This window comes from Nicotiana tabacum, chromosome 10, assembly GCF_000715075.1.
Source record: "Nicotiana tabacum cultivar K326 chromosome 10, ASM71507v2, whole genome shotgun sequence".
Lineage (NCBI taxonomy): Eukaryota > Viridiplantae > Streptophyta > Magnoliopsida > Solanales > Solanaceae > Nicotiana > Nicotiana tabacum.
Genome location: NC_134089.1, coordinates 3,105,472 through 3,177,560, shown reverse-complemented (window position 1 = coordinate 3,177,560; position 72,089 = coordinate 3,105,472). Strand labels below are relative to the sequence as shown.

General features: G+C 37.3%; 3 protein-coding genes across 4 annotated transcripts; 2 read left to right on the top strand and 1 right to left on the bottom strand.

Annotated features, from left to right (window-relative positions):
- Window positions 1-41,548: 41,548 nt before the first annotated feature.
- Window positions 41,549-57,990, top strand: LOC107773984 (uncharacterized). 2 transcript variants are annotated; one of them, XM_075222487.1, is made up of 17 exons: window positions 41,549-41,982; window positions 42,950-43,346; window positions 43,432-43,503; window positions 43,618-43,680; window positions 45,728-45,940; window positions 46,384-46,986; window positions 47,080-47,826; window positions 48,770-49,054; window positions 50,018-50,173; window positions 50,959-51,377; window positions 51,627-52,068; window positions 52,308-52,634; window positions 53,180-53,966; window positions 54,044-54,102; window positions 55,304-55,786; window positions 56,447-56,485; window positions 57,472-57,990. In XM_075222487.1, exons 1-17 carry the CDS (start codon window positions 41,606-41,608, stop codon window positions 57,655-57,657), a joined length of 5,655 nt encoding a protein of 1,884 aa, XP_075078588.1. In that variant the 5' UTR covers window positions 41,549-41,605; the 3' UTR covers window positions 57,658-57,990. The 2 variants fall into 2 exon arrangements, with proteins under 2 accessions (XP_075078588.1, XP_075078589.1); XM_075222488.1 differs by lacking the exons at window positions 41,549-41,982; window positions 42,950-43,346; window positions 43,432-43,503; window positions 43,618-43,680 and adding exons at window positions 44,839-44,987; window positions 45,116-45,366.
- A 1,429-nt stretch (window positions 57,991-59,419) lies between these two features.
- On the top strand, window positions 59,420-64,447 carry LOC107773618 (putative pentatricopeptide repeat-containing protein At3g08820). The gene has a single exon (XM_016593018.2). The coding sequence runs from the start codon at window positions 59,499-59,501 to the stop codon at window positions 61,557-61,559; it is 2,061 nt and encodes a 686-aa protein (XP_016448504.1). The 5' UTR covers window positions 59,420-59,498; the 3' UTR covers window positions 61,560-64,447.
- Window positions 63,779-64,249, bottom strand: LOC107772640 (glucosamine 6-phosphate N-acetyltransferase). Its single transcript, XM_016592129.2, has one exon. The coding sequence runs from the start codon at window positions 64,247-64,249 to the stop codon at window positions 63,779-63,781; it is 471 nt and encodes a 156-aa protein (XP_016447615.1).
- Window positions 64,448-72,089: the final 7,642 nt, after the last annotated feature.

Sequence of the window (72,089 nt, the reverse complement as noted above, 5' to 3'; positions counted from 1 at the left end):
CCTCTCAGGATATTTCGAACTTGATCACCACTTGAGTAAGGTTTACCAAAGAGCTTTCAGATCACCAATAATTTTACTAAATCTTGCAAACATCTCCTCAATGGATTCTCCTACTTTCATCTCGAAAAGTTCATAATCGAGAACCAACAGGTTTATCCGAGTTTCTTTCACTTTGTTGGTTCCTTCATAGGTAACTTTCAGTTTGTCCCATATTTTTTTGGCGGTATCACACCTTGAAATTTTCTCATACTATTCTCCATTTATAGCATTATAAAGCAAGTTTTGTGCCTTGGCATTAACTTGAATGACAACCATTTTCTCGTTTATGTATTCATCTATATCTTCAGGATCAGCGGATGATTGAGTTGTTGCTGGCAGTGCATATTTTTTCTTTTTGATAACACGCCATACTTTGACATCATAGGACTTTGCATGAATTTTCATGCGCACTTTCATGTGGGTGAAGTGTTGTCCATTGAAGTATGGTGGCCTTACTTGCGATGTCCCTTCTTGAAAGAGTGCTCCAATAATTACTTAGTTTGACATGATCTTTTCTTACTAGCTGTTAAGCAAAAGATAAAAGTGTGAGGCCTACTCTTTTACCAATTGAAAGTACAAGAGGTGGTGAATTATCGATTTTTTTTGTACCCTAAGTAGTTGACTAGTTTACTAATTAGTCGACTGAAGGTAAGAACAGAATATAAATAAAGCAAAAATAAAATACAGAAATTAAAGACACCTGGATTTTTATATTGATTTGGATTCAATGTGAATCCTACGTCCAGTCCCTTGAGTTGCAAGGGTGTTCTCTTCTAGTATTTGAAGTTTCTCGATACAAGAGAGTTGATATAGTTTTACACCAACAACTTAGTTACTATGTCACTTCTCGCTTGTTGATACAATACCTCACCAGTATTTTTCTCTTTTTCTTCTCTCACTAATTACACAACAGACCTAAAGTGAACTACAATGCTTGTTTGGAGTAGAACAAAAGTGATAGTGGTTCGTTCAAAGTATATTTCTTCAAAGTTGGTGCAGTGGGTATTTATACTTTGTGAGGCCTTCATGTTTTGTGACTCTTGAGAGATTGCAAACCCAAGGGAGTGATCTCAGAAGGAATCGTAGATTCATTCTTTCCAAGTACAGAATATTTCTTCTGTTGATTTTCCTTGACTTGCGGTCTTGATTCATTACTTCCTTTATTGAGCGGATATTTCCATTATTAGAAATAGCAAATCAAATCCCTTGATTTCTACTTTGATTGATGTCCTTATATGGAGGAATCTTCGGTGCATAATTTCGTGCTCTTGATCTCCTTTGATTGAGGTCCTTCCTATAATATCCTCCTTGATCTCATACCAAATCCTTGATTGATTTTGCCTTTGATTTTTCGCAATTCCTTCCTTTTTCATCTTGATTCTTCTATGTCTTTTTTCCATTGCTTAAGGGTTGTTTCTGCACATAAAGAATAATTCGTTATTTTGCATCATTAAAATCTACTTAGATCTAACACATCTCATGAGCTAACTTTTGGGGTTGAGTTAAGTCCAATATCTATTTTCTTATCATGTTATCAAAATTCATACGAGATAAATTTAATCCCAAATATTATTTAGTACTTAATCTCTTTGGAACTAAGTACGGAAGAGCGGTTCATCTGAATCTCTTTTGTCGGAAAATAATATTGTGTATATAACATCAACTTTTTTTTTATGTACATACATCATATGTTAAATTTCTCTAACTTCTTCAGCTGTTTACTTTTTTATATTTTGAATTTTCTTGGTATAAGTTTTGTCTCAGTCACTTAAGTATGTAACGGGAGGGTGTTGGGATATTTGCGTGTTGTTAATTTCTAGCTAAAATCCTATATGATGAATCCCATTTTGTTGTCTCCCATCTCTTTAATGTTCAAGTGGGCCTCAATCATATTCAAGCATGAAAAGCATTTTACAAGCAATCAATTGCTAAGTTCAAATTGGCACACTTTATTTACTTGCCCACTAATCTTCTCCTTCTAACAAACACCTTTTTAGGTTGGTTTTACGGATTAAACCTAGCAAAAATAGGAAGAAAGAAGTGTCAAACTCTCTCTATATATATAGTAAATAACTAATCGCACGACTTGAGACCTGGTCAACTTGATCTCTTCAAGTCCATGATCATGATTCATGACTTGCTGCACTAACGTACGAGCTAGATCATATCTGATTGCTAAGGTATTGTTTTGGTTCGACCTTTCCGAGAACTTAATGCTTTTAAGCCTCGCGGTTTTATCCCTTGAGTTTTAGCTCAAAAAACGTCTCAATTATTAAGTTCTGAACTCATCCTTAATTATATGACTCATAACTTTCTTCTTTTATTCCGACGCAGAACTTGCTTAAGTCAAGTTTTATTTTAAACCCCTTTCACGTTCAACCACCAACAATCTGTGGGTTGTTATATGGATACAACCTGCACTAATTTTATCTAATTTCCAATTAGAGATATTACTAATTTTGAGTAAGAAATTGGTATGTATGTACTCTCTCAATAATTTGAAGCATGTTATTGAAGAGCTGAAAAGGTTCCGAACCATCCAAAAAGATCTCAACCATTTCAACCAAATCAGACCACTTGTTCACGTTAAAAACCCATTAATGGGAGGGGCATATTTGAGAAGAAAGAAAATGGTGTGGGCTCCTACGAGCGAAAAGGTCAACCAAAAACATATATAAGACAAATAGCAAATGTTAGGAGTATATTTTAACCTTTTTCCTATATAGTATTACTATAGCAAATAATTTTTTCATTATCATTATAGTTTAGCGTATTATTTTCTTCATTTTTCAAAGCTTGCTATAAGAGGTTACTCATAACGTGATAGTGTTAAAATTTTAGAAACCTTCCACGCACAAAATTTAGACTCTTATGCGACTTAGGTTACTTAAGATTTTTTTTACTTTATCATGATATTGTACACATAGACTAATTTCACGAAATAGTTTTGAATGATGCCACAAATTAAACCGACCTCGTGCAGAGAATAACAAAGAATGTAAGCTTATTATGGTGCATATAGTAGTCAACCACTTGTATTACCATTGACTTTAGTGCTCCTACTTGCTCTTAACTCATCTCGTGGGGGTAAAAATGGTGTCCGGTGAGAATCCACTCTCCACCAGAACCCCAATAAATTAAAGGTGGAATTTGCTACTGTAACAACAGCCATCATCTCTTAATATTGTGTAATAATGTATGCTATGAGCCAAGCTTGTAATATATTTTTTTCTGGAAAGGATTTCACACTATTAAAAGTATCTTTACACGTTATACTCACTTTTAATATGGGGCTTTGCAAAGCTAGTCCAGATAAAAAAGGGAGGCTTTTAGGTCACAGGTCTGAACCATGAAAACAACTACTAATACTTATATTAGGATAGACTGTCTATATTACACCCCTAAAAATACGGTCTTTCTCAAGACGTTACCTAAATATGAAATACTTTGTGCAGTGAATTGTCCTTTGGTCCAAGATAAATCATGATTATCTCAATGAAGAAGTCGGCAGTGGCACAATCAATAAAAAGCAACAAGTAATTGGGGTCCATACTCCAAAGTGCTAGGTTCTTCCTGCTCTATTTCATAATCCAAGGGGCATTATTATATTTCATTCACTATAAGGCCATCTCTAACTCTCTTCATTTTTTTTATAATGGGGCCAAAATGGAAGATGAATAGTATTCCTCCAAATATGGGGTACACTATTTATCTCCTATATTACTATTCATACATATTTTATTATTATTTTATTATTTAACTCTTTTAATTTATCTCTTTATATATATCTAATTATGTTTATATAATATCTTTATAATATTAATTTTACATCTTAACTTTGGCGTATAATTTTGATAAATTAATTTTCGTGCATTTATTATTTTTATATAAAATTGTAAGTTAATTTTATTATAAGTTATAATTGTACAAAAAATATATAATCATCTCAAAAAATGAATGGTGCAAATATAAAATATTAGATGTTGCTAAAATTGAAAGGTGCGAATATAAAATATTAGATGTTGCTAAAATTAAAAAGTAAAAATTGAAAATACATTAAAATTAAAAATACATGAAAATTAAAAATACATTAAATTAGAATACATAAAAATTGAAACTACGGTAAATAACATAATAACTTAGTAGGAAGGTATGTCGTTTCCAGATACACCAAAATCATTATAGTATTGAGTGAATGGGACCGAGGATTGTTGTGGTTGTGAGTGTGGATATTGTTGACTTCTTTTATACATTATTCGTTGTTGTTCTTGTCGCATAAATTCACGACGAGTCAGATCGACAATAGAATCCACATCCATCATTAAAACTTTATTTTCTTCTTTCATTTCTTTTACTCTTAGTTTTTCTTTTTGAACAGCCAAAACTTCTTTTTTTGCCTCGGTTGCATTATTCATTGCCTCAACCATCCGATTATTTTCTGATTGGATTGTCTTCATATAATATGTATTTAATTAATCTTGTATCATAATGATTTCACTTTTATTTGAATTATTAGTTAATCTATAATAATTGCTTATAAATTATATTGTTTAAAATTTTATAGAATTGTTTTAATGGAAATTACAAATTAATGAAAATAAAAGATGGAATTTGTTTAATGAAATTTAAAAAATAAAAATTGAAATAAAAGATAATAATATAATATAGAAGAGAGAGAAGAATATAAAAAGAATATTCTCTTTTGGGGGGGGGGGGGGATTGGGAATGGTTAGAGTAAGTTGTCCCCAAAATGGAAACCAAAATAGGGGTAAAGATCGGAGATGCCCTAAAAGAAACACAACTATGCTCCAAATAACAAACTTACTCAATAGGCCAAAACTTGTACCTACACTCCTCAAGTTCTTAATTCATTATTAACAACACTCCATATACCACAACAAAAATGGGGAATTGTATAGTTTTGCAAGAAAAAGTTGTGAAAGTAATGAAAACAGATGGGAAGATTCTTGAATACAAAGCTTCAATAAAAGTATATCAAGTGTTATCACAATTTTCTAGCCATGCAATATCTGAATCCTTTTCAGTAATTCAACATCTACTACCAAATTCTAACATGTTAGCTGGACAACTTTATTATCTTTTTTTTTTTTTTTTATCTTTTGCCTATATTGCCAGTGTCCTCCAAAACCAGCCCAAAAAAAGGTGGTCAAATTTGCAAAAGAAGTAATTCAAGAATAAGAAGCTAGGCAAAGGATAGAGGTAGTAAGGATTAAGCTTGTTATTACTAAGAAAGAACGCAAGCTTTGCTCAAGGAAGAAGGATTAATCACAGTTGATGAAATCTCTCATCTTATTAAGAAAGAAAAACAAACATATGATAATACAACTAATGGTAAAGGATGGAAGCCTGTTCTTGATTGTATACCTGAATTTCACTAACATATATATAGCTTTCTGGCTTTTTAAGTTTTTGTAAACTTATACTAATATAACTAGTTTTCTCTTTATATTTGAAAGGCATGCCCATGGTTTTTTCAGAGCTTCACAAACTTATATGCGCAAATAGTGCAACTCTTCTGTTTAGAGTGACGACGAAAATTATTTTTCACGAAAATGTTTTACGTAAGGAAGTTCTGGTGTTTCGCTGACAACCAGAAAATGATTCCAAGAAAAAAGATTTATACCAAAAAGGGAAAACTAACTTCACTAACATATGGACGACAGTCTTTTTTTTTTTTACAACTATGTATAACTTTTAAGAAGGAAAGCTTGGCGTAACTATTAAAGTTGTTGCCATTTAACCAGGAGGTAACGGGTTCGAGCCATGGAAATAGCCTCTTGCAGAAATGCAGGGTAAAACTGTTGTTTACCCGAAAAACAGAAAGAGTTAAATTTGTACGTAGTTCTAAGGATATGTGGTATAACTTGACACAAATCGCAAGAATGAATAGAAATATCAAGTGTTGACTGTAGAGAATGAAAAATAAACAAAGTTGGGAAGAAGATGATTTATAGATTAAGCAAGATGAATCAATTTATGAAACCAAAAAATGATAACTCTTGAATATGGGAGTGTATGATATCTCACTAACAATGTATGCCAAAAACTTGGTATTCACAGAAATAATAACCATCTCATTTATAGTGGAGGGATCCTACTTTAGATATAATTAAATATACATAGTGGGAGACCTATGATACATCAGTTTTTCCATAATTCCTATCAGGATTCTCTCCTCTAGTGGGATTGCAACGACTCTTGTCTATGAGCTCGATATTGACTCGAGCTTGGTATCGACTCGAGCTCTCGATCTTGACTCGAGCCCTCGATCTTGACTCGAGCTCGATTCTGACTCGAATCCTTGTATTGATTCGGGGTCAGTATAGGTCGGTCTCTACCTCATAAGCTCGATAACTTCACTTTGCATCACAGTTCGATTTGGATTCGAGCTCGACATTGATTGGTCCCTAGGGCTCGAGGCTTGGTCCAGTGACTCTTGATATTATGAAGACGCTTCTCCGATCCAATGTATTACCATTTAGACCAGTTCGTACGAAGGTCTAACCGGTTTTTACCGTATACAGATAGTCTCTTCGTTTCTCGAAAAGGATGTAGCGAGAAACGACATGATTTTCCAACGGCTCGATCAGATATAAGCTGACGTTTACATTGGGCTCGATCATGACGCACATGATAGTTGTCCCGTCGGTTAAGTTTTTCAAGGCATTTAATGCGTGTCAGATGGTGGTCGGCCATTATCGAAATTGAACCGCCATTGCTATACCTATAAATAACCCCCTTTTCATTTCTAATCACTTTTACATCTTCAAACTCTAAATTTTCTAACTTTTTCCTCACACTTTCTGAATTCGCTCGCAAATCTGTGATTCTTCTCTGCAAAATCTTTCTTCAAGAACACCACGTCTCTGTTACCTTCTTCTATTTTTGATCTTTAAATCCAGAAATGGCAAAAACATCAAAAATCATTCCTGAGAAAGAAAAAACTTCTTCTTCACAACCTGCCGCCGACAAAACACCAGTGGAGGCATGGCCTGAGGAGTGCATTCCTGGGGCGTGTGTTCTTACCTCTGATTTTAAGATCGATAAAGGCTCGTCGGTTCTCGACCGATGTGAGCCAGTATCGAGGTATATGTGTTCGATAACCGAGAGGCACCTCGAACAGCTAAAGAAAGATTGCAATTGGGAGAATAAAGAAATAGTAATCTCGTCTTCTGAAGAAGATATCACCACTTATGTGAAAGGGGTTTAAATGTGTATACTTACCTTTTCACGTTAGGTCCCCTCGATCCTGTTATTATTAATTTATGCCGTCAATACCAAATAACCCTAGGACAGATCTATCCTTCTTTTTGGTGGATCGTTATTTTGATCCGTTACTTCATAAACAAAATCGAGGAGATGCCTTTCACCCTCGACCATCTCATCTGATTGTACTTCCCTCGCCTCTTTCGAGGCGGGTTAATAAAACTTTAGCATCGGGCTACCAAGGTTATGTTTTTGAGTATAGACGAGGACAGGGATAGAGGCTGGATGGGCAGGTTCGTTCGAGTAAAGACTTCGGACCTGATTCCGACTGAAAAGATGCCTTTCCCGAGGAGTGGAACATGAAGCGTAAGTGTAATTCTGCTGTTATCTCCTACTATTTTGCCTCTTCATTCCTTTCCTCACCGATATCCCCCTTTTTGTGATGCGGTTCCTTGGATGCCCGGTGCAGTCCCCGATCTCAAGGACTGGGTACGGGATCTAGCTTCGACCTCCACATATGCCGAGCGCTTGTGGCGTGATTTGTCCAAGGGCCGATAGGAGGCTAAAAATCATGGTGAGCCTCTTTCTTGTATCTTTGGTAGTTTGAACAAGATGCTTTACATATACTTAAATCAATTTTCCTGTATGTAGGTGTGGGAAAAGATGCGGTTTTGAGGCCCCCATCCGTTGAGGAAGAGGCTTCGGTCTCTGATCCAAAGCCGGTGAAAGATAATAAGAGAAAAAGGGCCTCCGCCTCCGAAAATCCAAAACCAAAGATGAGGATGGCTCATAAGCCGAGGAAGAATACCATTCCTTTTACCGTAGAATCAGTTCTGCGTCTAAGGTATGGAGATGAAGAAGAAAATGACGGGTCCCTGCTAGTGGCTCGAATGAAGAAAACCATCGATGCCCCAAAGACACCCGCATTGATGGTGCTTTATAAAGCTCCGCCTCGGATTGAGGAGATAATCGAGGAAGGTTTGGGCTGAGTACCTGAACCGCTAGAGATCGAGGATGCTTCCTACCGAAGTCGACAATCGGTGGGTATATCAGAAGAGACCGATCCTGAAGCTCTCCGAACTGAGGAGAACGCCTCAAGCGAGTCGCTTGGGGAAACAGTAATCGGGGACTCTCTCAATCTCCCTGTCTTTTCCGAAGGGGCAATTCGGGATACCCAAGCTTTGGGGGCCCTCGAGATAAACCGATCACATGAAGGGGAGGACCCCTTCTGTGATTTATTTACTGGTGTCGAGGATGTTGCTGGCCCTAGTGATGTGCCAGGCCTTTTCTGTGAAGTGCAACAAGCTCTAAATTGGGTAAGCTCTATCTCCTTTCGTTGATACCATTTTTATGTTTGCTATTCTATTCTAACTTCTTTTCTTCTTTCTTTGTAGGCTGCAACAGCTCATCGAGAAGCATGTTCTCAGTCTCGAACTGAGCTGCGTCGATACGAGGCCGACCTTCAATGGGTCATGGAGGAGAGGAATTCCCTTAAACGCCTCTTAAGGCAAAGGGGAAAGGAAATCAAAAACCTCTGAGCTGAGTTGGCCAAGGCTCATCAGGATCAGACCGGTCTGTCTGAGCAGGTAATGATACTATTAAAAGCCTATGGGCCCGATATCGGAACGATGGCTAATATTTTGGTCTCACAGCTGCAGCAGAAACTTGAGATGATCGGAAAACTCTATGATGAGGTCCATGTGATAAAGGCAGAGTCCTTGAAGTTGAAAGAAAGTATGGACCGTTTTGCTGCAGAGAAAGAGGCTACTCGAGCCCAATTATCATCAGCCGAAAACCAACTTCAGAGCATGAAGGGGGAAAGCTCGGTTCAAGCAAGAAGAATAGAGGAGCTCGAGGCTCGGTTGGCCTCCAAACTCGCCAAGTCAAAATCTAAGGCTGAAAAGGCAAAGGCCGATGCAGATACATTTGTGGCCGTCTATCGGGACGATGCTGAAACTGCTCAGGTACAAGCAAGAGAGGCAGCCGAGACCGCCAACACTCGATCACATTGGATTACTGAACTTGCCAAGTGCAGATCTCGGAGGGAGACCCTCGAGGAGATCCATGCTCGAGGTTTCGATCTCGCCGAAGAGATAAAAAAGGCTAAAGAGCTCGAAGCCGATGCTGAAGCCTTGGCTTCCGGTGATGACGATGGTGATGCTGATGATGATGCTGATGATGGGAGCAAAAGTGGGTCCGAAAGCGGGGAGGAGCTCGATGGAGAAGAGACTGTCCCCGTATATAACCAAGAAACTTAGCCCTTAGTTTTCATTTTGGTTTTCTGTGTAGGGTCTTGTTCGGACATTGTAAACATTCTTTTATATATATATATATAAAGATCTTTTCTTTTCCCTACTTTCCTCTATTTTTTTCTCTGCCTCATGAAGATTTTGTTTCATTCATGCCTTATGAAGATTTTTATAAGGTTTTAGGCAATTCGATCGTATTTGGACCTTGTAGCCTTTATAACTGAGTGAGTGCTTGCTCGAACTCGAAATAAGGTAGCCCGTAGGCTTAATAGTCGAGTGAGTGATTGCTCGAACTCGAAGTGATATAGCATGTAGGCTTAATGGTCTAGTGAGTATTTGCTCAAACTCGAAATAAGAGTAGCCCCTAGGTTTAGTAGTCGAGTGAGTGCTTGCTCGAACTCGAAGTGATGTATCCCGTAGGCTTTATTTATCGAGTGAGTGATTTGAACTCGAAGTAACATAGTCCGTAGGCTTAATAAGTGAGTGATTCGAACTCGAAGTAATGTATCCCGTAGGCTTTATGGTCGAGTGAGTATTTGCTCGAACTTGAAATGATGTAGCTTGTAGGCTTATTAGTCGAGTGAGTGATTTAAACTCGAAGTAATGTAGCTCGTAGGCTATATGGTCGAGTGAGTAATTGCTCGAATTCGAAGTAAGATAGCCCTTAGGATTAATAGTTGAGTGAGTGATTACTCGAACTCGTGCTATAAGTATTGTAGCCCGTAGGCTTTATGATCGAGTGAGTATTTGCTTGAACTCAAAATGATGGAGCCCGTAGGCTTATTAGTCAAGTGAGTGATTCGAACTTGAAGTAATGTAGCCCGTAGGCTATATGGTCGAGTGAGTGATTACTCGAACTCGAAGTAAGATAGCCCTTAGGCTTAATAGTCGAGTGAGTGATTGCTCGAACTCGAGCTCGGAGTATTGTAGCCTGTAGGCTTATTAGTCGAGTGAGTGATTCGAACTCGAATTAATGTAGCCCGTAGGATATATGGTCGAGTGAGTGATTGCTCGAACTCGAGCTCAAAGTATTGTAGCTCATAGGTTTTATGGTCGAGTGAGAGATTGCTCGAACTCGAAGTAAGATAGCCCTTAGGCTTAATAGTCGAGTGAGTGATTCGAACTCGAAGTAATGTAGCTCGTAGGCTTAATGATCGAGTGAGTGATTCGAACTCGAAATGATGTAGCCCGTAGGATTTATGGTCGAGTGAGTGATTGCTCGAGTTCGAAGTAAGATAGCCCTTAGGCTTAATAGTCGAGTGAGTGATTGCTCGAACTCGAAGCATTGCAGCCCGTAGGCTTTATGGTGTAAGTTTTTTCAAAACTCCTTCGGTAGTGGTCGACCCTTAAGCCTATTTGAATCATGAAGCAGAACGAAATTTTCAAAATATTAGTTATCGGTAAAGAGGTCATTATACATGTGTTCGTATTTTGTGTCAGGGCTCGAGAAAAATTATGCGGGCATGGTTCGTTTTGACCATTTGGCCCTTACACTTTTCCCTATCGAGACCCTGTTTGACATGACTTTGGTACGAAATAACTTTCTTGTATCGAACTCGATTTATTTGATGGTAAAGCTCTCCCAATATTCGAGGTTAATTGTAAAGAAGCCTTGGATACTATTGAATTGTCCTCATGTAGCACATAGTTGTTGTCTCGTTAAAAACCTTGTCGGAAAAACCCGGTTGGGATAAAAACCGATCTAAGGGAAAAAGAGTACAACGCGTACTTTAAAACCTGAGGTATCGATATTTTTGGTTAAACTCCTGCAATGAGTTAGCATCAAATATATATAGACAAAAGGAGGGATAAAATCATACCTTAACAATAATATCGTTTGAGAAGTGATATATTCCAGTTGTTTGGTAATGGTTCGCCATTCATTGTTCCGAGTTTATAAGATTCTTTTCCGACTATATCGAGGACTTGATAGGGTCCTTCCTAATTCAGGCCGAGATTCCCTTCATTAGGATCTCGAGTGTTGGCGGTGACCTTCCTTAGGACTAAGTTACCGATCTTGAAGTGGCGGAGGTTGGTTCTTCTATTGTAGTACCTTTCGATTCGTTACTTTTGCACAGTCATTCGAACAAGTGCCGCTTCTCGTTTTTCATCTAATAATTCGAGGCTAGTACTCATAGCCTCGTGGTTTAATTCCTCCGATGTATGTCGAAACCTTGTGTTGGTTTCTTCGACTTCGACTGAAATTAATGCTTCGGAACCATACACTAAAGAAAACGGAGTTTCCCCCGTATTGGACTTCGATGTTGTTCTATATGCCCAAAGGACTTCGGGCAGAATTTCTCTCAATTTCCCTTTAGCTTCTTTCAACCTTTTCTTCAGGTTTTGGATGATAGTCTTGTTTGTAGATTCGGCATGTCCGTTCCCACTGGGGTGATACGGTATTGACAATATCCAGGCTTAGCTGATGCGTAGTTATATCCGGCGGGATCCCTGTTATGTCTAAATGGGACCGAGCAAAACAATCTATATTATCAATAAGAAATTGAATAAGCCTTTTCCTGAGTTCGGGGGTTAATCTCGTTCCCAGGTATACCTTTCGTTCGGGGCATATATTCGATTAGTACGACTTGCTCCAGTTCTTCGATCGTTGATTGGGTCACGTCGGAGTCATCGGGGACCAAGAAGGATCTTGGGATCCCTTGCTCATCATCTTCATCGATCTTCTGATCTTCTGGTTGGTTCGAAGCTGACGTCTGCGATTGCTATTTGGCATCACGTTCCCCCTTTGAGCCTGACCCCTTTGTCGAAGAAGGCGAGGATATCAGAATTGCTTCTTCGACGACAAACATTTCCCTTTCTGTCGGTTGTTCCCCGTACACTGTTTTGATTCTCTCCGATATTGAGAATTTAAGAACCTGGTGGAAGGTCGAAGGTACAGCTCTCATATTGTGGATCCACGGCCTTCCAAAAAGGGCGTTGTATCTCATATCGCCTTTTATTACATGGAACTTCATTTCCTGGATAGTCCCGGCAAAGTTTATCGGCAGAATTATCTCGCCTTTGGTAGTTTCACATGCCATATTGAATCCGTTTAGAACCAGGGTTATGGGTACGATCTAGTCCTGTAGACCGAGCTGTTCTACAACCTTCGATCTAATAATATTGGTCGAGCTACCTGGATCAATTAACGCACGCTTAACTTTAGTTTTATTCATAAGTACGGATATTACCAGTGCATCGTTGTGAGGTTTCATGACTCCTTCTACATCTTCATCATTAAAGGACAAGGTTCCTATGGGTGCGTAATCCCAAGTTCGAGATCGCTTTTCTCTCATAACCGATGTCTTAGTGTGTTTAAGTACCGGCCCCTGAGGGGCATCGACGCCACTGATGATCATGTGGATGACGTGCTGGTTCTTTATTACACCCCATATTTTCGTACGTGAAAGTACGCCATAAATAAATTGATGGAAGCTCGGAAATAAAACATTACATCCCGCATTTTTCGTAAATTAAAGTTTCATCGTAAGTTAATCGACGTAAGTTTGGAAATGGAATTATTTTAAGATTATAAGCATTATGCTATTTCAAACAAGTAATGAGTAAATTCGTGAAGGTGAGAGGGTAAGCAAATCGAAGAAAATGAATTTTCGTCAAAGTTTGACATTTTGGGATAAAATATAGTCCGAGCTAAAATATCCGGTATTTATGGACTAGTGCCATACAAGGTACTACATGACCATGATAGTAATGTGTATTAAAAGTGAGTAGTATTTTAAAAAATTTGAGATAATTTTTAATTATTGGATAATGGGGGAATTAACAAGTTAATTAATAATTAGTGGTTGATTAATTAAAGTCTTTTGCATAAAGACTAAGGCAAAACGGGGCAGCCACATGGAAATATATTAGGTGACTCTTGAATCATCTTGCAAGGTGGAAACACTTCAAGAGATGGGCACTTTATCTCTTTGGATCAAAGAATGTCATCAAATCACTTCTTTAATTGACAAAAAATAAAGATACTTCATCTTCAAGTTACGGATAAACTTCAGCAAGAAAACTTATGCAATGTTATGATCAAAATTACAAAAATGGATATGTTTTACATCTACCAAGCAATGGATTTTCAGCAAAAGAAGTTATACTACGTAATATTATAGCAACGGAATTTTGCGATTCTAAAGGAGTACGGTGCAATCTTTCTCAAGAATATTATACGGATTTTTTCCTAATTTGATCTTGCCATCACGTGTTTTGTCAAAATTGCCGTATGTTAGAAGGATTGTTAAGAGAATCGACTCGGGTATGTTAAGGCTATCCCTTCTTTCTTTTTGGCATGATCTATACGACACGAACGAAACGAGCAAATGCTCGACTTCCATAAATGACTCTATTATAGAAGTATTAGGGGTGTCTATGTTATTGATTCCCCATATGAATTATTATTATATCATCTGTTCATGGGTCTCAGAAAAATACGTAAGTTGAAAAAGTTTACATCATGATATAACTCAAAGGCATAATGGTCTTATGACACCCTGAAATATTTTATTGACGTAATTCTTATGCATTGCATTCATGTACATTGACCCATGACCAGATGGCATTATATACATATATATATATGTATATTATATGTATATGGGATATGTAAAAAGGTTACGGCAGTTATATACGCACCACCACCTGATCAACTGGTATACGTTGATGATTTTCCCACAATGGCCGAGATAATATGATGGGATGCCCTCAGAGCCTTGATGATGTTATGAACACATATACCTATGCATGGTATGATATTTATACGCATATTCATGACATTATAAAAATGAAATGATTCACAGAGCTATGCACACGTACATGTCAGGTCTTTTACTCCATGTTTCTCTCATGTCTATTATTTACTGATTTTTGTTCCTTACATACTCGGTACATTATTTGTATTGATGTCCCTTTTGCTTGGGGATGCTACGTTTCATGCCCGCAGGTGTCGATAGACATGTCGAGAGTCCTTCAAGTAGGCAATCAGCTCAGTAGAAGATGTTGGTGCACTCCAATTGCTCCGGAATTGCTTGTTTGGTCAGTATGATTTAGTTGTGTATTGTTTGATATGGCAGGGCTCTGTCCCGACCTTTATGACAATTATGTATTCTTAGAGGCTTGTAGACATATGTCATGTATATGAAAGATTGTACGGCTTTGTCGGCCTATATTCAGTGTACGAGTGATCGTTTTGGTCTTATAGGCCAGTATGTCATATGTATAATTTTATTCCCTCATGATTTACTACGGTTCATTTACCTATGATGGAATGATATGAAAGATATGTTATGTTGGTACTCGGTTGAGTAAGGTACCAGGTGCCCATCGCGGCCCATCGGTTTGGATCGTGACAAAAGTGGTATCAGAGCAGTTATGTCCTAGGGAGTCTACAAGTCGTGTCTAGTAGAGTCTTGTTTATGGGTGTGTTGTGCACCACACTTATAAGCAGGAGGCTACATGGGTTTTTGGACTGTCACTTTTTATTCTTACTCTAGATCGTGTGGTAGAGCTCAATTGTAAGAACTCAATTTTCTAAACTCTATCTTATTTATAATATGATGATGCCTCCATCAAGAAGGACGATTGGTAAGAGATATAGTTGTGGAAGAGTTTAGTCAGAGGAACTCAATTTTTGCATCATGCTTATGATGGATAAATATGAGGTATTCAAAAGATCATGTATGTACTAAGATGTGTAAGCCTTTTGATAAGGATCCCTAAGGCAAGAATGTCTATCCACTCTTACGGTAAAAAGGAATAAGAGAATCAATCAGAAGATAGATACAAGCTTCAACAAGTAAAAGGAGCAAGGTGAGAAGGGTATGAGGTACCCAGTTAATGAAGATTATCGGTATTTTCAACTCCGGCAGAAAAATATAAGCATTGTGACTTACCTTCAACAGTAACAGATGTATGTAGAATTGGCCACACCCATCTCATTTATGCCCTATGGAAGCCAACAAAAGTAGTATAATAGAAGGACGGATATCAGGATCCGGATGGGGTTAGAGTGACCCAAAGTGGTGGATGGATTATCAGTGTTAGTTGACATTTTTGAAGGATAGTGCAAACGTGGTAGTGGATCTCCTTGTGAGACACCCAAATGGTGCACTCTAAAATAGTACAGCCAGATATAAGTACTACAAGTATAGGTACTGGAATCCTTGAAGGGATAAATATTACCTTAGTGTGGCTCCCGTCCCTATTAGGGAAAGAATGTTAGGCAACCCGAAGAGCCAGTAGATGGAGTAAAGGGGAGCTAAAAGCAAAAGAATGTCTTGTTCGAATTTTTAGAAAAAAGTGATAGACATAAATGTTAGCGGTAAATAAGAAAAGATTTAATGAAGCATTACGAGTAAGATATGATACATGGATAACAACTGTAGATAAAAAAGATGACAGTATTACAGAGTCTATAGTCAATTGAATGAAAAGACGAGAGGTGATAGGCCTTGAGACAACAAAAGAGTATAGTCCATAAAGTCATATCCTCATTTCAAGAAATAAGTTCTTGACTCCAACGCGACTACCGGAAGGAAAAGTTAGACCCCAGAACAATAAAAATCAGTATGGGCTGGTGAACAAGATAAACTAAACATGAATTAGGGATTGAGTGATTGGATAATAGTAAGCATCATGAGAATTTCATATTTCGTTCCGGCGATAATAGAGTGGACAACAGAAGAAGATTCATGAGAAATTCAGAGAATGGTCATTCAGGAAGACGCTTCCCTAAAGCAAGCAATGTGAGAAAAGTTAAGCTTAAGAGATTATATGTGCCAGTTACACTAAGTGTCACCCTCGCGAGTAAGGAAATTTCGTTATCAAGGCGAGTAAGGATCATCGATGATGTGAAAAGACAAAAAAGATAAAGAGATAAAATATCTATAGGTAGATCGTCGTAGCTCTAAATATTAGTACTCCCCTAAAGTGGGGAATATGGAGTGATGTGGCATTAAGTCAGAATTAAGTGGTTCTAGTAGCTATGGAATAGTAAAGGAAGAATGCAATGAAAATAAGAAAGGGATGAGATTGCACTTATTCAAAGCCTACAGATAGGCTACAATCCCAGAACATTATGCAACATACGACATCAAGGAGAGGAAGTGAGGGGTTCCTGCCCAGGATGTTATGGATAAATAAGGAGCCAGTACGAGAGGTAAGTTAAGATAAAGAAAATGACCCAAGAAAGATTACGCGGAATATTGATTTGAGAATGGGCCAACGAGTAGTTAGTAGTTAATTTAGGAAGAGCCTAGTCATGGCTAGATAAGAGGTTATAGACAAATCAACAGATCGTGCAAGATAAACGTAGTTAACCCCAACATGGGAAATTCAGTCTCGCAGATATGACATCGTGATCCTTGGGAAATATTCAGACAAGAGTTGGGGTAGTTAAAGGTACCGTATGAATATTATGGAAATAAAAGATAGTCTCACTGGGAAGACAGTCAAAAACTTCAGTTCAGGAGCAACCCTACAAGCACAAATGCGCGGAAATAAGTAATTACGGATAATTATAGGCGAGGAAGAACATCAAAAACTCCGTCAAGTATACAATGTAATAAGCTCGCAGCTTTACAAGAGTCAGAGGGTCCTCCCTAAGTACGAAAATGAAAGACTAGCTGAGGAAATAAGAAAGAAGGCTTCAACCTAAGCACGATGACCAAAAAGAGGAAATGGTCTTGTAACAACAGTCTCACAACAACATTGGATGCACCCCATAAGGAAATGGCACCTAGCATGGCTAATGAGTTGGAAATGAAACCAAAAGTAATATTCAAAACCATATGAATTGCACAAAATTCTGACATGCACGGGAACTAAGATATGCTAAGTATGCACGCAATAAGGGGGTAGAAAGACCAGGAAAAGTAATTGCTTACGTTTAAAGAAAGCTGAGATGGAACGAAAGGAATTATTCGATCAATAATCCAGGGTTAGTAACGTTATGAATGCACTCAAAATTTTGAAGTATTATCCATGCAGCATGTATGTTGACAATCATACAGCTGTATAAGACTCTGGTATAAGTTAAAAGAAAGACTTTAGTCCAGGTCATAGACAAGGGATTGAATTGTCAGAAGATTGTATCATGGATATTCCATAACGCCCATGAAAGCCTAAAGTAATAACTAATACCAGGAGCCATAAATCGGAAGATAGCTTAAACCTACATAAGGCTGATCAGAAGGAAGAGAAAACTAAAGAGTTGCAACAACGAAGTAAATCAGGAGTCTGATTATTGGACCCAGAAAATTATAGAAATCGTGATTGAGAACATTGCAGGATCTCTCTTAATATCAGAGGTACAAGAGAGATAGTACAGTAGCCATATTCTATAATGGTCTATGATAAAGTCAGTTAGAAAAGTACCAGCCTCATAAGAAGTCAATATGAAGCTCCCACCGGAGTGTGTATGCACCAGAGGTGCAAGTATTATAATAGAGCTTCAAGTCGCAGATGTGAATTATACCTATGTAGAAGGGAGGTCATGAAAGAGATAGAAGATTTGATGCGAGATATTAAGGTAAGTAAGGTAAAGGTGAACAACGCACAAGATACTCAAATGCAGAAGATCGTGAATAGTCCATACTTCGGATAAAAGGCTAGAAGCACTGGGATTCAGTATCCAGGAATGATAGCAGCGTCGTCAGTGGCATATATCTTCCAGCCTATGGTTTCTACGTACCGAGAGGCCTAGTTAAGAGAGTAAAGAAGAGTTTGAGATGATGTGATGTCTCGCTTGATGTTCCAAAATAACACAAGGAAATCTATGGTGCAAGCAAGTTGGAAGAAGGTTGTGAGTAGTATAACTAGATATGTGTAGGTCGCAAGCTAAAGTATGGTAAAGTGATAAGGTTTTAGGAAGACATGAGTAAGGATAAGAAAGGGTGGGTGAGAAGGTGATGAGAATGGATAAGTCCTTAGGATTAAGCCCATAAAAACAAAAGAGTTGATGGTTTCTCTAAGTTATAGAAAGCTCAGTATAGCCTGAATGAACTCAAAGGAGTCTAAGACTAAAAGCATTTAAAAGAGATGGAATGTTGCCCTGGTAGTAAAATGAGGGTATACTTGTGATAAATGAAGGATGCCATTTGGACCTTCGATTGAGTGATGATTTGGAGGGATTTCATGAATTGTACAGGATTAAAATAGACACGTAAGTGAGTCACATTGGGATGCTATAAAGTGCGGTTATTGAAGTACAGTATCGCCGCTAAGTGGATCAGGAAAATCACTTCAAATGTTCCGCGATGCAACGTGAGCCCTAGTGATTATGTAAGAGGTTTCAAGTTATCAGTGGTAGATTGTAGATCAATATTGAGGTGAATCAACAATGGATGGATAAAAGTCACGAAGTATGAGATGAGATTAGGCCGTCATTCTTAAGATGAACAGTATTGAGGAAGTATTAAAGGATTTAGATTTATACATATGGGATAAGCAACGAAAGTAACCTGGAGTTTAGTAGAAAACCTCAGTAACAATAAATCGAAGTAAGAGTTATGGTATAGTATGACCTACCTAGAGCAGTAAAGTCATACAAATGGATAAACCGGGTCTATGAAATAAGATATAGCAATATTCGTAAGTTCAACGAAGTATCGAGCAAAGAATTTCAGTATACCTATAAATGCCCAAAGAGGCATCTTTTCAAGCTCTGTATATGCTTAGAAAGTGACGCCTAGAGATTGGCTAAAAACTGGAGGAAAAAGGAGAGAAGAGTCGCAAAGGCGCACATACAAGGAAAAAGTAGTACAAGCTGCATGACAGAAGATAGCAAGAGTTACGAGATTAGAAAAATTCCAACCACAGACCGTAGTATGAGAAATAGGCCTAAATTGGGGGGGGGGGGGATGCCCTGGCTTTTGGATTTATTCAAAGAACAGTTGCCTAAATGGCAAGAAGAGTATTAAAGTATTCGCAAGCGAGAATGATAAGTGCATCAGTCAATATTCGAGGACAGATGTTCCAAAGGGGGGAATGATATTACACCCCATGTTTTCGTACGTGAAAGTACGCCATAAATAAATTGATGGAAGCTCGGAAATAAGACATTACATCCCGCATTTTTCGTAAATTAAAGTTTCGTCGTAAGTTAATCGACGTAAGTTCGGAAATGGAATTATTTTGAGATTATAAGCATTATGCTATTTCAAACAAGTAATGAGTAAATTCGTGAATGTGAGAGGGTAAGCAAATCGAAGAAAATAAATTTTCGTCGAAGTTTGACATTTTGGGATAAAATACGGTCCGAGCTAAAATACCAGATATTTATGGACTAGTGCCATACAAGGTACCACATGACCATGATAGCAAGGTGTATTAAAAGTGAGTAGTATTTTAAGTAATTAGAGATAATTCTTGATTATTGGATAATGGAGGAATTAACAAGTTAATTAATAATTAGTGGTTGATTAATTAAAGTCTTTTGGATAAAGACTAAGGCAAAATGGGGCAGCCGCATGGAAATATATTAGGTGACTCTTGAATCACCTTGCAAGGTGGCAACACTTCAAGAGATGGGAACTTTATCTCTTTGGATTAAAGAATGTCATCAAATCACTTCTTTAATTGACAAAAAATAAAGATACTTTATCTTCAAGTTACGGATGAACTTCAGCAAGAAAACTTATGCAATGTTATGATCAAAGTTACAAAAATGGAGATGTTTTACATCTACCAAACAATGGATTTTCAGCAAAAGAAGTTATACTACGTAATATTATAGCAACAGAATTTTGCGATTCTAAGGGAGTACAGTGCAATCTTTCGTAGGAATATCATGCGGATTTTTCCCTAATTGATCTTGTCCTCACGTGTTTGGTCGCGATTGCCGTATGTTAGAAGTATTGTGAAGAGAATCGACTCAGGTATTGATGTTTGGCATATTTCGATATGTGTTGATGTTACTTTACCCATGTTTTAACTGCTTTTTGATGCTATTTGATCTTTAAAATGCCCAACATGGTTTAATTATTGGTTGTATGACTAATTGAGTTGTGTGTGATGATTTAGGGTGGTTGGAATGCAAAATTATGAAGAAAAGGTGCTCTAGCTAGAGGAAGAGGGGTTGGATGCGTCGCATCCAATCTAGAAAAAAAATTAGATTTCATGCACCCTTAGTAGTGAAGTCGGCCCATAGCATCCGCACCTGGGAAAAGCTGAGATGGAGGAACAAAGGGTGGATGCGAACATCCACCCTAGCATGCGAAGCTGAGAAGTGGAGGACAAGGTGGATGCGATAGCATCAATCCCTGAAGCTGATTTGGACTAGAAATAGGAGAACTTTGGCCCAAGACTTTGTACGCAATATATAAGCCAAAAACGCCTCTTTTAGGTCAACTAACATATGGGGAAGGAGGAAAACACAAGCACAGATCCGTCGTGGAGGCCGGAATTCATCAAGTTCCATCTTTCTCCCACCAAACTTTGTAATTTTTATCTTTCTTTGTATGATTTGTTGTTTGGCTACCATGTCTATATGGAGCTAAACTTCACGTTCTAGGGTTGTGGTTCTTTCATGGCTATTATTATTCGGATATTGATTTTGCCTTCTTGATTTATCATATTGGTTTATTTATTCAATCTTGCGCTTAATTATTTAATTGCTTGATCACCAATTGAATACTATCTACGAATCTAGAATTGAACTCGAAAGTGAGAATTCTAGATTGCATATAGGATTGAGTAGAGTAAGTTCTTGAACTCGGGCATCGGGGAACGGATTCGTGGTTAGGATAGACATATACCTAATTGCCTTGCTTGGTTGATTTACAGGAATTATAAATACGTTCTTATTGATTCTAACTCCATAGACATATAGGCGTTAGGTTAGCTTGAATAGGCAAGTAAGAACTCGACAGATTCTTATGAGCAATATTAACCTTGTCAACCAATAAGCTAGATAAATTAGTCGGTCAATTCAATTGAAGAATACAATAGGATTGTTAGATAGCCCATAACCCTAGATCGTTTTCATTACATTGATATCATAAAAATTCGCTCTTTCTCTGTTCAAAATTCATTATTTATAAAAAAATTTATTTTATTTTATTAGTTTAGAATCAAATATTTTTAGGTTTAATTCTTGTTTAGATAATTAGGATAGTCTAATTTAGTTAATAGTTAATCATAAGTCCTCGTGGGTTCGACATCCGACTTTTAGTCACTTTATTACTTGACGACCGTGTATACTTGCATGTGCGTTTGGCCGCAACAAGTCTTTGGCGCCGTTTTCGGGGACCTAGAAATTAGCTACTTGACTAAGTTAAGCTTTTATTACTTATTTGTTCAAGTTTTAATTTTCAGTTTGCCTTGTTTGTGTTAACGCAGGCTCTTCTCTTGAATGCGGAGGAGTAGAAGTGGAAACAACCTACTTCCTTTTGACCCAGAAATTGAACAAACACTTCATAGAGTGAGAAAGGAAGTCGAAGCTAGAGCGAGAATAGAAAGGGAGTTGGACATCGCAGTTCAACCACAGCCAATAGAGATGGCAGGTAATGAAGAGCGTCCGGTGATAGAAGCCGCAAGGCCCAATCTTGCTAATATGACTCAGGCTATCATGAAGCCTGACATCACGGGGCATTTTGAACTCAAACAGTACATGGTACAGCTGATTCAATCCACAGGACAATATGTGGGTCTATCTCATGAAGACCCGCAGAGGCACATTCAGAACTTCTTGGATATTACGGACACTTACAATTATCCGAACGTTTCCAAGGACTATGTTAGGCTGACATTATTTCCCTTTCCACTATTGGGGGAAGCTAAGGAATGGTTGCAAAAGGAGCCCGCAAACTCAATCCACACTTGGGATGATTTAGCAAGGAAATTTCTAATTAAGTTTTTCCCTACTAAGAAGACAAAATCGCTGAGGAGCCAAATTCTTGGGTTCCAACAACGGGATGGCGAGACACTTCGTCAAGCTTAGGAAAGATACAAGAAGCTACTCAGAGACTGCCCGCATCATTGTCAGACTGATGAGGCATTGGGTCACACTTTTGTTGATGGGCTAGACGAGGCATCAAAGATGAATCTCGATTCAGCTTGTGGGGGTAGTTGCATGGCGAGGCCGTACAGTGAAATTCAACTCTTGCTAAACAACTTCACAGCTAATGATCATAATTGGCAAAGAGATAGGGATGCAAGAAGAGCAATTAAACAGAAGTCAGCCGGGTTGATTGAGCTTGATGACTTCTCAGCCATGAGAGCAGATATTGCAAAGCTGGCAAATCAGATGAACCGAATGACAACACAACAAACGCAACATGTACAGCAGATGTCTATTTGTTGCAAAATATGTGGTGACAGTCATATGAGTAACATGTGCCCCATGAATCCTAAATCTATATACTATGTGGGGCAACAAAACAGAGGTCCTATGAATCAACACGCACAATATGGGAACACTTACAATCCAAATTGGAGAAATTATCCTAACTTCTCATGGGGTGGAAATCAACAGAATCAGAATCAGTATAGGCCTCAAGGAAATTTTAATCAGCCTCAGAAGCCACCCCAACAAATAGAAGAGAGTACGCATGACTTGCTAAAAAAGTTGTTGCTAGACAATCAACAGCTCAGGACCGATTTCAGAAATCTTGAGAGGCAAATGGGGCAGTTAGCAGCAAATCAAAATACCAGACCTACAGGCTCTCTTCCCAGTGATATAGAGAAGAACCCTCAAGTAAATGCAGTTACACTTAGAAACGGAAGGGAACTAGAGGAAGTGTCAAAGAAGAGAAAGGACAAATCTATACCTGAGGGGGAGCTGACCCCTAAGGCAATACACGAGTCAAAGAAAAATGATGCAAGTTCAGAGCCAGTGGAGGCTGTAAGGCCACCACCACCTTTCCCCCAGAGATTGCAGAAAAAGAATGACGACCAAAGGTTCAACAAATTTCTCTCTATGCTGAGTCAGGTTCAATTAAATATTCCATTGGTGGATGTACTTCGTGAAATTCCAAAGTATGCTAAGTACATAAAAGATATAGTGGCTCACAAGAGGAAATTGACTGAGTTCGAGACAGTTGCACTTATTGAGGAGTGCACTTCAAGGGTCCAAAACAAGCTTCCCCAAAAGCTTAAGGATCCTGGCAGCTTCACTATCCCAGTCCGAATCGGTAATAGTGATGTGGGTCGTGCTCTTTGTGATTTGGGGGAAAGCATAAATCTAATGCCCTTGTCCTTGTTTAAGCAATTGGGTTTGGGAGCTCCAAGACCAACCACTGTGATGTTGCAATTAGTTGATAGGTCCAAAGCCTACCCGGAAGGAGTGATTGAAGATGTGCTGCTGCAAATTGGGAAATTTATCTTCCCAGCTGACATCATTATTCTAGATTTTGAGGCTGATGAACAAGTTCCAATCATATTGGGACGACCTCTCTTGGATACTGGTGATGCAATAATTAAAGTGAGAGAAGGGAAAATGATTATGAGGGTGGACAATGAGGAAGTAGTCTTCAATGTCTACAAAGCAATCTAACTTCCCCGCCACTATGAGGAGCTCTCGATGATATCTGTTGTAAAGGTGGATGAGCAACTTCTCGACGCGAATGTATATCTAGACGACCCTCTAGAAAAAGCAATTATGTTGTTTGATAGCTTGATGATTGATGCTGAGGTGGAGGAGATGATGCATATCCTAGATACATCATGTGCTTACATACAAAGAATACACCCGTTTGAGCCCCTGAATAAGCCAAGCGGGCATCCTCCAAAGCCGTCAATTGAAGAAGCTCCAAAACTGGAGCTTAAACCCCTACCCCCTCACCTTCAATATGCTTATTTGGGTAGTTCTGACACTTTACTTGTTATTGTTTCTTCTCACTTGTCTAAATTGCAGGAAGAAAAGCTATTGAGAGTGCTACGTGAGCACAAGCGAGCAATTGGGTGGACAATGTCTGACATTAAAGGCATTAGTCCAGCTTTCTGCATGCACAAAATCCTCATGGAGGACGGACACAAGCCAAGTGTAGAGCATCAATGCCGACTAAATCCAATCATGAAAGAAGTGGTAAGAAAAGAAGTGATTAAGTGGCTTGATGCAGGTATTGTATTTCCAATATCTGATAGCAAATGGGTAAACCCCGTTCAATGTGTGCCAAAGAAAGGGGGATGACTGTAGTAGTTAATGAAAATAATGACTTAATTCCTACAAGAACTGTCACTGGATGGAGAATTTGCATAGATTATAGAAAATTGAACAATGCCACCCGGAAAGACCACTTTCCCCTTCCCTTTATTCACCAAATGCTTGATAGGTTAGCTGGCCAGGAATACTACTATTTTCTGGACGGTTATTCGGGGTATAATCAGATTGCTATAGCCCCAGAGGACCAAGAGAAAACTACATTTACGTGTACTTATGGCACGTATGCGTTCAAGAGAATGCTCTTTGGTCTTTGTAATGCACCTACGACTTTTCAAAGGTGTATGATGGCTATTTTTACTGACATGGTTGAAAGATTTGTAGAAGTGTTCATGGATGATTTTTCTGTGTGTGGATGTTCTTTTGATAGTTGTTTGATGAACCTTGATAAAGTGCTTGCTAGGTGTGAAGAGACGAACTTGGTGCTAAACTGGGAAAAGTGCCATTTCATGGTACGTGAAGGTATAGTTTTGGGGCACAAGGTGTCAAAAGATGGTCTACAGGTGGATAAAGCAAAGGTGGAGACGATTGAAAAATTGCCCCCAACGACATCCGTCAAAGGCATTCGCAGTTTCTTGGGCCATGCAGGTTTTTATCGTCGATTCATTAAAGATTTCTCGAAAATTTCTTCTCCGATATGCAGTCTTCTAGAGAAAGATGTCACCTTCAAGTTTGATAATGCATGTGTGAAAGCATTTGAGGAGCTGAAGGGAAGATTGGTGACTGCACCAATTATCATTGGCCCAGATTGGGCACAACCATTTGAGTTGATGTGCGATACAAGTGACATAGCAATCGGAGCGGTTTTGGGGCAAAGGAGGGATAAAATCTTTCACTCCATTTATTATGCGAGCAAAACTATGAATCCAGCTCAGATGAATTATACAGTTACTGAAAAGGAGTTGCTTGCAGTGGTGTGGGCATTTGACAAGTTCAGATCCTATCTAGTGGGAACCAAAGTCATCGTCTACACAGATCATTCAGCTATCAGATACTTGTTTGAAAATAAAGACGCCAAGCCGAGGTTGATTCGTTGGATCCTCGTTGGGTCCTCCTCTTGCAAGAATTTGACTTAGAGATCCGAGATCGAAAAGGGACAGAAAATCAAGTGGCTGATCACTTATCCAGATTAGAAAGTCGGAACCATGTAGCTGAAGGAGGGTCAATTAAAGAAACATTTCCTGATGAGCAATTATTAGCAGTCACCTCAGGTGAAGCCCCATGGTATGCAGATTATGTGAATTTTATTGCAAGTGGGGTGACGCCACTAGAATTGACACCTGACAATAGAAGAAGATTCTTACATGATGTGAGGCTCTACATGTGGGATAAGCCATTCTTATATAGGCAGTGCGCATATCAGTTGGTGCGAAGGTGTGTTCCTAAGGAAGAGATGAATGCTATATTGTATGACTGCCATGCTTCACCATATGGAGGTCATCACGGCGGGGATAGAACCGCCCAAAAAGTGCTACAATCAGGTTTCTATTGGCCAAAATTATTTAAGGATGCACATGCCTTTGTTAAAAATTGTGATAGATGCCAAAGAACCAGAACTATCATGAGGAAGCACGAGATGCCCTTGCAAAATATTCTGGCAGTAGAGCTTTTTGATGTTTGGGGGATTGATTTCATGGGACTGTTCCCATATTCAAATGCGCACAGGTACATCTTGGTGGCGGTCGACTATGTTTCTAAGTGGGTGGAGGCCATTGCTCTTCCTACTAATGACGCAAAGGTAGTGGTAAGCTTTGTAAAGAAGCACATTTTCACACGTTTTGGGACTCCAAGGGTGTTGATAAGCGACGGGGGAACTCACTTTTGTAACAAATTGTTGAATAATATTCTTGCAAAATATGGAGTTAAGCACAAGGTTTCCACTGCCTATCATCCCCAAATGAGTGGTCAAGTAGAAGTTTCCAACAGAGAGGTAAAGCAGATTTTGGAAAAAACAGTAAGTGGGAATAGAAAGGACTGGGCCGGGAAGCTGGATGACGCATTATGGGCGTATCACACTGCATACAAGACCCCCATAGGTACTTCTTCGTACATGTTGGTTTATGGGAAGGCGTGCCATTTGCCCGTCGAGCTTGAACACAAAGCATATTGGGCGATTAAAAAGCTAAATATGGAGATGGACTTGGACGGTGAGAAGAGATTGCTACAACTCAATGAGCTTGATGAGTTTCGATTGCATGCGTATGAAAATGCCAAATTGTATAAAGAAAAGACCAAAAGGTGGCATGATAAGCACATCTAACATTGTGAGTTTGAGCCAGGTCAAGAAGTTCTTATTTAATTCAAGGCTAAAGCTTTTTCCAGAAAAGCTTAAATCTCGATGGTCGGGTCCGTTTGAAGTGGTTAGTGTGAAACCTCATGGTGCGGTGGAATTGCGTGATACGGGTTCCAATGCGACATTCTTGGTAAATGGCCAGAGAGTAAAACACTATTGGGGTGGTGACATTGCACGTCACAAGACCTCGATGGATTTAGTGGAGGCATGAAGAACGTGTTGCGTCGTGCCGCGACGTTAAATCAGGCGCTTCTTGGGAGGCCACCCAAGTTAGTTAGTTCATTGTTTTGTAGGAATTAGATCTTGTATGTAAAAAAAATAGTGAAAAAAAATATATATATAAAAAAAGTAATCAGGCTTCACACACCAGGCCTACTGAGGTCGATGTATATATCGGGTTATGGGAGAACGAGGCGGATGCGTCGCATTCCCCTCAGCATGAAAAAATTGATGGACTAATTGCACAAGGCAGTGAAGTCTGCCCATCGCGTCCACAACAGCGTCCAAAAATAATTCAGAGAAGTCACTTAGGATGCGTCGCGTCCAAATATGCATCCCAGGTAAGTATTACTTAAAACACTTAAACCATCTAAATCCCCTCCCTCACAATTTTCCCTTCAACCCGTCTTCCTCGTTCTTTCTTTTAATTTAATTGGCCCAAAAAAAAAAACCAAAGTCACCGCCTCACCCCAATTGCGACGCATCCAAACGCGACAGGTACGTATCGTCTTCCTCGTTCTTTCTTTTTCTTCTCTCCTAATTCTCCTCTCTTCCCTCTCTCAATGGTAGCAACAAGTTAGGTTTTGCCAATTTCAAATATTACACATGTGTTTAAGAGAGGAACCGAAAAAGTTTGAGGTTTAGGGTTGTCGTTCTTGTTAGTTGTAATGGTTACGAGATGATAAACTATAATTCCCTTCATCTCGTTAATTTTGGGAGGGTAGTCGAATTACCCAACTGATAGAATGAACTAGGCACAACTGTTGCATATCACATGTTCGACGAATTGCCCGTGAGGTAAATTTAGGCGCCGGTGAAGTCTGAGTAACCGAGCAACACTAGTATATGCTAGTGAATAAGTGTGAGGTCGTTTGTGTTGATTGTGTACAGTAATGTTTTGAGCCTATGATATATTGTCTAAACAAATTGAACATCCGGCACATGCTAGACATCTTGAATTATAAAGTGTTACTCGATTTAAATTGTGTGAGCGCTATGCGTAATGATATGTCGTGAGAATAAGTGTGGGGTCGAGTGAGGTGCTATGTGCAATTGAACATGGTTAGTGAGCGTCGCTCGGATAAACCTCATGTTGGGCATAATGATATCTATATAGCGCAATGCTTATTTGTAAAATTTGAAGAAAGTATCACATCCCTGCTGAAAGTCATGAGCTATAGTTTCATGAAGTATTGAATGGCATGAATCTGCGAATAATTGGAAGTGCAAGCTGTTGTAACTGCTTTATAGCTGAACTTCACTGTTTTATACGCTAATTGTTGATTTCTTTGCATTGCAGGTACTTAGGTTCATAAATGGCAGCAACGAGTAAACTGTCCAAGCAACAAGACAAAGATAATAACAAGCAACCGCCCAAAAAGCCTACTGGAAAGGCAGCAGGTGCCCCAAATCCACAGAAAAAAAATGAAGCGAACTGAGAAGGAGAAGGAACTGCAGACTAGGCAGTTGATTGATGAATCAGAGCAAGAAGAGGAAGAACCATTAGTAAGGAGGACATTGAAAAAGGGTATTACAACAACATCATTAACTCCGCCAAGCAAAGGGATAGAGATAAAAGAACCTGTGACATACCAGAGAAAAGCCTCCAAGCAGAGTGACCCGAATGATAAAGGAAAGCAGAAGATTACTGCAGAATCTGAGTCCGAGTCAGATTCGGATAATGAGCTTCTACATGGCGACATGAGTGACGAAGATGAGGGTGAACCAATAGACCGAGCTGCTTGGGAGAAGAGCTTTGTTAATGAAAAGGCATTTCGAGCTTATAATAAGATACTGGGTTCAAAGAAGTACATTCGATAAAAGCCTATCAACATCGGAGCACTTAAGAAAAAGTACCCAGAGTTTCTAAAATCAATTTGAGAGTTGCAACAATGGGGACCTATTTTGAAGGGCCACGGCAAGGCCAACCTCACTATCGTTAGAGAGCTTTATGCCAATTGGCGTCACTCCAGGGGCAGCATTGTGAGAGTACGAGGGGTAGATATTAATGTGTCAGCTGAAGCTCTGAATAATTTCTTAGGGGTGCCACACACACTAACAGATAGGTTTGACTCCATATGCAAAACACCAGATTATGCACACATTAAGTCTGTCATATGCCCTACCAGGAAGGATGCAAATTGGAAGCATGGGAGTATGGAGTACCATTCTATAGCCAAGGAATTCATGAGTGCGTTAGCACGTGTGGCTCTAAATTTCATATGCAACCGCCTGATGCCATGTCAACACAAAACTGATGTCCCTCGACACCGAGCACTAGTATTGTATGCTTTATTGGAGGGGATACCGCTCAACTTAGGAGCCATCATGCATGACCAAATGCAACGTACCAGGATGAACTACAAGTGGAGGTTGTTCTTTGCAAATACCCTATCAGCTTTCTTGACAGAGATGGGAGTACCATAGGACAAGGAGAATGACGACGTTGAGCCTAAAGCTCCAGGACCATATGATGTTACTCAGGTACTAGAGCCGAACAAGGGAAGGTCTTCTAAGCTCACCATTCAACAGTTGTTTGAGAAAATGCAAGCGAATATGCAAGAGAACAAGGCTGAGTTGATAGTGACTCGTGTAGAGTTGAGTGCCACCAGAGACGAGTTGAGTCAGACTCGTGCAGATCTAAGCCGAGTCCAGACTGAGCAGGCCACGATGATGAGGGACATATCATTACTCCTCAGAGCTCTGGTTCAACGTGCAGATATAGACATCTCACAGCTGATTGCATCGTCCACTGCCGGACCATCCAATCCTGTTCCTCCTATAGTCCCTGAGGCTCCACACACCAGGCCTACTGAGGTCGTTGTACCACCTGCTACAGAATCAGCTCCAGTTGGTGATGATAGGACAATGACAGCTCTCCCTATGCGTGAGGATTATATTGCAAGGCTGGAGGGGGTCTTGATGAATGCCATGGATGCAGATGCTCTTCCACAGACTGCGGATGAGCCTTCCACCTTGACTTGAGGGAGTTTCTTCTCACCCTACTTTACCTTATTTGTGTGCATTGAGGACAACACACAGTTCTAAGTGTGGGGTGGGGGTTATTCATATTTTTTTGTATGGATGAATGTACTTAACTGTTACAATTTGACTGTTGGGGGCTGTAATATTCACTGGATTAATGGCATGTAATAGTAGTAAATTCATCGATATGGAGTAACTCTTAGTTGATTCTTGAAATTAGTGTTAGTATTAGGAGATTGACAGAAAACTAAAGAACAGCACAAAAATAGAGTAGTAGCCTTGAGTAATTAGTAAAAATTTTGTGTAGGTAGTAATAATCCCCTGTAGTTTTTCTTTGTGCATCGGTTCTTTTCCATGGGATGTATTTTGAACCGGGTAGTAAATTTTTTCTTTTAGAATAGATTAGAGTTAGAAAATAAATGGAGGAAGAAATATGAGATTTCTAGGGGGCTCTTGACTTGTTTGATAGTAGCATATTCAGGTTTTGGCATGTGTAGTGCCTTTCCTATGTTTTAAAATTGATCATGAAGCCTTTATAAATTGGATAGCATGTTTTGTGATACCTATGTCTCGTTTACATGACTTATGTTCACTTTGTACTTAATGCTTAATATCTCGTTGCTCCGTGAATACTTACATTGTTTGAGAGTCGGAATGTGATCGTCCTTAGTGAGTCATGTGCCATGTGGGGTGAGGTTTTTGTGTTGTTCATGTATTGTACTTGTGTCTAGAACTTGCCCGGTATGTGAGTTGAAGCGAAATTTGAGGTGATGCTCGGTTTGAAAAATGATTTTAGGCTTTCTTTGATCTTTTTGAGCTTATTGCTTATCATAAATAAAATTTATCCCTAGTTAACCAATTTGAGCCTATTGACTTTTATTTGTTACCCACATTACAAGCCTATACCCTTTTTATTCTTAATTGACATTGTTTTGATCCTTTTACCTCTTGAAGCACTTTAGTTGTTAGATGAGCACTAAAAGAAGTAAGAAGGAACTAAGTGTGGGGTGGCTTTTGAGTGGAACCAATGAAAGGAAGAAAGGTGCACTTGTTTTGTAAAATAATACACCACTAGCGGAAATTGAAAAAATAGTTGAAAAAAAAGGAAAAATATAGATGAATAAATTATTGTCTTGTTCTTGCTAGTGGGTATGAATTAAAGTAGTGCTTAAAGAAAGAGAAAATATTGTTGGGGATGATATTATTTTTGAAATTGAAATGGCGTTGAAGAATTTGCGCTTAAGTTATTTGGTGATGTGTTAAAGTGCTTAGGAGGTTGAGTCACTATTCCTAAAATATATCCTACCCGTCCCTTAGCCCACATTACAACCATGAAAAAGTCCTAATTGATTCTAGATCGAGCGAGCTTAAATTAGTAGAGATTTACATTAAGGGCAAGCCTATGGTATCAATTGCATGCATGTGACTTCTTTGTGAGAGTGAGCGATTTTCTTTGATATATGTGAGTCATTAAAATATATTTGATCATGAGATTCGAATGTGTGGATTGAACTCGCTCTCTTGTTCTTGTTGTGAGGGCACATGGTTTCACGAGGGATAGGTAACGTTATTAGACTTCTCTATGATGTTGAGTGTTCAAGCCATGAGTGCATTGTGACATTGAGTCAGTTTTTGAGGTTAGGATTGTTGTGAGCATGTTGTGTTTGTTTGAATAATTTTAAAGAATGACATAAGAAAAGGAAAGTGTATGTGATGCATATTCTAGAGCCTAATTGTTGCAAATAACCATGGTCATAGGTGTGGTGTGCTTTGAATGATAAAATCTTAATTTTGTTTTGTCTACTATAGTGATGGTTTGTTCAAGGACGAACAAAGGTTTAAGTGTGGGGTAGTGATGTTTGGCATATTTCGATATGTGTTGATGTTACTTTACCCATGTTTTAACCGCTTTTTGATGCTATTTGATATTTAAAATGCCCAACATGGTTTAATTATTGGTTGTATGACTAATTGAGTTGTGTGTGATGATTTAGGGTGGTTGGAATGCAAAATTATGAAGAAAAGGTGCTCTAGCTAGAGGAAGAGGGGTTGGATGCGTCGCATCCAATCTAGAAAAAAAATTAGATTTCATGCACCCTTAGTAGTGATGTCGTCCCATAGCATCCGCCTTAGCATCCGCACCTGGGAAAAGCTGAGATGGAGGAACAAAGGGTGGATGCAAACATACACCCTAGCATGCGAAGCTGAGAAGTGGAGGACGAGGTGGATGCGACGCATCCACCCTAGCATCGATCCCTGAAGCTGATTTGGACTAGAAATAGGAGAACTTTGGCCCACGACTTTGTACGCAATATATAAGCCAAAAATGCCTCTTTTAGGTCATCTAACATATGGGGAAGGAGGAAAACACAAGCACAGAGCCGCCGTGGAGGCCGGAATTCATCAAGTTCCATCTTTCTCCCACCAAACTTTGTAATTTTTATGTTTCTTTGTATGATTTGTTGTTTGGCTACCATGTCTATGTGGAGCTAAACTTCACGTTCTAGGGTTGTGGTTCTTTCATGACTATTATTATTCGGATATTGATTTTGCCTTTTTGATTTATCATATTGGTTTATTTATTCAATCTTGCGCTTAATTATTTAATTGCTTGATCACCAATTGAATACTATCTACGAATCTAGAATTGAACTCGAAAGTGGGAATTCTAGATTGCATATAGGATTGAGTAGAGCAAGTTCTTGAACTCGGGCATCGGGGAACGGATTCGTGGTTAGGATAGACATATACCTAATTGCCTTGCTTGGTTGATTTACAGGAATTATAAATGCGTTCTTATTGATTCTAACTCCATAGACATATAGGCGTTAGGTTAGCTTGAATAGGCGAGTAAGAACTCGACAGATTCTTATAAGCAATATTAACCTTGTCAACCAATAATCTAGATAAATTAGTCGATCAATTCAATAGAAGAATACAATAGGATTGTTAGATAGCCCATAACCCTAGATCGTTTTCATTACATTGATATCATAAAAATTCGCTCTTTCTCTGTTCAAAATTCATTATTTATAATTTTTTATTTTATTTTATTAGTTTAGAATCAAATATTTTTAGGTTTAATTCTTGTTTAGACAATTAGGATAGTCTAATTTAGTTAATAGTTAATCATAAGTCCTCGTGGGTTTGACATCCGACTTTTAGTCACTTTATTACTTGACGACCGCGTATACTTGCATGTGCGTTTGGCCGCAACAGGTATGCTAAGGTTATCCCTTATTTCTTTTTGGCATGATCTATACGACACGAACGACACGAGCAAATGCACAACTTTCATAAATGACTCTATTCATAGAAGTATTAGGGGTGTCTATGTTATTGATTCTCCATGTGAATTATTATTATATCATCTGTTCATGGGTCTCAGAAAAATACGTAAGTTGAAAAAGTTTACTTAATGATATTACTCAAAGGCATAATGGTCTTATGACACCCTGAAAGATTTTATTGACGTATTTCTTATGCATTGCATTCATGTACACTGACCCATAACCAGTTGGCGTATATATATATATATTTATACATGTACATTGACACATGACCAAATGGCGTTATATACGCGTATATATGTATATTATATGTATATGGGATATGGAAAAAGGTTACGGCGTTATATACGCACCACCACCTGATCAGCTGGTATACGTTGATGATTTGCCCACATTAGCCGAGAAGATATGATGGGATGCCCTCAGAGGCTTGATGATGTTATGAACACATATACATATGCATGGTATGATATTTATACGCATATGCATGACATTATAAAAATGAAATGATTCACAGAGCTATGCAGACGTACATGTCTAGTCCTTTACTCTATGTTTCTCTCATGTCTATTATTTACTGATTTTTGTTCCTTACATACTCGGTATATTATTTGTACTGACGTCCCTTTTTCCTAGGGACGCTACGTTTCATGCCCATAGGTCTCGATAGACAGGTTGAGAGTCCTCCAAGTAGGCGATCAGCTCAGCGGAAGATGTTGGTGCACTCCAATTGCTTCGGAATTGCTTGTTTGGTCAGTATGATTTTGATTTGTATTGTTTGGTATGGCAAGGATCTGTCCCGACCTTTATGACAATTATGTATTCTTAGAGGTTTGTAGACAGATGCCATGTATATGAAAGATTGTACGGCCTTGTCGGCCTATGTCAGTGTACGAGTGATCGTTTTGGTCTTATAGGCCAGTATGTCATATGTATAATTTTATTCCCTCATGCTTTACTCTGGTTCATTTACCTATGATGGAATGATACAAAAAATACGTTATGTTGGTACTCGGTTAAGTAAGGTACCGGGTGCCCGTCGCGGCCCATCGGTTTGGGTCGTGACATTCTTCCTGTTCGTTTTCGTTTACCGAAATCCTTATTTTTGAAATGGTTTTTGGCTCTATCGCTTACAAATTCTTAAAGATGCCCTTTATTGAATAACTGGGCTACCTCCTCTCTTAGTTTCCTGCAATCTTCCGTTTTGTGACCATGGGTGCCATGATATTCACACATTTGATTGGGGTTCCTCTGGGCAGGATCGGTCTACATAGGTCGAGGCCATTTAGTGTCCTTGATACGTCTGATAGCCGACACGATGGCGGATGCATCGATGCTTAAGTTATACTCTGATAGCCGTGGTGCTTCCTTAGGTCTGGTATGCCTATCGAACCCATTTATGTTCATCAGTCCCCGAGATCCTTGGCTTCGATCATTTCTCTTTTCGCCTCGTACGAGGTTACGTGAAAGTTTGCTACCCCGACGATCTCCATTGTATGGCCGGTATCGATCCTTGCTTAACCTTGGTTCTCGATCGGTATCCCTTTTAAAATCGGACCCGGAACCCAACTTGTCGTCTTCGACCCTTATTTTAGATTGATACCGATTGTGCACATCAGCCCAAGTAATAGCTGGTTATTCGATCAGGTTATGTTTCAGCCGTCGTGAAGCCATCGAGCTCCGTTCGTTTATACCTTGAGTGAAAGCTTGAATGGCCCAATCGTCTGTGACTGGTGGTAGATCCATTCGTTCCATTTGGAAACGAGATACAAATTATCTTAGCATCTCGTTATCCTTTTGTCTTACCTTGAATAGGTTCGACTTCCGGGTCTCGACTTTTATGGCCTCGATATGTGCTTTTACGAAACAATTTGCAAGCATAGCAAAAGAATCAATAGAGTTTGATGGTAAATTATGATACCATATCATCGCCCCCTTCGACAGGGTTTCACCGAACCTTTTCAATAATACAGATTCGATCTCATCATCTTCTAGATCGTTTCCTTTAATGGCACATGTGTAAGAGGTGACATGTTCGTTGGGGTCGGTCGTCCCATTATACTTAGGAATTTCGGGCATGCGAAACTTTTTTGGGATTGGTTTAGGGGCCGCGCTGGGGGGAAAAGGATTCTGTACGAATTTTTTGGAATCTAAGCCTTTCAGTATCGGGGGTTCCCCAGGATCTGATCAACCCTTGAGTTGTACGTTTCCACCTTTTTGTTGTTTTATTCGATCCTCTTTTCTCCTGATTTTATTCGTTTTGTCTGTTCTTCGAACATCTTATCTATTTCAGGATTAGTCCCTGATTCTTGCTCATTTGACCTTACTACAACTGGCTCCGTTATGTGGGTGATTTCTCGGGGTGGACTGGGATCCGATCTGCTCGGTACCTATATTTGACTCTGCAACTGAGCTATCGCTACCTGTTGAGCTTGCAATATTTCGAAAATCATACGCAAGCTGATTCTGTTTTCCTTAACATTATGGGTGTCTCGAGGTGCAGATCGAGTACCACCATGAATGCTATTTTTAGGCTCAGAACGTTGGTTTTCCTCAATAGCCACATGCAAATTAACGTCTAATGGTACTTCGACTCGGGCCCCAACGACATCGACAAGCGGACTTTCGGCCCTGGTTGTCAAGTTGTTGTTTTCTTCTTGAAGGCCAGTTGTCGATAGGTAAGGCCATTAATTGAGAGTTCGTTGTTGCTAATTCGAAATCAAAGATACTTTCAAAAACAAGTGTAAGAGGGTGCGTTTAGCAGATTCGTACCAAATAATCACTGTTATCCTTAGCCCCACGGTGGGCGCCAAACTGTTTACCCGAAAAATAGATAGAGTTAAATTTGTACGTAGTTCTAAGGGTATGCGGTATAACTTGACACAAATTGTAAGGATGAATAGAAATATCAAGTGTTGACTATAGAGAATAAAAAATAAGCAAAGTTGGGAAGAAGATGATTTATAGATTAAGCAAGATGAATCAATTTATGAAACTAAAAAAGGATAACTCTTGAATATGAGAGTGTATGATATCTCAGTTACAATGTATGCCAAAAACTTGGTCTTCTCAGAAATAATAACCATCCCTTTTATAGTAGAGGGATCCTACTTTAGATATAATTAAATATACATAGTAGGAGACCCATGATACATCAGCTTTTCTATCATTCCTACCAGGATTCTTTCCTCTACTGGGATTGCAATGGCTCTTGTCTATGAGATCGATATTGACTCGAGCTTAGTATCGACTCGAGCTCTCGATCTTGACTCGAGCCCTCGATCTTGACTCGAGCTCGATTCTGACTTGGATCCTTGTATTGATTCGGGGTCAGTGTAGGTCGGTCGGTCTCTGCTTCATAAGCTTGATAAACTTTATTTTGCATCACAGTTCGATTTGGATTCGAGCTCGACATTGATCGGTCCCTAGGGCTCGAGGCTTGGTCTAGTGACTCTTGATATTATGAAGACGCTTCTCCGATTCAGTGTATTACCATTTCGACCAGTTCGTACGAAGGTCTAACTGGTTTTTACCGTATACAACTGTGTACAATAGACCCTTATGGTCCGACTCTTCTCCGGATTATGCGAGAGCTTAGTGCACAGAAATACCCGTTCATATAACTTTTAACGTCATATTACTCGCTCGGAGTTGCGATATGTAATAGGCCAAGGGTGAATAGGTTGAGCACTTGAGACCCGGAAGTCAAAGATTAATGCTACGCCACTAGGTGTTAGAAAAAATATAAGAAAAAATTATAGTGGTTTTATACATAAAGGCCCTTTCCAAAAACTTAGCAGGAAGAATAACGAAAGAAACTAATTGTGTTCGCCAATAATGAAATTAATGAATGTCAGCATTATCTAAAAACACATAGATTAATTAGCTTAATCAGGCTGCTTCCTGCGACAAGTCAAACTCATGCGCTACTTCACCAAATTTGATAGCAATGATTTTGAAATAACTAGTAAAATTATGTTTCTTTTGTTAATAAAAAAACCCACTTAATTATGTCTATAGCATTCAAAAGGTTACTCACCTAGATTTTTCAAATTTTCGGTAGCTAAATACTTATTTTACCTTCTAAAGTATCAACATTTATCTTTTTTAATACCTTTTTAATATTATAATTTTTTTCTCTTTTACTTTGTATGATGGACTTAATAGAACAAATAAATATTTATAAAGTAAAAATGAAAAAGAATAATTTTAGGATATATTTAATGTTAGGACAAAATAATTGAGCAAAGTTTTCATGTATATATAATGTATATTATAGATATATATACCTCTATTTTAAATAATTATTTTTTTGGTATTAATGCATATGATATATCCTTTAAAAGCTTTTATTTTCTTTTATTCTCAATTGTGTAAATATGTTTTTGAGTTGTTATTGTTACTATTAAAATTATCGATACGAATAAATTATTCCAACTAAATTTTTTATTATGCACAATTATTTTATTCATTAATTTCATGTACTTAAACTCTTATTTTATAACTCAAACATAATCTTTAATATAATATTTATGTAATTTTAAAAAATTATACATCGAAACAAGGTACAAAACGCAACACCCGTGCTTAAGACTAGTTAGATAATAGTTTACGAAAGAATTGGGTTAGTGTCAGCAGCATTTGACAGATTGGGCCAAAATCGCCATAAAAATAACTCGTAAAATAGCATGAGTTAGCCAGTTTTCGGACTGATAATTTAAAAATAGCTACCATTTGTAAAGTCATTGAAAAATAGCCACTATTTTACTACATTACGGACCGGTCCAGCATAATATACCGGAGATTGGTGCACCTGTGTATGAACTTCCAACATATTATGCAGGAACTCCAACACGCGGAAAGTTCCAGTATAATATACTGGAGATTGGAGCACCTGTGTATGAACTTCCAGCATACTATGCTGGACCGGTATATTATACTGGAACTCCAATATAAGGGTGGCATGTGGGCCGGTTAGGACCGGGACCGGCCCATGACCGCAAGCCCACATGGGCGGTGGGCCTAAACGCTCCTAACCGGATAGGACCGGGACCGTGGGGTGGTGGGCCGGGTAGTGGGCCGGTCTCATAGGGGAGGCCCGCGAGACCGGAACCGTTTAGGACCGGGACCGGCTGAGAAGTGGGCCGGTTCAAGCGGTCCTAAACGAGCCTAAACGGGCCCAACGGATAATTTTTATAAAAAAAAAAAAAAATTGACCGTTTGGCCATTTAAAAACTAACTGTTTGGTCTGCCAAAATAGCCGTTGGCTATTTGCAAAATAGCCATTTAACCCTCCAAATTTTGTTTTAACCCCAAACTTTTTATAATTACACTTTTTCCCTATTTTCAACTATAAATACCCCCTCATTCTTTTATTTTTCTCACAAAATCATCAATCTCTCTCTAATATTCTTCTATAATTGCTTACTTAATTGTTACAATTTGTGCAAAAATTGTGAAGTTGGTGAATTGAAGTTTTAAGTCTTCAACGATAATTATTTTTCAACAAGTTATTCGTCAATTCGGTAAACTCGTTCCAACTCTTAAGTTTTAATATTATAGTTTTGTTTGTTTTATTTATTTTGCTTGATTAATTAAGATGGCTTATTCCCTAAAAAAAATATTTAGTAAAAATAAGGAAAAATTCAAGAGTAGTGAATCTAATGGCCAATCTGTTCCTCCTCCACTTCCCCCGGCTCCCCGACCGAAACCTGTTACCCGTCCTACACCTCTTATTCTTGATAGCGATAATAGTTTATTATAATTTATCGAGAGTCAATTTTGCCATAATATTGCACCCGGTGAACAATTACACCATGAATATATGAATGCTCTTTATGGTAATCCAACTATTGATGAAAATGATGATGAGGAAATAGATTTTGATGAAGTTAACCCAACTAATAATAATCCAAATGATCCCCCGTCTGACCCTCCTGTTACTGCCCCTATTTTTTCTAGACAACCTTCTAAACGGGCAGAAACATCTCTTGTTTGGCCTTTTTTATTCAACTAAGAGAAAAAAATAGGGCTAAGTGTAAAACTTGTGGCAAAGAGTTAGTTTTTAAATATGTTGGAAGTCGGGGAGGACGGGAAGTTTGACTAGATACATATTGCTACACCCTCAAGATAAAGCTAGATATTTTTGTATGAAAGCTTTGGCCGAGGGGACAAGTGCACCTAGTCAGGCTGACCTTAGTACCGGGTCAAATCAATTTCAACCGGGAATTAACACTATTACCGGTGGTATTTTATATTATGATCCAAAAAAAGATCGGGAAGAATTGACAAAAATGATTACTGTTATGTGCTTACCATATAGTTTTTCTTCTAACCCTCACTTTGTGCATTATATTAGAAAAGTTTATAATCCTACTTATAAAGGTTTTCCTCGCACAACCGTAAATAGTGATATTTATAAATATAAACATGAATATGAACAATATTTGCGCTATTTATTTACTCATATAAATTGTCGTGTTGCTATTACAAATGATATTGGTAGAAGTGGTAATGACTGTGATTACCTTACTGTTATCAGTCATTGGATTGATAAGGATTGGATAATGCAAAAGCGCATTATTGCTTATAGAATAATTAATTCACGTCACACATGGGCAGTTTATTTCTAGCACGATTACAGATATTTGTAGATATTTTTGCATTAGTGATAAAATAATGTCAGTTTCAATGGATAATACTACTAGTAACACAAATGTTGTAGCCTTGCTTACCACTACACTAAGTCCTGCATTTAGTAACATTTTTCATGTTAGATGTATTTGTCATATTTACCATTTAATTGTGGGTGATGGTATGCGAATTTTAAATGTTGAAATTGAAAAGGTTAAAATGGCTCTTAATTGGTTTTTTTATTCAAACCGTAGAAGTAGACTTAGATGTATATATACATCTTACTATATACATAGTATATAAGCCATATTCGATAGTATACATCTTACGATATACTATATATACATCTTAATATAGTAAGATGTATATATAGTATATATATATATATATATATATATATATATATATATATATATATATATATATATGAGAGAGAGAGAGAGAGAGAGAGAGAGAGAGAGAGAGAGAGAAGCCATATTCGAATATATATATATATATATATATATATATATATATATATATATATATATATCTTAAGATGTATATAATAGTATATAAATCGAATATTAATGTATAAATCTTAAGATGTATATATAGTAAATCGAATATAGCTTGTATATCTTAAGATGTATAGTATAGTATATATATTATAACGCATTGCTTTGAATATCTCTTTACAATATTTTTGTCTTTAAATTTGATTTAAAAAATTTAGGTGACAATTCTATAATATAATTTACTAGAAATTGCCTTAGATATTTCTATTACCATTTTTTTCTCTAACTTGTATAAAAATAATTTAAAAAATAGAAAGTATCCGTTGGGCCCGCTTAGGACCGTTTGGGCCCGCTTAGGCCCGGGACCGGTCCACTTAACACGTGCCCGTTAGTTCGTGGTCCCGGTCCCGGACCGGTTCCAACAAGAAGCCTGCGAAGCCTGGGACCGCTTAGGACCGGCCCGCCTATGACCGACCCACTTAGGACCGGGCCCGCAAAGCCCACTTAGGACCGGATCCGTGAAACCCACTTAGGACCGGGCCCGACCCACATGCCACCCCTACTCCAATATATTATGCTGGAATATTTTTCGGATTTTGAACAGTATTTTCGTTCAGATTTATCTTTACATAAAAAGTGGCTATATTTCAATTACTTTTAAAACTGTGACTATTTTTCAATTACCACTTGTAAATTTGGCTATTTTTGAATTTCTCCCAAATAACTCAACTATAATTTATGGTCGAAAGTTCAAATGATGCTACATTAATCCGAAAAAATATTCTCTTGTAGTTAGCGGTACTGCAAATTATATTTATGTTTATGGAATAAGTTACTGGAGTAAACTAGAAATTGGAAGTAATTATTATTTGAATATTTCCTTTTTAATTAGAAAAATAGTGACTCGTAAATCGTGATCTTATAAAGAATAACAAAATACCATTGGCTCTCTTTCTCAACTCAGTTTTCAGTTTAAGTTCCCACAGTAATGAATTTTGCTCCTTCCAATGGACACCATCGTTAACTCGGCGCTCGAAGAAATCTGCGCGCATGGCGAATCCGGTCTCCCTCTCTCTAAACTCTGGCAAAAGCTACGGCCTTCAATTTCAAATCAAGGCATTAAACTTTGCCCAAACGTCAAAAAGGTCATTTGGTCTAACCTTATTGACATTCCAGGCCTTAAATTCGAATCCCATGGCGTTGTTTATAATTCTCAGGAGGATAATTGTATTCGTTCAGTGGAGCAAAGTGAGCGATTGAATTTGAAAATCGTGGCGCCGGATTATATGTGTGATAATTTCGTTGGAATTTATGATATTGAAGCCTCTGATGCTAAGCTTTCTAAGCCTGAACGTCGTGCTCTTGGTTGCCTCGCGACTCTTAGGTTTTCATTCAATTCTTTCTCTGTTTCTTTTCTGAGCATATTTCAATTGCTTACCGTTACTTACATAGTTTGAGTGAGCACGGAATTTTAAGAAAAAAATTACTTTCAAAACGTTGTAGCTACAGTATTAATCATTTAATTAAGGGTAAAATAAGAAGTTTATAATGCACATTCCTTTTGTAATAGGAAAGGGTGCCATATAAATTGGAACAGAGGGAGTATTATTTTTCGAGGAGTAAGGCAGCTTGTGTTCACCTTGACTAATGTAAACTACTATAGACTAAAATTATAGATGTTGGGTAAACTTGAAGAAAATGGGCTCACATTGAGGGTTGTAATTGGGATTTGAACCTGGAATCTCCAGGTTGTTAATCTTAAGCATCACTCATCCCTTTGGGACGAGCATATAGCAATTATATAAGCTGTCGTAAATCAGCAGTCTTTTTTTGTAGCGAAATTTGGTGAAATCATGCTTATGCTGTGCTTAGTTAGAGGTTGTAGTTTTACTCTGTGATTTGAAAGGTGGAAATTTAAGTGAAACCTTGAGAAAATTTGGAGAAGGTAAAGGAAGTTATTCATTGGGTTGGGGCTTATAGATGATATTTGAAATTCTTTTGTCAAATAAGTGTTTGTTTTACAATCTGGTCCATTCTTTCAATTTCAACTTTTTATTTTTGAAATGGTAAGGTATTATAGATATAAAAAAATCAGCACTAAGAGAACTTCAACTTGAAATAGAGAATTTGAAATTTGAAATTTGAAAAAGTTGTTTGAGAAGTGTTTCAATTTTCAAATGAAACAATAGTTTCGACACACAAAATTTAACTTTTTTTTCCAAGTGAAAGTCATGTCCAAACACAACTCAACTTCCAAATACCCTTTTTCAACTTCAAATACTCTTTTTTTTCATAGTAATGGAAGTAGCTTTATTGCTGATCAAAGTCTCTTAACTATGACCGAGTTTCAGAGGAAATGGAATCGCCCAAAATGAGCTTGGTAAAGACTTTGACATTAAAGGAAATGACATGTTCTACATATTGAAGAAGCTTGAAAGCCGAGGATTGATTGTCAGACAGTCAACAATTGTTAGGACAAGAGACATGGACGGAGAAGGGGACTTGAAAAAAAATCCAGTTAATACCAATATGCTCTACTTATCACGCTACGCAAAGAATTTGGGTAGTCAACAAAGGCTTGAGATAACCAAGGGGGATAATTCCTTGGCGGATAGTGAGATCATTGATGGAAGAGATGAAAATAGTGGTGGTGTCGCTGAGGAATCTTTTAAAGTAGATGTGCATGTAAAAGATTTTCTTCCGGAACTAGAAGCTATCTGTGATAAGCTTGAAAAAACTGAAGGAAAGGTTGGTTGTAAAGTTGAATGCTACATCTATCTGGTTTTTAGATGTACACTATTGCTGATTCTTTTATTTCTTTTCATGTACAAAGGTCCTTGCTATAACAGATATCAAGCAAGAACTTGGTTACCGAATGACTTCCGGGCATAGGCGATGGAGATTTGTACCTTCTTTTCCACTGATTTCCTTTCTATTATGTTTTACCTTAAGTATATTCCAACTTGTGAACCCATCACATGCATCATTATTGAATCTTTTACCAAAACTTTTACCCTAGGTTCTCAACAAGCTGAAGGAAGCTCAAGTGGTGAAGAAGGAAAAAGTCATAGTAGACGGGAAGGTAAGTGAAAAGTACTTTATAAGTACCAATTGCTGTGGGTTTTATCTATTACACTTTTTTGGGTCAAATATCTATTACACTTTTACAAATATCTATGACGTCATGGAAGAGCTCATGACTCCACTGCATATTCTCCCATTTCTTCTATTGTTTCTCTTTTTCATCTATGGAATTAGGTCCAAGGGTCGTATAATTAGTTTTCTAAAATTTTCTCCTATTGGAATGAACACATTTGTTAGGAATCCGCGAATTACACCTGCTTTCTGAACAAATTTAATCTAGTGGAATGCAGTTTCATTATTGTTGATCATTTATGCTAGGTTTCTTTATTGTTTGATAGGTGTTTCAACCAACTTTATCACTTACAATAAAGAATATTTTTGATTAGATCTTTTGCAGCTGTTTAATCCAATTTCTACTGAAACTTTAGATGTAGAAAAGGCCTTGCTTTTAATAATAGAATTGTACAGTATTTATAGGAGAACAAGTACATCAACATAGACTAATTAATTCCTAGTTCGTAGGAGATCCTTGAATCAAGGAATTTCATCTGAATTGTTTCCTAGAATAACTCCTAACAACTTTTCCTAAAATATCTGCTAACCTATATTACAGGAGCAGATTATAATCAAATCCGTCAGCTCATTCGAGGAGCAGATTACCTCATTTGACACTCCCCCTCAAGTTGGCATGTAAATATCGAACATGGCTAACTTACTGACGGAAGACTCAAAAGTAGTTCTAAAAAGACCTTTTGTGAAAATATCTACAACTTGTTCAGTAAGCTAAAAGAGTTGGATTTGGAGATTGGTAGTGGATATTGTCTTTTGCTAAGTTACTCTTTATGACATAACTGATGTTTGTGTCCAAAGAATAGGGCAAAGATTCATGGGGTTGATCTGATAGTTTTCTTTAACTTTTTCCTTTTTTTTTGGGGGGGGGGCTAACTTACTTACAATAGATTCCAGTGCAAGTTTCTTACCTTCACCTTTTCATGTCTTCATTTTCTTTCTAACTAAACAGATTTCAAAGTTCCACTTTTATCCCTCTACGTCTTATAAAGAAAAAACCCGTATGTGTCATCAACAGGGAAGAGGAACTTCTAAGATTTGAGCTTTAAGAGGAACTTCTAAGATTGTGAGGTGTCAGAATTTCAAAGATTGGTTGAATTACTTATCAAACAAAGTACATCTCAGGATCACAGCGATGTATGGAGGTGGAAGCCAGGGAACAGTGGAGTTTTTTCTGTTAAGTCTTATTATAGGAAACTTTTGATCAGGGAGGAGGTAGACTTTCCACGTTTTTCGGTATGTATCCCTAGGGTACTGAGAAAGGTGTGTTTTTTCATCTGGTTAGCAGCACGAGGGGTGATCTTAATGGCTGATAATCTAAGGAAGAGGAAAATTACTTACGTCAGCTGGTGTTCTATGTGTAGGGATCAGGTGAAGACGCGTACCATCTCCTTCTACATTGCTCGGTAGCTTCTTGGTTATGGTGGGAAATCCTGTATCGGTTTGGTACATTTTGAGTGATGCCCGACACAGTGAAAGAAATATTGTTTAGATGGAATTGCAGAAGACGGAGGGGGAGCCCCAGGGCGTGGAAGGTTGCTCCACTTGCACTTATGTGGGTCGTGTGGAGAGAGAGAAATAGAAGAGTTTTCGAAGGGTAGAGAATAATTTCACAGTTAAGAAATAGCCTCAATAGCCTCTTGGCCCTTATTGCTTTTTGGTGCACTCATGAGATTCCTGTATGTACAGACGATTGGGTGACGTTTGTAGAGAGCCATTTGTTTTTGTTAGGTTTTTTACTTTTTGGTATACCACTTGTATGCAGGTTTTTGCCCGACTATCAACAAATTTTGTTTACTTCATCAAAAAAAGAAGAGTCTTAAGCTCTTACGTATATTATTACTGCTCACAACATGGTAGCTGACTGTACTCTGACAAAAGTTTTCATTTTGTGTGAATATTAGCTAAAAAAACTGCAGCCTATGAATTAGGACTTTGACTGGCTAATTAATTGCCTAGCTTTTGCACCTTCGCAGGAACTCGAGTGTCTATATCTATTAAAGGCGTTTTCACGAAAACATTTTGAGCCAAAATCTAGCATGCGTGGATGTGATGATCTTGATAATGAAACAGCAATGAAAAAGGCCAAGAGAGGTCACATTTCGGACCTGCTTTTAGAGCTTCCTATAGAGCATCAGATTTACGATATGGTTGATGCTGAGGGAGGTAGAGGGTTGCCATTCATTGAGGTATTGGATATTTTCTTTTATGAATATCTAATCTAATGCTGGTGTCATTTTGCTAGTGCTGCTGTTATTTTACGTGTATATTCTCTTCTTCATTTCTGGTGTAATTTCATCGATCTATAATTTGTGTCTTGGATCATAATTTTTTGGTTCTTTTGTCAGTCAACTTTGAACTCAAGTTGATTATGTCTTTATGATCTTTTTAGGTGTAATTTCACCCAAAGCCTCATTTTTTGTCTTTATGATCATTCTTCAAGCCTTGGATAATATTTTGAATTTTTTGTGAGTCGGGTATGTGGTGATTTGGTACTCATACATGTGTATAATTTGGATAATTTATAGTTGCATTTCTGTATGTGTGTGCATTGACTTTCAAAAATATGACTCTTATGTGAGGGTTCCTTCATATGTACATATGTGATTCTTTGCCATTATAATGTACACAGGTGTGCAAAAGGCTGGGAATAAACAACAAACAACACTATGGTCGGCTGTTTGATATTATTAATAGATTCGGAATATATATGGAGCCAGAACTCATGAACAAAGCCAAGGGTTACCGACTCTGGACGCCTGGAAACCGTAATCCTGGAGCTTCAACTATCACTCTGAATGAACCAGTAGTAGACCCTTCAGAAATTTCTGGTTGCACTCCACTTGGAACAGATTTAGAGTTTCAAGAGAACTCGGCATTAACCATACAAGCAGTGGATGCTTCAGTTCCTGAAGATGACAGTGTAGCTAATAGCGAAACTGTAAACACAGGAATCAAACCAAAAGTTTCTGATGGCTTGGTGCTGGATGAAAAGGATGAATCTGTCCCACTTTTTCTGAGCAGATCACCGGACTCGACCATCAAGGTAAGCAGTACCACTTCTGATCCAGAGTTACAGCCTGTGACTGCAGCATCACTGAATGTTGCGCCAGTGGAAGCGCTGGCTCTTGCTGTGCCTTCACCTTCAAGACGCCGATCTTATCCAAGGTATCCCTGTCTTACATTTGATGCAGCCAATGCAAAGAGGGAGCAGTGGATACTTAAACTTCTACAGGTGTTTTTACTCGCCCGTTCTTTTAAGCTCTTCTGTCCGTTAGGCTACATATTTCCACAGGTGAAGTATCACAAATATTTTGTCTTTAATCAGGAGGAGAAGTTCCTGGTCAGATCAGAGCTATACAGACGGATTCAGGATCTTGAGAAGGAGAAGACGACAATGACAGACAGAAAGACCTTAGATCGTTGTCTGAATAAGCTCTTGCAAGGAGGACATTGTAAACTTATCGTTGTTTATGTCCCTGTTCTAACAAATTGCAAAAACAGCCGTCGGATACAGGTGGTTTTGCACCCTTCGGTTTCTACTGTATCTGCTGAACAGATTCATGAGAGATTCAGGTCTTTTGAGACACAAATTCGCACTCAATCCTCTTCTCAATTGGAAAAGGGAGAGCCAATTCCTCAACTGAATGATCTCACCAGGACCCATAAAAGCATAAAATTGGATAACCAAGCTGAGCGAGCTGAAGCCATGCGTGCAAATGGATTTGTACTGGCCAAGATGGTTCGCACAAAGCTTCTTCACGTCTATCTGTGGGAATATGTGAATAGTTTGCCTTGTTGTGATGATGATTTGTCATCTTTTAAAAACGGTCATGACCTAAAAAATCCTCATAGTACATGTAAATTAATTGATCTAAATGCAGCCATTAAGGCCATGCCGCTTGAACTGTTTTTACAAGTTGTTGGATCTACTCAGAAGTTTGAGGATATGATAGAGAAATGTAGAAATGGGTTTTGCCTTTCTGATCTTCCTCTGCTGGAGTACAAGCGTCTGATGGATATCTTAGCGATTGGACGACTATCATGGTTGATTGACATTTTACGACGTTTGAAGGTATGATGAATTTTACTTCGAAAATTTCAATCGTTGATGCTTGGTGCAATGTGGTTTCTAGACGAGGCTTTCCCCATAATGTTTTGATTCCTAGAGGCTGTAGGAACTATTGGGATAGGAATGTTGCTATTGGAAGAGGGGCCCATTCATTCATGCTTTTCTCAAAAGACAAATTTTCTTCTATCTACATGCCCTATTTCCATAGGAGCCTAAAATGTTATCCAACAGTTCCGCTGGAGTTCACTTTCAGTTTCCATTATCCACTAGATGCATGCCAGAGGCTTTTCAATGAAAGGAAGAGATCATAACGTAGTTCAGGTTTCTTGTAGAGAATCTGATAAATGCAATTCAGTCACTGATATCTCTTGAATAAGTTCAGAAATTATTTAAGGGAGAACTTTGATGAGAGTGAAAATTGTTTTCTTTGTAATTATCTCAGCAACTTTGTTCTGCTGGTATTCTAATATAAAGTTACTCTTTACCGATTAAAAGAAAGTTGTTTTCTTCCAGAATATTTAGAACCTGCGGAGTACTCAAAGAAATAGCATTTTCTGTAGTTTAAAGCTATTTGAGACACTTGTGGCACGTCTAATAGGTAACGAGTTTCAGGTATGGAGTTTCAGGAGTAATATTCAAAGAAAGTTGATAATTATAATTCGTGGTAACTGCCTTACAACATATCTCTCCCTGTGAAATACATTTTTACTAGCCATTCCTGTAAGTAAACTTAATCCTAAAGCTGCAAATATTAGTGAAAAAACTGGTAGTATTCACTCTCTGAAAAAGAAAAAGATTCATGTATGGAAAAATCAAAACTGAGTTATGGAATTCATTATATTAAAACTCCTTCCTGTGCTTTAATGAGAAAGTATTGGGTGTTAAGAGTTTCTGTGAGTTGTTTATGGATACAGTAGTTAATTGATCTTGTAATTATATATGGCAGTTGTTTCGGCTTGTATGTGGTGGACATCCAGAAAACACAGAAAATCTCCCTCATACTACTCTGACTCATGCATTGGAGCTTAAACCTCACATTGAGGAACCTGTTTGCTCAGTGGGTTCATCTCATGTTATTCATTGTCCAGATCTTCGCCCTCAAATCAGACATGATTTTGTTCTTTCAAGTAGAAAAGCTGTTGAGGAATACTGGAACACTTTAGAGTATTGCTATTCTGCCAGTGATCGTAAAGCCGCTTTGCATGCATTCCCCGGCTGCGCAGTTAATGAGGTTTATCCTGTTTATTTTCTTTGCATTTCAGTGACTACTTTGAATTTCCATTCTTTGAGCGTAGTGATGTCCATGGGGAGCCGGATGACACCGGGTCTCTTTCATATGCAGCCTTACCTTGCATTTCTAGAAGAAGTTGTTATATAGCAACTCAGGAAAAGGCCCAGAGTTTATAATACTTGATGCAACAGAGTGCTTAAAGCCAAGGGGCGTTAATAAGCCAACTTATGTTGAAGTTTTGCATTTAATAGCATGTCTAATCATTTCCTTGGAGTTCGATTGGATCCTTGAAAGTTTTAGGAATGTGGGGCAATTTCTTGTTGTACTGCTATTTTTCTATGATTTCTTATTTATTATTTAAAAAAATTACTCCCTTTGTTCCATTTTACATGACAGCTGGAATAGGAGTTCAAAATGTTACTCTGACTTGTATATTGTATCAAATAATAATTGAAGAAAAATATTAAAGTAATGGTTGAAAAGTTACCTTAATAGAGGAAAGATCAAGTCAAACTTAAAAATTTGAATAGTGTAGTGATTTGAATTCTGGAAAGTTGTGAAATTTGTATAGAAATGGAATTAGAGTCAAGCATTTCGGAACGTCCCAAAATAGAAAGTGGCCTTGGAAAGGAAAGAAGAGCGTTTTTCTTTGATTTGTTAATTTGGAGCAATAAGATGGATTGCCGCGCAAGATTATTTCAATGCCTATCAAAAGGAAATAGATTGCCTTTTAGAACTGTCATTTGTTTATAAAGTATGATGGCTAACTTTGGTCAGTCTCTTCTCCTTTGCGTGTTGATGGCTTGTTCGTGCTTAAAGACTTCCTGCTGATGAGTATTATGTTTGGAGAACTGTTATTTTCATTTCATCTGTTTTGTTGCATTATATCTAATTTATTTATCCCTCTTTATTGTTTTTCCTTAGTTTCTGTTTGTGCTGAGAGGGAAGTAAAATGTTTGTCAGGTATTTCTCTTCCGGTCATGGGCCTCAGTTAGAGTTATGACGGCTGATCAGCGGGCTGAACTCCTTAAGCGTGTTATTAACGATGGCCCGCACAGAAAACTTTCATTCAAGGAGTGTGAGGAGATTGCTAAAGATCTGAATTTGACTTTGGAGCAGGTTCTTCTGTGTTTTCTTTTGCCCACTCTCTGAGTTGCAATAAGAAAATTGTTTAATGAACTTACAGGACATTTCGAAGTTGAATTTGTTAAAGAAGTACTACTCTGGCTGATTATCTCACTTATCTCACTTATCTAACTGTTAGACTTGATGAATTTGTAACTATATCTTTGTATTAGGTAGCACATTTAATTAATGTATCAATGAATGCATCAAACAAGCACCCAAGGGTGTGGCCTAGTGGTCAATAAAGTGGGTGAGAACCATGAGGTCTTGGTTCAAATCCCAGAGGAGGTAAAAACACTAGGTGATTTCTTCCCATCTATCCAAGCCTTGGTGGACAGAGTTACCTGGTACCTGGCACCTTTGCTGGTGGGAGGTGGCAGGTATCCAATGGAATTAGTCTATGCGGGCGGAAGCTGGCCCGAAAACCACGGTTATCAATAGGAAAATAAAAAAGATTGCATCAAATGACGCCTAATGATCACTTTTATATGCATGAAAAGCTAAAAAGTAGTTTCCATTAGAAATCATCTTGATTGGGACTCTCATGTAATGAGTGAAGAAATTATTCTAGACCTAAAGGGTTAGTCGTTTTATTGTAGAAAACTGTGTTTTTGTTTGATTAAACAAATTTAATTAAATTAATATTTGGGCTGTCACATTCTGAGAGGCTTTCTTACATGTCACAGGGGAAAAATTAGCTAATTCCAATTATAATGTCTCATTTAATGATAATGGTATTCAAGCCATACATCTTCAGTCAGGTGACAATTCACTTGCAGGTACTTCGAGTCTATTATGATAAGCGACAACGAAGACTTACCAGATTTGAGCGAGCTTCAGATGCTGGAAAGGGCGAAATTCAACCAAATCAAGGTACACCTGCATTATCTCCAAAAAAAAGGAAAAGATCTGTAAAAGGGAAATCCTCAAAGCATACCGAAGCTGGCACCGAGTTTGGACGGCCCCATCAGACGTTTAGCCAGATAATCAATGAGGAACAAAGCTCTTTCCTGTCTACTTCTTGCCCACACACATGCAGCTTGGAGGAATATCACGCAAGAGATGACGTGGTAGCTGCTGAAGAATCAGAATTACCTGAAGATGACAGGGTAGGACGTGCTTTTCTTGCTAAATGTGCCTTGTCAAGAGTAAAGCCTACACGCAGGGGAAAGTTTCATTGGACAGATGATGCAGATAGGTAAATGTTTTGAATTATAGAATTTCTTCTACCTCGGGAGGTAAAAAAAACTAATGGCTGGTCGTTGTGACTTGTGAACAGATTTTTCAAAGTTCCTGATGACAATTAGATTCTTAAGCTTAAATCCTTGTCATAAAATTGGTGATTTACTGCCGCTCCCTTAATGCTTTATCCGTGTTAACCTGTTGCCTGGATCTATTTGTATGTTTATGCTTGTTACTTGGATTACATGAGAAACTTCATGTACAGGGAACTGGTGATCGAATATGCAAGACACCGAGCTTCTCTTGGAGCAAAATTCCATCGTGTAGACTGGGGAAAACTTCCAAATCTACCAGCACCACCTGATTCCTGCAGAAGGAGAATGTCGGCGTTATTGAGAACTAGTCCACAGTTCTGCGATTCTGTCATGAGACTGTGTAATGTGCTTAGTCAACGTTATGTGCATTACCTTGAGAAATTCCAAAATAAAACATTGAACGATGAGGGTCACCAAGCAATGCAATGTGATTTTTTTAAACTTACCTCAGACTTCCTCTCTCAAGAGCCGTGGGATAACTTTGATGATGCCAATATAAAATTGGCCCTGGATGATGCTCTGCGATACAAAAAGATTGCCAAATCGGCGACCGTGAAGGATGTTCAACCTTTCTTTGATAAGTGCTCAGATGTTAATACCGATGAAAGACATGTGAGATATTTCATGAGCTTGCGTGGCATGAATTTGTCCTGAATCTTTTAGATTTAGGCGTAGCATTTCGACAAAGATTTCAGCAACTTGAGATACCTGCACGTGCTCTAGATTGTTTGCAGAAGTGTAGCTTACTTGTGTTTTAAAAAAACAAACTGTGACTAACTCTATCTTATGTTTTCTTTACCAGATTGCTATTAGAATTTTTTTAATTTGGTTCATGTTCCCCTCTCTTTCAGGTTTCTTATGGTCCTCAATCAGTTTTACCACTTTCTAGTGGCCAATATGTTGAAAATTTTCCTGGAAAGACTGAAGATTCTAGTGCACCATTAAGCTCAAATAGGATCTTGCAGAAGTATGTGAAACTTACAATTGGCGGTACCGCCATTAGCAAACGGTTATATGAATCAGTAGCTGTTGCTAGTGCTGCAGAGCTATTTAAGCTCATCTTCCTCTGTAGTTCAAAATCTCCGCTTGTGCCGACCTTGCTTGCTGAAACTTTAAGGCGCTATTCTGAGCATGATCTCTTTGCTGCTTTCAACTACCTCAGGGACAAAAAAGTTTTGGTAAATCTTGTTTTTTACTATGTATTTAGCTGTTAGCCTTGGTATATTTCTGACTTACACTCCCTCCGTCTCAATTTATATGATGATCTTTCTGTTTTGAGAAGTTCCAAAGTATTTGATACGATTCCGTTAAGTATTTTACTTTATAAGATTTCCCCAACTTTTAAGAATTCAAATTCATCAAACTATTCACATGTGTACTTCAATGTGATGTAAGATTAGCTTTTCATTCATCTCTGTAATATTTTCGTCCACTACGCTAGTATAATAATGTCTAATATTTTGTGTGAGTCAAACGCCATATAGAGAGACAGGAGTATAAATTTACAGCTTTCTTTTGAAACTAATATTTCATCTATATCCTATAAACTTGAACTTAGAAATAAATGAAATTCAGTTTCAGTTTCTTTCAATAGGTGTTCTGTTGCTGCAAAGACCCACCCTGCATCTTGACCTATAAATTTTTTTTAAAAAAGAAGAGAGACTCATCCTGCATCTTTTTTTCTGGAGATAATTCCTAAGCTTTAAATCTTTTCTCCTTGCAGATTGGGGGAAATTCCAATAGTCCTTTTGTCCTTTCTCAGACCTTCTTGCATTGTATATGTATTTCTCCATTCCCACCTAATACTGGAAAAAGAGCTGCTAAGTTTGCTAGCTGGCTTTGTGAAAGAGAGAAGGAACTGATCGCTGAGGGGGTGGATATTCCAATTGATTTGCAGTGTGGAGATGTTTTCCACCTCTGTGCTCTACTTTCTTCAGGAGAACTATCAATTGCACCATGCCTACCGGATGAAGGTGTTGGAGAGGTTGAGGATTCCAGAGTAGCTAAACGTAAATACGATGACAGTGAATTTTCTGAGAGTGATACGTATAAAAAGTTGAAAACTTCAACGGCTGGTGATGGTGAGATTTGCTCGCGACGTGCAAAAGGTTTTCCAGGAATTAGGTTGTGCTTGAGGCATGCTGCATTTTCAAGAATAAAAACTATGGATTCACTCAAAGACATTGACAAATATAATCGCATACTATCTGTTGAAGAGCATCAAGCTGTTACTACATCAGGCGCTGATCTTGGCAGTGCCTCATTCGGCCCAGATGACCAAGTAAATGAACTTCATGATAGTGGGGTCCCATATACTGCAGTTTCTCCCACCGAGTCACCATGGCAAGCCATGACTACCTATGCTGAACATGTTTGTTCTTTCGGTTCTTGCCCTGAACAGAACTCTCTGGTACATCCAGAAATGTTTAGGTCTGTTTATTCTGCTATTCAAATGGCTGGTGACCACGGTTTGTGCATGAAAGACATCTCGAAGATTCTAAAGATGCAGGGTATGTAACCACAAACCTACAATGTCTTTTAACCCCTCCATTTAGATATTCATTGCATCTGGTAATTATTGTTTCAGAGAAAAAGGTTTCGGAAGCTGTTGTTGAGGTGCTAGAAGCATTTGGACGAGTTTTGAAGGTTCGTCTGAACTAACAGTTAGCTATCTTCCCTTGTTTTCCCTGTACACTGTCGGATGAAGTTTCATATGCACCTACTTAGAATTACTAATAAAAGAAGTCTGATGAAATCCTCAGTTGTGGTTTATCTGGTTTTATTTGTGATATATAATGATTTTCACTCATTTAACTGGATAGAAAATATTAGTAAAGGGATGATTTAAAAAGAAGTCTTTCTTGTAGAGAAAATAGAAGCTGTTTGGTTTATTTGTTTTTTTAACAGATCCATGTAATGGTTAGGTTGATGTGGATTCACCTGTGTAGATTTTTATGCTAGTTTTTTCTTGAAACTCCTCTAGTTTCTTCATCGTGGGTTTAACTTTTCTGTGTGGTGTGTTTGTCTTGTCACTTATGCATGTCTAAATCTTGAAAATTTACTTAATATGTACTGACGAACCACTCCTGAAAACCGATGGATATTACCTTGAAATTCTCAGGAGCCCCCAAACTATGATTATTTTTAGAATTATGGCTAACTTTGGTAGGTTTTAACATTAAATGACGGTTTTAAGTGCCACATGAGATAAAAGATTCAGAGGATTTACCATATTCACCTGAATTTTTTTGTAAAGCATAGTGCACCGAACCAAATAGGGAGAGAGGATGGGAATAGAAGCTATGAGCAGATGGGTAAATGCTTGGAAAATAAGTTCCCTTATGTCTTGAGTTGGTTTAGTGATGTAGAAAATTTTGGTAGGTTTAAAAATGAATAAGGTGACTAGGCACCAAACAAGTGTCTGTGTCTGCATAGTCGTCATAAACAAACACACATGGACTTCAAAATTATTGTATTACTAGTAGATTGCTCTTCTGTTTCACTTTTGGTGTGTTGTCATTCTTCTCATTAAAGGGTTAGCATGTCTCTTGTGTTGTGGATTCATATATCATTCAGCCCCGTGTTCTACGAATAAGATTGACTTACATGCTGAATTTGCCGCGGACCAGCTTCTTCGCATATTAGATTGTGTGGAGCTAGCCACTAATGCTCAAAATAAACCCATGACATTATGTACTGTGCTTGGTGTAGTTGTTTGTTTTACATGCGGGGTGATCAAAGGAAAGAAGGTATTGTGATAGAAGTCAAAGGGTATGAAACAAAGTACAGTAGATAAACCATTGGGCGTTCTGTTTGACTAATCATCTAGTGGGACCCAAAAATGCAGGTCAATGCCTATGATTCTATTCGGGTGGTTGATTCTTTATATCGTTCCAAGTACTTTTTGACTCCAGTGGCTGCTATTCATCAAGATGCTACATTATCTTCTTGTGGAGATTCTGAGGCTAAAGTCAATGAGTCTATTACCCACAATGGAGAAGATCATAAAGATGTTGAGTTGCAGAAGGAAATAAGTGGGAATTCTGATAAGGTACACAAAATCACAATTCTTAATCTTCCTAAAGCAGTTGCCGAACCTTCAAGTGAAAAGCAAGCCATCAATGAGGCCAAAGGTTGTCGCCATACTGAAGCTAGTTCACCCACAAGAAATCACCCAGAAGAACCATATGAGCTCCGCTCTAATGGTTTGCATTTGTGTAAGCCAATATTGCCTTGGCTAAATGGTGATGGTACAACAAATAAACCTGTCTACAAGGGACTTGTACGCCGTGTTCTTGGCATAGTGATGCAAAGTCCAGGAATAGAACAGGTATGCTCTTTTACTTTTGCAAAAACATGGATACCTTATCATAACCAGTGAATCTGTGCAATTTAGAACTGTCACTTTCTAAATTTGTGCATAGTGAATTGCTTCAAAATGTTAGAGAAAAATTGATCTTTGTTGGTTGTAGAATAAATCAGTGAATTTCTCCTTAATTTTTGTGTAACTCTCTTGTTAATATAGTTTCATTTTTCATTGTATCCAATCTCCCCACTTGTGGGATTACACTGGGCATGATGTTGTTGTAGTTGTATCCTGTCTTTTCTTATTTCCTACTACTTCACTTGTAGGCTTCTGTAAAAGGTGCGATCGTGTTAAGTTTTCTCGATCTTTTCAATGTACCCTCATAGATTTTCTGCTGTGTTCTTGAGAACACCGCTTTCTATCAATTTTTAGTGCTTCATGTCATATGGATTCACTCATTTCCCTATGAATATTGGGACTCAATCATAGGATCATTGTTAATCTTCATTTTGATCATTGATGAAAAAACTGTGCAAACAGTAACCAATTTAAACATCCAGTATGAGCTTTACTATTTATGTATAACCTTCCTCATAGCAAATTTTTTGTATATATATTATATACACACAGGTACTTCTGATTTCATATTTTTAGTTTGAAACTGACTACTTAATTGTTGTTCAGGGTGATATTATCAGGCAGATGCATGTTCTGAATCCACAGGTATGAATTTTACTTACGTTTCTTCAGACTTGTCTAGACAGGCCCCAAATTGAGCTTTGGTTTGTTGAGAATCAAATAAAAAGTAACATGAAGCTAGTATAGCCACTTTCCATGGAAATGGCGCATTGCATTTCGTGTTTCCTTTGGTTTCCTTACTTGTTACTTAAACCTATCTCTAGGGAGGATCTTATTAAGGTAAAAATGAGTAGGAATTAAATATTTGAGCGGTTTCAATGTTCTTGCCCAAGAAATTGCAAATTTTCCAATAATCTGTGCTCCAAAGGCTTTCTCTTTCCTTGAGTTATTACTTTTAACTGTTAATATTGTTTTGAAATTTTCTATTATTTCTTTCTGTAAATTCCTCTAAGGTGTTTCATATTGCCTTTGTGAGTGCACCACATGGTCTTATATCTAAGCTTTCATTTTGGAAGTCCTGATATGCCTTTTGAACATTAACAAATTATCTCTTTACCCAGAGGTGGATCCAGGATTTAAACTCTATGGGTTCAACTTTCAAGGTTTTTAGCATTGAACCCATTATATTTTAAAAAATATGGGTTCATATATACTATATTTATAATTTTTATGAATTTTGCACATAAACTTTTACTTGAGTTCAATTGAACCCGTCGCTAACACACTACATCCGCCCCTGTCTTTACCATACATGTAGTTTCTCAAAGCTAATATCTTTCTCTAGCTTGTGAGTGTTTTGCATCCTAGGCAGAGAATTGCCGGCATGTATAGTATCCATTAGTTCCTTCGTCCTAAATTTGCAACAAGGGGAACAATTAGATAACTAAGATAATGAAAGGTTTGGTAGTAATGGAGAACTCACTACCTCAAGGTCATCTTTTCAACAATTATTCAAAAAATCTTTTTGCTAATAATGTGTTATTGGTATGAGATAGACAACTCTTGATATTTAAGAGACACTTTTACCTTTACCTTTTTATCTTCTAAAACATTCTTGTTGTGTCTTTTAGAGTTGCAGAAGTTTGTTAAATATGATGGTTCTGGACAACGATATCTTTATGCGTAAGATTCCTCAAACAAAACCAGCTGAAGCCCCAATGCTTCTTGGTAGTCTTCTTGATAGCCATTTCAAGAAGGCGAAGTTAATTTCAAGGGAGCATTTCTTCGCAAACCCCTCTAGTACACACCTGTTGTAAAGAACAATAAGTACGTAATTATGTGGGCAGACGTTGGATCTAGTTATTTATTTGTTCTTCGCTTTGTGTCTCCTAGTGCGGAAACAACCTCTGGGTTCAAGTTTGCGTACACACCTACTTGTGAGGACTCACTGGGCTTGTTGTTATTGGTGTTGTTTTTTGTCTCCTAGTAGTTGTTTTGGAATGAGGCGTATTAGTTGTTGTAGTAGTCTCCTCGTTGATCTTTGTATAGTAATTTCTCTTGGAAAAATGCTCAACTTGTAGGACATGTTCAGTTGACGAACCCCTTTAGTTTATTTATAGCCTTTTTGGCCAAGTTTGTTTTGGCTAAAAGTGTTTTTTTTTTGTTTTTTACCGAAAGTGCTTTCTTTACAAAAGGTGTTTGACCAAGCTTTTAGAAAGAAAAAACTGTTTTTGAGTATAAAAATAAAAGACATGTTCATGAACAATTTGTATTATAATACAGTTTTAGCACAACATGATTGTTTCTTACTCCTAAAAAATCCATGGATCCAAAGACAGTTAGAAGTATGTTTCACAAATGACTATGAGACGAGAATCAAGAAATTAGTTGATAAATTGATGTGTACCTAATTTATTAATGTTTGGTTTTAAATCAAGAAGATGGGCGATATATAATTTGATTTAGTATTAAGCTAGAAAAATTTTGAGCAAAACTGAATCAAAGTGAAAGTAAATAATTCATTTTACAATTTTTAAATTTAATAGAACTAGAAATAAAAAATAATAGAAACTCTCTCTCAAAAAGCACTGCACAGACACCATAGATAGATCAAAAATAGCAATAACTACAACTACAAATATGAGTTTCTTCTTCATATTTTTAAACCAGTTTGCATTAAAATTAAAAATCAGAGTTTATTAAATATTTAACAAAAACCAAAAGGGAATCTTAAGTAAATGTCTCAAATAAGCCCTAACTTACCAACCTCTGGTCATTAATCATAGACTTTTCAAAACTAACCAAGCACATATAAAAATTGAAAATTCAAAAAAATAAGGTTCTTTCTATTCAAAAATCTCATGCAAAGTTCTCATTCCATAATTTTAAGCGTGATCAGCAACATTAGATGCAAGACGGAAAGGAAATTCATGGATGAGGTAGCAAACAAGGTGATGAAATACAAAAAATTAAGCAAAAAAAGATGTTTTTTCAATGGGTATAGTTGAAATTCATTGAAAACATATAGATGAGTCAATATACAAAATTTGAGAAAGATTGGAGGTGATTTGGACTGATTTGGTATCAAAATTCGTAGTTAAAATCGAGTTCAAAAAATACTTCTGTGACACATGTATCAAACATGTATCGCGCATGTATCACACATAGGTATACATGTGATACATATTTGATACAAATATGATACATATGTGTTACACAAATAATACAACGTGTGATTCATATATCATTTTTTCATGTTCATCTTCTACTTCGAATTTTCAATTCAAACCACCCCAAAAGTCCACCAATTCATCCCAAAACCGGGATTCAAACTCCTTACGATGTATCAAATCTATTCTAACAAAACCTACTCAAAAGAAAGCAAACATTTAACCTTTTTTTGCTACAAATAATTAATTGGCTAATATTGGTAATATTTGGCTAATATTAGTAATATTTTGTGAATTGACCAATTTTTGTAATAAACTACTTATAAATGGACATTGCTGGTAATTTCCCAAACCAAAATGCTCACTTTCAACAAATTTAAAGGATCAAAGTTGCTAAACAGTACTATATTTAAGGGACTAATTTAAAAACCACTTAAAATTTGTTTAGTTATCAAAACCAGATAAATTAAGGTAGCAGTTGCCGAGCTATGAACCCAACATCCTCAGCTGCTCCTAAAGCTCTGTTAGAGCTAAAAACAGCTTTATTTCATGGCTTTAAATCATTCAATCAGCTTAAACACATTCATGCACGCCTTATTCGTACAGGCTTTGAACAAAACAACTATCTCTTAAACTTACTATTAAAATACATTTTAAACAATTTCAACAACCCTAATTATGCTAAACTTGTTTTTAACCAAACTCAAGAACCCAACATTTTTTTATACAACACTATGATTCGTGGGTTGGTCTCAAATGACTGTTTTCACCAATCTGTTGAGTTTTTTAAATTAATGAGAAAAGATGGTTTTTTGCCTAATAATTTTACTTTCCCATTTTTGTTAAAGTCTTGTGCTAGGTTAGTGGATTTTGAACTTGGTGTTAAGGCTCATACACTTGTGGTTAAAGGAGGGTTTGATTGTGATGTGTTTGTGAAGACTGGTTTGGTTTGTTTTTATGCCAGGTGTGGGTTTCTTGATGATGCACACAATGTGTTTGATGATATTCCTGAGAAGAATGTTGTTTCTTGGACCGCGATAATGACGGGGTACATTGATTTTGGGAAGTTTAGGGAAGCGATTGAGTTGTTTCGGAGGTCATTGGAGATGGGTTTGAGTCCTGATAGTTTTACGCTTGTTCGCGTGCTGTCGGCCTGTAGTTGTGTAGGGGATGTTAGTTCCGGTGAGTGGATACATAGGTATGCGGCGGAGATGGGTATGGGAAGGAATGTGTTTGTTAATACTGCTTTGGTTGACATGTACGCTAAATGTGGGAACTTGGCGAGAGCTCGCGAGGTTTTTGATGAGATGGTAGAGAAGGATGTTGTTTCTTGGAGTGCTATGATTCAGGGTTACGCGGCGAACGGGCTTCCGAAAGAGGCTTTGGAGCTGTTTCACAAGATGCAGGGAGAGAACCTTAGGCCAGATTGTTATTCAATGGTTGGGGTACTTTCTGCGTCTGCAAAGTTAGGAGCGTTAGAAGTTGGCGAATCTGCCACTAGGTTGATGGAGATGGATGAGTTTTTCTCTAATGCTGTTTTAGGTACAGCACTAATTGATATGTATGCTAAATGTGGGCGAATGTTTTCAGCTTGGGAAATATTCAAGCAAGTGAAGGTGAAGGACAGAGTAATCTGGAACGCTGTTATATCGGGTCTTGCTATGCATGGTCATGTGAAATCTGCCTTTTGTTGTTTTGGTCAAGTAGAGAAACATGGTATGAAACCTGATGGAAACACATTCATGGGTCTCCTTTGTGCTTGTACTCATGCTGGCCTTGTCGACGATGGTCGGAAATATTTTCGTAGCATGACTCACTTGTACTCTTTGGAACGAAATATTGAACATTATGGTTGCATGGTTGATCTTTTAGGCCGAGCCGGTTTGCTAGATGAAGCTCATTCGTTGATAGAAAGTATGCCAATGAAGGCTAATGCCATTATTTGGGGAGCGCTATTAAGTGGTTGCCGGTTACATCGTGATACCAAGTTGGCTGAACATGTACTAAAGCAGTTGATTGAATTGGAACCATGGAACTCAGGAAACTATGTTCTTTTATCAAATATCTATGCATCTAACAATAAATGGGATGATTCGGAGAAAATCAGGTCCACTATGAATGAGAGAAGAATGCAGAAGATTCCTGCATATAGTTGGATAGAGATTGATGGAATTGTTCACGAATTTCTTGTTGGAGATACATATCATCCAATATCAGATAAGATATACGATAAACTCAGTGAACTGAGCAAGGAGTTAAGAGAGGCGGGCTATGTTCCAAAAACGGAATATGTTCTATTTGACATTGAAGAGGAGGAGAAGGAACACTTTGTTGGCTGTCACAGTGAGAAGCTTGCGCTTGCATTTGGCTTACTAAGTACTAAAGCTAGTGATGTTATCAGAATAATTAAAAATCTTCGTATCTGTGGTGATTGTCATACATTCTTCAAGCTAATCTCAAAGATAACAGAGAGAGAAATTATCTTGCGGGATAATAACCGTTTCCATTGTTTTACTAAAGGATCATGCTCATGTGGAGATTACTGGTAAGACTTCAGTTGGTAACATGATGTGCTAACTTTCTATCGAGCAAGTAATCGAGAAGAGAAAGAATATTGGAGAGGGAGGGAAAATAGAGGTCAAATACTGTCGTACTTTTATGCCGATCAGGGAAACCCATACAAAAAGCACAAGAGACAGACCTAAGATTTCTCTGTCAACAAAGAGTACAATCAACTAAATAAGAGGAGCAATGCTGTGCAGAAGCTCACTGTTCTTTGAGGCGAGGGTCTATCGGAAACAGTTTCTCTACCTTCACAAGGTAGGGGTAAGGTCTGCGTACGCATTACCCTCCTTAGACCCCACATGTGGGATTACATTGGGTTTGTTGGTATTGCTGTAATGCTGTGCAAAAGCGAAAATACTGTGATCGAACAATATATGGTGTTGATCAATTGGATTAAAATGAGTTCCACAATTTGCAGTTCCTCGTGGAGATATTGGGCTATCTCATTGGAAGCCTTTATACAAATGCCTGGGCTTGTTGCAAGCTTTAAATCAGTAGCTATATGGGATGGTGTCATAGAAAAGACGGGGAGAGCTGGCCAACTGGAAAAGACAATACTTGTATCAGTTGCAGAGAAAGAAACAACCGAATTTTTTAGAGCAAAAGGCAGTATGTAATGACCTTGAAACACAGTTGTATTTTTTGCTAATCTTTTGGGGCAACATGGCTGATGTTAATGATACAGAAAAAGAAAAGATTAGTGTAGTTAGGTAAAAAAAAAATTAAATAGGTATATATACTACATATTGAATTTTCTTAATTTACTCGAGTGTTTAATTTTTATATTTTGACATCCCTTAGTAAAAATTCTGGCTCCGCCATGGACTCTAGCCCATTGAGTGCTCTCAGTCTGTTAAACGAATGTCTGCAGCAGAAAAAGTCGTCTCTGTGCGCAGAAGTCACTGACGTGCTTAAAAGAATGTTCTTTTTATGAACCGAAAAATTCCTGAGGACCAATTGCACAAGGCTAATTATTGGACTCGTCCCTCTATTCTTTTCCCTTTTAATATCAGACTTTGTCTGCGACAGAGTTCGAACCCGTGATGTGCGCTTAACCCACACATCATAATGTTGATAATAGCATTATCTGGATTGAGTTAGGCTTAATTGTCTCCTTTAGCAACGGTTTTACTTGTATATTCATGGTTAACTTTGTTTTTCAGATCCTGGTATCTCTAGTAAATAGAAAAAAATTCCAAATATGACATCGATCAGCTAGTTGTCTATGCATTGAGAAAGCATATGTGCAAAAAATCTGTATTTGAACTAGTAAATTGATAACCGTGGCAGAACATATTTGTAATGTGCTGAGATTGAGCTATGATCTTCTTACTTAAGTACTAAAAACATTAAAGGTCGAACCATCACGTTTAAATCCTGAATTCCCACGAAAAACAAATTCAGTTCACATTTTTAAGGATGTTTAGAGTAACCAACCCCCAAGTAATAGGCCATACAACAAAATAGTAGCTAGCTGCTGTTACTCAAACTGTATGCTTTTGGTGAATGATGACGATCAAACTATTCAAACCAATTATCTTTATGATAAACTCATTACAAGAAACAAGGAATAACAAAATCCCAACAAAAAAAAATGCTACGTGATATTTTCCAATATACCTAAGTTTTGGGGGTAAAGTTACCTGATACTTGTGCGGATAGAAGGTAGCAACTACCCGATGAAACAATCTGATGTGCGCGAAATTTGGCACAAAAAAAAAAAGGAAACAGGGAACAAAAATCTTACAAGATTAATGTCAAAAAGGCAACTAACACAAATATTCATCAAACAAAATACTCAAACATGTGAATCTCTTTTTAATAAACTGAGGAACAACAATCGTCCAAGATTAATGCCAAAAATCACAGTAAACCAACTAACGGTAGCGGCGGAGCTACAAGTCTAGCTACGGATTCGATAGAACCTCTATATTATTCATTCTGTCATGGATTTCAGAACTCATATACTTAAAATCCCGATTCCGCCACTAATATAAATATTCATCAAACAAAATACTTAACCATGTAAATCTCTTTTGAATAAACTCATTACAAGAAACAAAACGAGGACTAACAATCTTCCAAGATTACAAGTCTAGCTACAAGTTCGACAGAACCCAGTAGCTCTATATCACCTATCCTGTTTTAGATACCAAAACCCATATACTCAAAATCCTGACTCCGCGGCCAACACAAACATTCATCAAACAAAATACTTAACCATTTGAATCTCTTTTTTCTTGAAACCACATTTCTCATAAAAAGCTCTATTCCCTTCCGTACAATCAAGTATTACCTTATAACACCCCATAGAATAAGCATGATTAGCAAGATACTCAACAATTTTTTTACCTAATTGCATGCCACGTGTACTTGAATCAACAACAACATCCTCAATATGACCAGCTTTTCCACAATTTCTTACGAATTTTTTCTCAATAAATACACTTCCTGTTGCAACAATTTTTCCTGATTTAACATCTTCAATCACACAAATAATATGTTCATCTCCATATTTTGTAATCTCTTCGAATCTTTCCTTGAATTTTTCGTCTGTTACAGAATCACAAACAGTCAATTGTTTTAATAATTCAATGAAACCTTTTTCTTTGTCTGAGATCTCCAATTTGCGGATATGGAATGTGTCTCCTTCAGTAGAATTATTGCTCTGCATTTTTGCCTTAAAAAAATAACTAATTAAGAAACTTGTAAATGAAATTTATAAATCAAGATCTCTTATTAATTGAGACTGTATATCAAAAGAAATTAAGAAAATAATAAAAACCGTAGGAAGAAGGAATTGGTCTTACACTCTTACTTGAGAGAGAGTTGGTGAGAGAAGGGAGAAAGAGAAGAGATCGATTGGAGCATATTTACCAACTGCTTTTTGTGTACATTTTTCAGATTTATCGTTACAAAGTGGGCTTGTGATCCGAAACGCAGAAGGTCCAAGCCATGTAAAAATAGCACGGGTTAGCCAGTTTTCGAACTAATAGTTCAAAAGTAGCCAGTGTTTGCAAAGTTATTGAAAAATAGTCATTATTTTGCTGCAACACGGATCGGTCCAGCATAATATACTGGAGATTGATGCACTTATGTATGAACTTCCTGCATATTATGCTGAAGCAGTATATTATACAGGAACTCCAATATATTATGCTGGAACTCCAGCATAACTCCAGTATATTATGCTGGAATATTTTCCGGATTTTGAACAGTGTTTTCGTTCAGATTTATCTTTACATGAAAAGTGGCTAAATTTCGATTACTTTTCAAACAATGACTATTTTTCAATTAACACTCGTGAATATGTGACTATTTTTTAATTTCTTCTCCAACCCTTCTGTCCAAATGGACCCCCAGTGATGATTTTTCTTTTATTTTAAGAAAAAAATTAATTAAATTTTTTCTGACATCTGGGGAAAGGGAGGGGTGAGGGGGTGGGGGGGAGGCTACTTTGTTCTTTTTCATTTGTTTGCATACAATTACACCAAGTTATCCACACTACTGGCTTTAAAAAAGGAGTATGTGACAATGGTCTATTTAGTAAGAGTGTGATGGCAACAGTTTAGCCAGAAGCACTATGTACAACACTATTTGTGGTGCAAATCAAGTAGCTAAGAGTACATATTGATGAGATGTTTCACCTTATTTTGTACTTTTAATGTCAACCACAGATGCACATTATATATCTGGCGTTTCAAATAATCATATGCAAAAGATGATAACAATCCCAAACAAGAAGGTGGGAAGAATGACAGTGACTAGAGTTCGTAATTAAGAATTTATGCATTGATTACTATAATAACTAACAAAACTCAGTATAATCTCACAAGTGGAATATAAAGAGGGTAACACAATCTTATCCTTACCCTATGAAGGTAAAAATATTATTTTCGATATACCCTCAACAGCTGAGGGGAAGCATAGTCACATCACTTAGCATGAAAAGAAAACAGTAACAAGAATAGACAACAAGAATTAATAAATTATGCACTGATTAATTAATAGACAACAACAATACCATATGGTGCAATAGCTTCAGCAAGAGAAAGAGCTGTAATAATCTTGACTCTCTGGCACTCATCAGTAAGACCATGTTCAATAACTTCAACCAAAGATCTCAAACATGATAACCAATGAAAATAGCGATTTGCTAAACAATCTTAATACCTGTTTGACGAGCTTGCCAAGACTTGTTACTATGACAAGCTTCTTTCAGGAATGTCAACAAAGCAGGTATACCAAAAGCAGACGCTACGATGCTAAAAAGCTCGAGCAGTTTCGTTCGACATATTCCTCAAGGGGGTGAATATCAGGACGCATGACATCAATCATAGTGTAACAACCCGAAATTCTCACCTTCGGGACCGTGATGACGCCTAACATTTCACTTGCTAGGCAAGCCAACGTTACAATAATCTTAACCATTTTTTTTACAAATTAATTTGGGTAGCTGAATCCGAGCAAGTCTATGGTACGCCGCTGGTACCAACTCCAAAATTTACACAAGTGTAGAGCGTAGTGTGAGTACAACCGACCTCATGTACTCTATAAGTGCCGAGCCTAACCTCGACGAAGTAGTGACGAGGCTAAGGCAGGTCGTTTACATTAACATGTAATAATAATAATAATAATAATAATAATAATAATAATAATAATAATAATAATAATAATAATAATAATAAGAATAATAATAATAACAATAATAATAATAATAATAATAATAATAATAATAATAATAATAATAATAATAATAATAATAATAATAATAATAATAAAGACAAGTAAATCATAGCAATAATCGAAATCATTTCGACAGTCACAATCAATTATTTCTTTTCTAATTCCGTTGCGACGTGCAACCCGTTCCAACAATATAATTCTTCAATAAATTTCCGTTGCAGCGTGCAACCCGCTCCAACTATATAAACTTAAAATATAATCTGTTGCGGCGTGCAACCCGATCCCCCAATATATTCATTTTCATTTCCGTTGCGGCGTGCAACCTGCTCCAACAATATAAATTAATAACTCTTAAATGTAATAAAAAAAAAATACTCCAGTAAATACCACATTAGATAAGAACTTATTAGGTAACAAAGAATACAATGATTATAATTTATTTAGGTTAACAAGAAATGACAAGTAGCAATTGTGAAAAATGAGGGAGAAGATAGGTAATTCAATACTTAATATGCTAAATGTCAAGTGGCAATTGAGACACATAAATCAAATAATCACGTAACAATTATTGCATGAATTCAAGAATTAATATTTGACTGGGAATATGAGAGAAACAATCAATATAATAATTAACTCATGATAAAGAAAATAGTTTATGATTTCCAAATAATTATGCAAACAATCATTTTGACGACGTATAGGCACTCGTCACCTTGCATATACATTGTTACACATGAAATTCACGTAACAAATAATTCAAGGGTTCTATTCCCTTAAGTCAAGGTTAACTACGACACTTACCTCGCTTCGCAACCAAATTCAAGATTCCAATAAACCTTTGCCTCGCGAATTAGTGTCCAAAAGTTTCAAATCTAGTCACAAACAATTCAATATACTCAACACGGATCGTAGGAATTAATTACATATAAAATTACTAATTTTCCGAATTAAAATCTAAAATTCATCTAAAAGTTTTATAGTGGGGCCCACATCTCGAATCTCAAAAAAAAACTCACGAAATCCGAACATCCGTTCCGAGACGAGTCCAACCATATAAAAATTATTAAATTACGATGTCAAATGGACCTTCAAATCTTAAATTTCGCTTTAAATTTCGCTTTTGGAAAGTTTTACAAAAATTTCAATTTTCTTCCATCTAAATATGAAATACATGATGAATATAGACATGGATTTATGAAATATAATCACTATATGAAAAAAAAAATACTTACCCAGTTCGAAATCATGAAAACTCCTTTGAAATCGCTCCTAGGCCAAGCTCTAAGGGAGGATTTGTGAAAAATGGGAAAAATCCCGGTTTTGGTCTGTTTTAATCATTGGGTGTTAGACCTTCTTCGCGTTCGTGTAATGCAGCATCCTAAGTGGCCTTCGTGTTCGTGAGTACTCTAACGCGTTCGCAAAGGCTGCTCCCCCTAGCCTTTGCGTTCGCGTAGAAGAAACCATGATCCCCTTCCCAGGTCCATAAAGCATCGCATTCGTGAGTAGGGTCGCATTCGTGAGTAGCTGGTCGCGTTCGTGAAGGGTAAGGCCCCTTATTGCTCCGCGTTCACGACCCAGCTGTCGTGTTCGCGATTAAGAAAATTCCACTGTCCCAAACTCCACTTTGCGTTCGCGAAGCACACGACACCAGAACCAGCAGAAGTCCTAAAACCAGATTTATTTTTCAAAGAACTAAGGTCTGTAGGCTATCCGAAACTCACCCGAGCCCTCGTGGCTCCAAACAAAATATGTACATAAGTACAAAAACAACCTCATACGAACTCGCTCGCGCGATCAAAACACCAATTTAATGCCTAGAACTACGAATCGGACACCAAATCAAATGAATTTTTTAATGAAATTCTACAATTTCTATTTTAACAACCTGATGTCCGGATCACGTCAAACCAACTTTGTTTCTCACCAAATTTGGCAGACAGGTCATAAATATAGTAACAGACCTATATCGGGTTCAGGAACTAAAATACGAACCCGATATCAACATAGTCAAAGATTGATCAATTCTTTAAAGTCATTAAACCTTTAAATTTTAAAATTTTGACAACAAGCAATAACTCGAGCTAGGGACCTACGAATTTAATTTCGGGCATACGACCAAGTCCCAAATCACGATACGGTCCCACAGGGACGTCAAAATACGTATCGAGATCCGTTTGCTCAAAATGTTGACCGAAATCAATTCAAATAGATTTTTAAGGTAAAATTTCATATTTTATCAATTTTTAATATATAAGCCTTTCAGAAAAATACCCGGACTGTACACACAAATCGACAAAGGCCTAAAGAAACTATTGAAGGTTTCGAAATACAGAATTAAGATTTAAAACTCTCATGACTTGTCAGGTTATCTCGCCAAACCAACTACCTTGCTAAGATGAGATGTAATTTCCTTTCCATCAACGCGAGCATAATCATCATATTCATCAGTGAGCAGAGGTGAAATGACCATAAGAATCTTGCGCATATAAGGGCGAGCCAATTTATCTAATTTGTAGAGACCTTTTCAATAACCTTTACCAGTAAGTGTCTTTTTTGGTTATTTTGTGTTGGTGTTGTTCTGATTTTCTTACCATATTTCATATTTCTATCAATTAAGGATCATTTCGTCTTATTCAGCAGCATCCACAATGTAGTCATAGAGGGCTGGGTGTCTTATTTAGGGGAAAAACTTTACGGGACAAGTGTTAGTGTGTCACTTATGTTCGTGGGTCTGTTCTCTCGATATTTTGTACTCTCTTTTATAATGGATTGTTCATCTCCGCCGTGGACGTAAGTCAATTAACCGAACTACGTTAAATCTTTGTCTCTTTTCGTATATTTCTCTTTGTTATCTAATTTATCGTCGTTCAAGGTTTGCTTTACTATCTTCCGCATGACACCTGATTATTTCGGTCCTAACAAATACTAGTAATCCTCAGGCTTCATAAATGCCAAACCACCTGGCATTTTCAAACTAGAGATCGAATAAACGGGGCACAAAGCTTATTTATTCACTTATAAACTCTTGAATCTCTTTATGTCTTAGCACCTTCTATTTATAATACTATAAAACCAAATTTGATTATACTAGAAAACTTATTCCAATATGGTTTAGATAAAGAAAATCCAACTAGACATGGATTAAATAAAGAAAAAATGTATAAGTACCCTCTGACTTATATTCGGATTCCCAATTACACATTCTACCTTTGCGGGAGGTTTATTACCCCCTAAAGGCCTAAACTATTTTAAAATAGAATTATTTACGCCCTTAAAGCTTACGTGACAGAAGTGAGAAGCAAGAAAAAATAATTTTTCAATTTTTTTTTTTTTTTTTTGCTTTTTTACATTTTTAATGAGAAATATAATTTCGTACTTTTTCCTTTTTCTTTGTTTTTTCCTTCTTCTCCTGCACTTAGCCATTCCCATCAATAACATACAGCACTCGCCGACGACTTTTATGGCATTCTTCTTTAATTATTTTGGTTAGTCTTCTTTCTATTTCTCTCCGTCTCAAACACACAAATCACACTTTCATTAAAAAAAAATATATACATATGTGAAGCAAACCACTCAAATCTGGAAATATCCATCACCGGAATTTTTTTTTCTGTCAGAAAAAATAGAGTTTTTGAAATTTTAAACTGGAAGAAGCCTTTTCTTACCCAGCAGACACACATATACTCACATAATTCACTATCACTCGCCTTTTAATCATAAGAGCCACCATTTTATGCCCCCACAATTATCGGTGATAGAAACCATCCAAAACGCCATCACCACAATAGCCAAAGGCCTCAAGTCTAGCTTAGCAACCAAAAAAAAAAAAAAAATCAGGGGCCAAAATTTAGATAATGGGGTGAAACTTTGTTGTTTAGTTTGGTGGTGACGAGAGTAAATGAAAAAGAGAAAAGAGAATGAAAAAAATAAGAGAAAAGAAAAATAATTTTTTAATAAAATATACACTTGTATGGGGTGTGTAGTTCACCTCCCAGCTGAAATCTGATTGTAGTATTTCAAGGGTGGATTTATTCTATTTTAAAATAGTTTAGGGGGTAATAAAACCCCCCACAAAGGTAAAGTGTGTAATTGAGAATCCGGCTATACGTCAGGGGGTACTTAGGCATTTTTCCTTAAATAAACTAGTAAATACTAAATCCTAGACAATTTAGGAATACTAATTAATCTTGGTTTGAAGCAATACTAAATTCTATATATGTATCTGTGGCCGATCCTAATTGTTACTAACTCAGTACGTTCACCTTGATAGACTTTCTATATATGCTCAAATAATTAATATTTTCAGAACTAAAGACGTCTTATTTGACTAAAATCACCTCAAGTATCTGTGGCCGATTCTAATTGTTAGTAAAAAACTTAGTTGACATTTACGGTTATAAAGATTTCATCATATTATCCTCAGGCAATATATACGTACATGGGGAAAAAAAAGAGAACATTTGATCATTCTGTCCTATAATTTAAAACCTTTTCATTTATAAGAGTGATTTTTTTAAAAGTATTATGCCATTATTATAAAATAAAAATATAATTTATAATACTTTTTATGTAATTTTTAAATACTCTATTTATATTTTATTTTCATAATATGATTAACATATGTCCAATTTGAATTCGGAAAAGATCAAAAGTGAACACCAATTAGTAAGGGATTAAAATTTTGAGACAAGTATAGGAGTGACTTCTTGAGAGGTTAGTTATTTTTTACCGATCTTCTATGAGAAGATCGTCCATAAAACTAAAAAAAACATTCGAAATGAGCCATAAATCGATTTCCTCATCGAATCGAATATTATTAGTTAAACAAGCTCTTTTTTCTCTCTCTATCTAATTTCTTAAAAAAAAGAGTTGTACAAATTAACAAAAACACATAGCAATCAAAGGAAAGTAGGATGTCAATATATATCCGAGGGAAAGAATTTCTTTTAACTAAACATTTTTCTTAGCAAACCTCTGTCGTTGTCGGCAAGCGATTCAATTGAAATTCATGTACTAATTGATTTGGTCCCTACTTGTTGCCAAGGAGGGACAATGTTGCCTACTATTAAACACACACAATAAACATTGCATATCCAATTCAAGAATCACGAATACCAAAGATTGGTGCAAAAATACTCTCAATTGGCCATAAACTTATACCAACAACAACATCCTCAGTCCCACTAGCAGAGTCCGGTCGGAAATATAGTATATACACAGACCTTACCCCTATTCTGAAAGGACAGAGATGCTATAAACATATACCACCAAGCAAAAATGGTCGACATTCCTCTACTTTTAATCATAAATCTTAAATTTGTTAAGAATGAAGTACTTTTTTTTTTTATAGGGAGCGCTTTATTTCTCTAAGTAGGCCTACTTGGTGCGAATTCAAATAAGTAAAACGAGGAAATTTCATATACGAGATATTGAAAGGAAAAAAACCAATAAAGGAGGCTTCATCAATATTATGTATGACTGGGGGTAGCAAAATGGTTAAAAGAAAATAATTATTCATCCATATTATCCATTAAAAAATAGGCTGGATAGTAAATTTTCTAAAAATGGGTCAAATATAGATAAGAATCATATTATCCACTTAGAAAATGGATAACCAATGGATTTAACTTTAATATTTGTAAAGGCTCAAATTGGGGGTTCCTCGAGTTTGGGAGATTAAGAATTTCTCCCAAAAGTAATCAAATTCAAGAAGTCATGGATAATATGTATATCTATATTATCCGCTGGTTAACCCATTTTTTATCCGAATTAAATATGGGTCAGATTGAATAATTTATCCGTTTTTACATTATCCGTTTTCAATCCGC

Excerpts from the sequence above, each read along its gene's own strand:
- LOC107773618 (XM_016593018.2), top strand. The coding sequence starts at position 59,499 with ATGAACCCAACATCCTCAGCTGCTCCTAAAGCTCTGTTAGAGCTAAAA.
- LOC107772640 (XM_016592129.2), bottom strand. The coding sequence starts at position 64,249 with ATGCAGAGCAATAATTCTACTGAAGGAGACACATTCCATATCCGCAAA.
- LOC107773984 (XM_075222487.1), top strand. The coding sequence starts at position 41,606 with ATGGACACCATCGTTAACTCGGCGCTCGAAGAAATCTGCGCGCATGGC. Across the intron at positions 43,504-43,617 it reads GGCATAGGCGATGGAGATTT|GTTCTCAACAAGCTGAAGGA; the intron begins GTACCTTCTTTT and ends CTTTTACCCTAG. Across the intron at positions 45,941-46,383 it reads GAGGGTTGCCATTCATTGAG|GTGTGCAAAAGGCTGGGAAT; the intron begins GTATTGGATATT and ends TAATGTACACAG.